The sequence below is a fragment of the Mustela putorius genome, unplaced genomic scaffold, assembly GCF_011764305.1.
Source record: "Mustela putorius furo isolate JIRA1106 unplaced genomic scaffold, ASM1176430v1.1 tig00003835_pilon_pilon_pilon, whole genome shotgun sequence".
Lineage (NCBI taxonomy): Eukaryota > Metazoa > Chordata > Mammalia > Carnivora > Mustelidae > Mustela > Mustela putorius.
Window position 1 is genome coordinate 512379 of NW_025421988.1, and position 72089 is coordinate 584467.

Sequence of the window (72089 nt, forward strand, 5' to 3'; positions counted from 1 at the left end):
TCTGTGCGGAGAGACAAAGCCTGGTTCCTAAGGAGACATGAGGGGACGACTAGGGCAGGGAGGCGTGCTCCACTCTGAGGAAGGAGTGTGGGGAGAAGGTAGGCCTGTCCTGTGCCTCTGGTCCCAAGGGGACAGCATCACCTTGACCACCTGTCCATAGGGTAGACTTGGGCTAGCTACCAGGTGCCATACCCGGAACTCGCAGAAACAGCTCTCTCGAGAAACGGGCAGTCAGATGCCATCTTCCTCCAACATGTGACAGCGTTTTTGGTGGCAGGGGGTTTGCGGTTGAAGGAGTGGGGACAATCCCCCAAAGCTCCCCATTCCAGTGAACGGGCGGTGTTCAGGGATCCTGTCGCCTCTCCTCTCTTGTGGGGAAGGCACTGGCCTTGTCCGCGAATCTGCCTGAGGTCCAGTGCCAAAGGCCAAGCGTTGCCTACACCGAGAGGTGGTAGTGTGCATAGAGTGCCATCTTAGGCCACACACGCTGCTGCAGGGTTGTGACTGTGTCAGCTTAGTTCGGCCTGGCAGGGTGAACCCAGGACGCGAACATGGAGCCCGGGAAAGCAAGGCCCAAGAGGCACGAGCTCTCCTGCAGCTCTTCTTCCCTGTCGCAACTGAAGCCTTGCTGAGGAAGCAACAGCGAAGTGTTGTTCGCTCCAAGCCAAAGCCTCTGCGAAAGCACAGCATTCGCTGAGAAATGTTCTGCGGGCTGCTGCTGCTTGCCTGAGCCCAGTCTCCCGGTGGGAGAAACCCGCATACAGCGAAAGCCTCTTTGCCTGGGCATCTCCCCTGGGAAAGCACAAGGTTCCTTGGGAAATCAGAGTTGGGTTTGGGGATGCTGCTGCTGCTTGCCTGAGTTAGTCTCCGCAGCTCGGTGGAAGATACCCGCATGGAGCGAAATACTCTTTGCCCTAGCATCCCCTCTGCCCGAGAGAGAAACCAAGTGTGGGGAAGGCACAGCACGCCGCCCCCGGAGAGGAGAAGGAGCCCTTGGCCTTGGGGTCGGGAAACGCTCGGGAAGCAGGATAGCATGCCGTGGCACGAACAGCAGGCCGGTGGCAAGACAAGTGTCACCCGCTCCCTGTGCGGAGAGATGGAAGCCTGGCTGCTAAGGAGACATGAGGGGACAACTAGGGCAGAGGCGCGTGCTCCACTCTGAGGAAGGAGTCTGGGCAGAAGGCAGGCCTGTCCTGAGCCTCTGGTCCCAATGGGAGAGCATCTCCTTGGCCACCTGTCCATAGGGCAGACTTGGGCGTGCCACCAGTTTCCATACCCGGAACTCGCAGAAACAACCCCATGGAGAAAGGGGCAGTCAGATGCCATCTTCCACCAAGATGTGGCAGCGATTCGGGTGGCAGGGGGTGTGCAGGGGAAAGAGCGGAGACAGTTCCCCACAGTTCCTCATCCCAGTGCACGGGCCGTGTGCAGTGATCCTGTCGCCTCCTCTCTCCCGTGGTAAAGGCACTGTCCTAGACCCCGAGTCTGCCTGAGTGCCAGAACAAAAGGCAAGCCTTACCTACCCCAGGAGATGGTAATAGGCATAGAGTGCCATGCTAGGAAGTAACGCTGCTGCAGGGTTGTGACTGTGTCTGCTTAGTTCGGCATAGCAAGGTGTATCCCGGGCTAAACTCGGAGCCCGGGAATGCAAGTCCCAAGAGGCACTAGCTCTCTCGCGGCTCTCCTTCCCTGCCGCGCAGAGGGAACACCCAAAGCTTTTCTGAGGAAGCGGCAGCGAAGTGCTGTTCGCTCCAAGCCAAAGCCTCTGCTAAAGCAGAGCATTCGCTGAGAAATGTTCTGGGCACCCGCATACAGCGAAAGCCGCTTTGCCTGGGCATCTCCACTGGGAAAGCACAGGGTTCCTTGGGAAATGAGATTTGGGTTTGGGGATGCTGCTGCTGCTTGCCTGAGCTAGTCTCCACAGCTCGGTGGAAGATACCTGCATGGAGCGAAATACTCTTTGCCCTAGCATCCCCTCTGCCTGAGAGAGAAGCCAAGTGTGGGGAAGGCGCAGCACGCCGCCCCCGGAGAAGAGAAGGAGCCCTTGGCCTTGGCGTCGGGAAACGCTCGGGAAACAGGATAGCGTGCCATGGCACGAACAGCAGGCCGGTGGCAAGACAAGTGTCACCCGCTCCCTGTGCGGAGAGATGGAAGCCTGGCTGCTAAGGAGACATGAGGGGACGACTAGGGCAGAGGCGCGTGCTCCACTCTGAGGAAGGAGTCTGGGCAGAAAGCATGCCTGTCCTGAGCCTCTGGTCCCAATGGGAGAGCAGCTCCTTGGCCACCTGTCCCTGGGGCAGACATGCGCTAGCCACCAGACGCCTACGCTGAACTCGCAGAAACAGCTCCCTGAAATAACGGGCAGTCAGAGCCGTCTTCTTCCCGGATGTGAAAGCTTGGAGGAGGCACGGGGTTTAAGGGGAAGAAGTGGGCACAGTCCCCCAAAGCTCCCTAATCTGTGCACCAGCATGTGCAGGGATCCTGTGGCCTCCTCTCTCCTGTGGTGAAGGCCTAGACTCCGAGTCCGCTTGAGAGCCGGAGCAAAAGGCAAAGCCTAACTTACCCCAGGAGATGGTCATAGGCATAGAGTGCCATGCTAGGCCAAGCACGCTGCTGCAGGGTTGTGACTGTCTGCTTAGTTCGGCATAGCAAGGTGTATCCCGGGTGTAAACTCGGAGCCCAGGAAAGCAAGTCCCAAGAGGCACTAGCTCTCTCGCAGCTGTTCTTCCCGGCCGCTCCACTCTGAGGAAGGAGAGTTGGCAGAAGGCAGGATTGTCCTGTGCGTCTGTTCCAAAGGGGACAGCATCTCCTTGACCAACTGTCCATAGGGCAGACTTGGGCTCGCTACCAGGCGCCATACCCGGAATTCGCAGAAACAGCTCCCTCGTGAAACGGGCAGTCAGATGCCATCTTCCTCCAACATGTGACAGCGTTTACGGTGGCAGGGAGTTTGCGGGTTAGCAATGAGGACAAACCACCATGGCTCCCATTCCAGTGAACGGACGGTGTTCAGGGAACCTGTCACCTCTCCTCTCCTGTGGGGAAGGCACTGGCCTTGTCCGCGAATCTGCCTGAGGTCCAGTGCCAAAGGCCAAGCGTTGCCTACACCGGGAGATGGTAGTGTGCATAGAGTGCCATCTTAAGCCACGCACGCTGCTGCAGGGTTTTGACTCTGTCTGCTTAGTTCGGCCTGGCAGGGTGAACCCAGGGCGCCAACATGGAGCCCAGGAAAGCAAGGCCCAAGGGACACCAGCTCTGCCGCCACTCTTCTTACCTGATGCAACAGAGCGAACACCCAAAGCCTTTCTGAGGAAGCAGCAGCGAAGTTCGGATCGTGCCAAGCTGAAAACCTCTGCGAAAGCATAGCAGTCGCTGGGAAGTCAGAGTCGGTTCTGAGGGCTGCTGCTGCTGCTTCCCTTACCCTAGTATTCACAGCATGATGGTAGAAACCCGCATAGAGTGAAAGCCTCTTGCCCTGGCATCCCCTCTGGGAAAGCACAGCATTCATTGGGAAATCAGAGTCCGGTCGGAGAGATGCTCCTGTTTGCCTGAGCTAGTCTCCTCAGCACGGTGTAATAAACCCGCATGGAGCGAAATCCTCTATGCCTGGGCATCCCCTCTGCCTGAGAGAGAAGCGTGGTTGCACCTGTGGAAAGAGCCTTAAGGAGAGGGACACGATTTTCACTGCGATCCCCAGGAGCATGTCTGTGGAAGGTGCAGCACGCTACCCAGGGAGAAGAGCAGGAGTCGTTGGCTTTCTGGTCTGGAAACGGTTGTGAAAAAGCAGAGCCGGCCCTGGCAGGCACAGCCACCGGTGGAAATACAAGTGTCACCTGCTCCCAGTGCCAAGAGACAGAAGCCTGGCTGCTAAGGAGACAGTAGGGCAGGGCGCGTGCTCCACTCTTAGGAAGGAGTCTGGGAAGAAAGCATGCCTGTCCTGAGCCTCTGGGCCCAAGGAGACAGCAGCTCCTAGGCCACCTGACCCTGAGGCAGACATGCGCTAGACACCAGGCGCCTACGCTGAACTCGAAGAAACAGCTCCCTATTCAGTGCACGGGTATAGTCTCCCTAAGCTCCCTATTCAGTGCACGGGCCGTGTGCAGAGATCCTGTCACCTCTCCTTTCCTGTGGGGAAAACACTGGCCTAGTCCGAGAATCTGCCTGAGCGCCAGAGTAAATGGCCAAGTGATGCCTACACTGGGAGATGTTAGTGTGCCTAGAGTGCCATCCTAGGCTATGCACGCTACTGCAGGGTGTTCGCTCTTCTCGCAGGGAAGAAGTGCCGCAGGAGAGCTGTTGCCTCTTGGGACTTGCTTTCCCGGGCTCCAAGTTCACGCCCGGGGTTCACCTTGCTATGCCGAACTAAGCAGACACAGTCACAACCCTGCAGCAGCGTTACTTCCTAGCATGGCACTCTATGCCTATTACCATCTCCTGGGGTAGGTAAGGCTTGCCTTTTGTTCTGGCACTCAGGCAGACTCGGGGTCTAGGACAGTGCCTTTACCACGGGAGAGAGGAGGCGACAGGATCACTGCACACGGCCCGTGCACTGGGATGAGGAACTGTGGGGAACTGTCTCCGCTCTTTCCCCTGCACACCCCCTGCCACCCGAATCGCTGCCACATCTTGGTGGAAGATGGCATCTGACTGCCCCTTTCTCCATGGGGTTGTTTCTGCGAGTTCCGGGTATGGAACTGGTGGCTAGCGCATTTCTGCCCCAGGGACAGGTGGCCAAGGAGCTGCTCTCCCATTGGGACCAGAGGATCAGGACAGGCATGCTTTCTGCCCAGACTCCTTCCTCAGAGTGGAGCACGCGCCTCTGGCCTACTCTTCCCCTATGTCTCCTTAGCAGCCAGGCTTCCATCTCTCCGCACCGGGGGCGGGTGACACTTGTCTTGCCACTGCCCTGCTGTTCGTGCCATGGCACGCTATCCTGCTTCCCGAGCGTTTCCCGACGCCAAGGCCAAGGGCTCCTTCTCTTTCCCGGGGGCGGCGTGCTGCGCCTTCCCCACACTTGGCTACTGTCTCAGGCAGAGGGGATGCTAGGGCAAAGAGTATTTCCCTCCATGCGGGTATCTTCCACCGAGCTGCGGAGACTTGCTCAGGCAAGCAGCAGTAGCATCCCCAAACCCAATCTCATTTCCCAAGGAACCCTGTGCTTTCCCAGGGGAGATGCCCATTCAAAGCTGCTTTCGCTGTATGCGGGTCCCCCAGAACATTTGTCAACGAATGCTGTGCTTTCGCAGAGGCTTTGGCTTGGAGCGAACAGCACTTCGCTGCGGCTTCCTCAAAAAGGCTTTGGGTGTTCACTCTGCGCGGCAGGGAAGAAGAGCCGCGAGAGAGCTGATGCCTCTTGGGACTTGCTTTCCCGGGCTCCAAGTTTACGCCCGGGATACACCTTGCTATGCTGAACTAAGCAGACAGTCACAACCCTGCAGCAGCGTGCTTGGCCTAGCATGGCACTCTATGCCTATGACCATCTCCTGGGGTAGTTTAGGCTTTGCCTTTTGCTCCGGCTCTCAGGCAGACTCAGGGTCATGCCAGTGCCTTCACCACAGGAGAGAGGAGACGACAGGATCCCTGCACAATGCCCATGCACAGATTAGGGCGCTTTGGAGGACTGTGTCCACTCCTTCCCCTTAAACCCGTGCCTACTCCAAGTTTCCACATCATGGAGGAAGTTGGCATCTGACTGCCCGTTATTTCAGGGAGCTGTTTCTGCGAGTTCAGCATAGGCGCCTGGTGGCTAGTGCATGTCTGCCCCAGGGACAGGTGGCCAAGGAGCTGCTGTCTCCTTGGGCCCAGAGGCTCAGGACAGGCATGTTTTCTGCCCAGACTCCTTCCTAAGAGTGGAGCATGCGCCCTGCCGTACTGTCTCCTTAGCTGTCAGGCTTCTGTCTCTCTGCACTGGGAGCAGGTGACACTTGTATTTCCACCGGCCGCTGTGCCTGCCAGTGCCGGCTCTCCTGCTTCGCAACCGTTTCCAGACCAGAAGGCCAACGACTCCTGCTCTTCTCCTTGGGCAGCGTGCTGCACCTTCCACAGACATGCTCCTGGGGACCGCAGTGAAAAACGTGTCCCTCTCCTTAAGGCTCTTTCCACAGGCGCCACCGCGCTTCTCTCTCAGGCAGAGGGGATGCCCAGGCGTAGAGGATTTCTCTCCATGCGGGTTTATTACACCGTGCTGAGGAGACCAGCTCAGGCAAATAGGAGCATCCCTCAGACCGGAATGATTTCCCAATGAATGCTGTGCTTTCCCAGAGGGGATGCCAGGGCAAAGAGGCTTTCGCTCTATGCTGGTTTCTCCCATCATGCTGCGAATACTAGGGTAAGGCAAGCAGCAGCAGCAGCCCTCAGAACCGACTCTGATTTCCGAGCGACTGCTATGCTTTCGCAGAGTTTTTCAGCTTGGCACGATCCGAACTTCGCTGCTGCTTCCTCAGAAAGGCTTTGGGTGTTCGCTCTGTCGCATCAGGTAAGAAGAGTGGCGGCAGAGCTGGTGTCCCTTGGGCCTTGCTTTCCTGGGCTCCATGTTGGCGCCCTGGGTTCACCCTGCCAGGCCGAACTAAGAAGACAGAGTCAAAACCCTGCAGCAGCGTGCGTGGCCTAAGATCGCACTCTATGCACACTACCATCTCCTGGTGTTGGCAACGCTTGGCCTTTGGCACTGGACCTCAAGCGGATTCGCGGACAGGAGAGGTGAGGCGACAGGATCCCTGAACACCGCCCGTTCACTTGAATGGGAGCCAAGGTGGATTGTCGGACTCCTACCCCGCAACCTCCCTGCCACCGTAAACGCTGTCACATGTTGGAGGAAGATGGCATCTGACTGCCCGTTTCACGAGGGAGCTGTTTCTGCGAGTTCCGGATATGGCGCCTGGTAGCTAGCCCAAGTCTGCCCTATGGACAGGTGGTCAAGGAGATGCTGTCCCCTTGGGAACAGAGGCACAGGACAAGCCTGCCTTATGCCCACACTCCTTCCTCAGAGTGGAGCACGCGTCCCTGCCCTAGTCGTCCCCTCATGTCTCCTTAGCAGCCAGGCTTCCATCTCTCCGCACAGGGAGCGGGTGACACTTGTCTTGCCACCGGCCTGCTGTTCGTGCCACGGCAGGCTATCCTGCTTCCCGAGCGTTTCCCGACCCCAAGGCCAAGGGCTCCTTCTCCTCTCCGGGTGCGGCGTGCTGCGCCTTCCCCACACTTGGCTTCTCTCTCAGGCAGAGGGGAGTCACAACCCTGCAGCAGCGTGCTTTGCAGGGCAAAGAGTATTTCGCTCCATGCGGGTATCTTCCACCGAGCTGCGGAGACTAGCTCAGGCAAGCAACAGCAGCATCCGCAAACCCAACTCTCATTTCCCAAGGAACCCTGTGCTTTCCCAGGGGAGATGCCCAGGCAAAGCGGCTTTCGCTGTATGCGGGTGCCACAGAACATTTCTCAGCGAATGCTGTGCTTTCGCAGAGGCTTTGGCTTGGAGCGAACAGCACTTCGCTGCTGCTTCCTCAGAAAGGCTGTGGGTGTTCTCTCTGCACGGCAGAGAAAAGAGCCTCGAGAGAGCTAATGCCTCTTGGGCTTTCCCGGGCTCCGATTTTACGCCCAGGATACACCTTGTTATTCCAAAATAAGCAGACAGTCACAACCCTGCAGCAGCGTGCTTGGCCTAGCATGGCACTCTATGCCTATGACCATCTCCTGGGGTAGGTTAGGCTTTGCCTTTTGCTCCGGCTCTCAAGCGGACTCGGGGTCATGCCAGTGCCTTCACCACAGGAGAGAGGAGGCGACAGAATCCCTGCACACGGCCCGTGCACAGATTAGGGAGCTTAGGGGGACTGTGCCCACTCCTTCCCCTTAAACCCCGTGCCTCCTTCAAGCTTCCACATCCTGGAGGAAGACGGCTTCTGACTCCCTGTTATTTCAGGGAGCTGTTTCTGCAAGTTCAGCGTAGGCGCCTGCTGGCTAGCGCATGTCTGCCCCAGGGACAGGTGGCCAAGGAGCTGCTGTCTCCTTGGGCCCAGAGGCTCAAGACAGGCAGGCTTTGCTTCCCGTCCTTTTCCCGACCACAAGGCCAATGGCTCCTTCTATTCTCTGGGGGCAGCATGCTGCGCCATCCACAGACTTGCTCCTGGGGAGTGCAGTGACAGACGTGTGCAACCACGCTTCTCTCTCAGATCTCAAATACACAACATAACCCTACACCTAAAGGAGTTGGAGAAAGAACAACAAAGAATGCCTAAACCCAGCAGGAGAAGAGGAATTATAAAGATCAGACAGAAATCAATGAAATAGAAACAAACAAACAAAAACCACAAAAAACCAACAACAACAACAACAAAAACAATAGAACAAATCAACGAAACTAGGAGCTGGTTCTTTGAAAGAATTAATAAGATTGATAAACCCCTTTCCAGACTTATCAAAAAGAAAAGAGAAAGAACCCAAATAAATAAAATCATGAATGAAAGAGGAGAGATCACAACCAACACCAAAGAAATACAAACAATTTAAGAACATTCTATGAGCAACTCTGCGCCTACAAATTCAACAATCTGGAAGAAATGGATACATTCCTAGAGACATATAAACTACCACAACTGAACCAGGAAGAAATAGAAAACCTGAACAGACCCATAACCAGTACGGAGATTGAAGCAGTCATCAAAAATCTCCAAACAAACAAAAGCCCTGGGCCAGATGGCTTACCAGGGGAATTCTACCAAACATTTAAAGAATTAATTCCTATTCTCATGATACTGTTCCAAAAAAATAGAAATGGAAGGAAAACTCCCAAATTCTTTTTTTTCTGCAGCCAGCATCACTTTGATCCCAATACCAGACAAGGATCCCATCAAAAAAGAGAACTACAGACCAATATCCTGATGAACACAGATGCGAAAATTCTCACCAAAATACTAGCCAATAAGATTCAACAGTACATTAAAAGGATTATTGACGACGACCAACTGGGATTTATTCCAGGGCTACAAGGTTGGTTCAACATCTGCAAATCAATCAATGTGATACCACACATCAATAAAGAAAGAACAAGAACTATATGATACTCTCCATAGATGCTGAAAAAGCATTTGATTAAAACTCTTCAAAGTGGGGCGCCTGGGTGGATCAGTGGGTTAAGCCTCTACCTTCGGCTCAGGTCATGATCCCAGGGGCCTGGGATCGAGTCCTGCATTGGGCTCTCTGCTCAGCAGGGAGCCTGCTTCTCCTCATCTCTCTCTCTGTCTGTCTCTCTGCCTATTTGTGATCTCTCTCTCTGTCAAATAAATAAATAAAATCTTAAAAAAAAAAACTCTTCAAAGTGTAGGGATAGAGGGCACATATTATCAATATTATCAAAGCCATCTATGAAAAACCCACTGCAAATATCATTCTCAATGGAGAAAAACTGAATACTTTTCCGCTAGGGTCAGGAACACCGCAGGGATGTCCGTTATCACCACTGCTATTCAACATTGTACTAGAAGTCCTAGCCTCAGCAATCAGACAACAAAAAGAAATTAAAGGCATCCAAATTTTGCCAAATTGGCAGAAGAGAAGTCAAACTATCCCTGTTTGCAGATGATATGATACTGTATGTGGAAAACTTAAAGGACTCCACTCCAAATCTGCTATAACTTGTATAGAAATTCTATAAAGTGTCGGGAAATAAATCAATGAACAGAAATTGATTGCATTTTTTTATACCAACAAGACTGAAGAAATAGAAATTAAGGAGTGAATCCCATTTACAATTGCACCCAAAACCCTAAGTTACCTAGGAATAAACCTAACAAAGAATCTATACTCAGAAAACTCTAAAGTACTCATGAAAGAAATTGAAGAAGACACAAAGAAATGGAAAAATGTTCCATGCTCCTGTATTGGAAGAACAAATATAGTGAAAATGTCTATGCTACCTAAGGCAATCTACACATTTAATGCAATCCCTATCAAAATCCCATCCATTTTTTTCAAAGAAATGGGACAAATCATCCTACAATATATATGGAACCAGAAAATACCTCGAATAGCCAGAGGAATATTGAAAAAGAAAGCCAAAGTTGTTGGCATCACAATTCCAGACTTCAAGCTCTATTACAAAGTTGTCATCATCAAGATAGTAGGGAACTGTCCCCAAAACAGACATAGATCAATGGAACAGAATAGAGAGCCCAGAAATACACCCTCAACTCTATGGTCAACTAATCTTCAACAAAGCAGGAAGGAATGTCCTATGGAAAAAAGACAGCCTCTTCAACAAATGGTGTTGGGAAAATTGAACAGCCACATGCAGAAAAATGAAATTGGACCATTTCCTTACATCAGACATGAAAATAGACTGGAAATGGATGAAGAAGCATAGTGTGAGAAAGGAATCCATCAAAATCCTTGAGGAGAGAACAGGTAGCAACCTCTTTGACCTCAGCAGCAGCAACAACTTCTTCCTAGGAACATCGCCAAAGGCAAGGGAAGCAAGGGCAAGAATGAACTACTGGGATTTCATCAGATCAAAAAGCTTTTGCACAGCAAAGGAAACAGTTAACAAAGCCAAAAGATGACTGTCAGAAGTTATCTGGGAGAAGATATTTGCAAATGACATACCAGATAAAGGGCCAGTATCTATCCAAAATCTATAAAGAGCTTATCAAACTCAACACCCTAAGAACAAATAATCGAATGAAAAAATGGGCAGAGGACATGAACAGACATTTCTGCAAAGAATACATCCAAATGGCCAACAGACACATGAAAAAAAATGCTCCACATCACTCGGCATCAGGGAAATACAAATCAAAACCAGAATGAGATACCACCTCACACCTTTCAGAATGGCTAAAATGAACAAGTCAGTCAATGACAGATGCTGGCGAGGATGTGGAGAAAGGGCAACCCTCCTACACTGTACGTGGGAATGCAAGCTGGTGCAACCACTCTGGAAAACAGCGTGGAGGTGCCTCAAAAAGCTGAAAATAGAACTACCCTATGACCCAGTGATTGTAGTACTGGATATATACCCTAAAGATACAAACGGGGCATTCTGAAGGGGCACATGCACCCAAATGTTTATAGCAGCAATGTCCACAATAGTTAAACTATGGAAAGAACCTAAATGTCCTTCAACAGATCAATCAATAAATAAGATGTGGTATATATGTACAATGGGATACTGTGCAGCCATCAAAAGAAATGAAATCCTGCTATTTGTGATGACATGGATGGAACTAGAGGGTATTATGCTTGGCGAAATAAATCAATCTGAGAAAGACAACTATCATATGATCTCCCTGATATGATGAAGTGGAGATGCAACATAGGCGGTTTCGGGCATACGAAAAGAAAAATAAAAGAAGATGGGATTGGGAGGGAGACAAACCATAAAAGACTGAATCTCACAAAACAGACTGAGGGTTACTGGGGGGAGGTTTGTTGGGAGAGGATGGTGGGGGTATGGGCATTGGGGAGGGCAGGTGCTATGGTGAGTGATGGTGAGTGCTGTGAAATGTGTAAACCTGGTGATTTACAGACCTGTACCCCTAGGGATAAAAACACATTATATGTTTATAAAAAATTTTAAAAAATAATTTAAAAAATCCATTAAAGAAAAAACACATATTGCAAGCCCAGAGCTAATCTCATATTCAATCAAAAAAGTTTGAAAGTTTTCCCCTTAAAGATCAGAAAAAAGACAAGTGTGTCCACCTTCACTACTCTCATTTGACATAGTACTGGATGTCCTAGCCAGAGAAACAAGGAACACAAAGAAATAAAAGACTCCAAAAAAAAAAAAAAGGAAGAAGTAAAATTTTCTTTTTTTGGATAACATGAACTTACATGTAAAAAAATCCTAAAAACTTCACAAAAAACTTTGAATAAACAAATTTAATAAAGCTGCCAAATACAAGATCAATATATAAAAGACAGGAATTTTGTTTTGTTTCGTTTTTTTTAAATAGTTTTTCATGTCATCCTTGCTCAGTGATCATGCTAATCTTCTCTGCATCATTCCAATTTTAGTATATGTGCTGCCAAAGTAAGCACAAGACAGGAGCATTTTAACACTCTAATGATGAACTATCTGAAAAAATAAAGAGAACAATCTAATTCACAATAGCATCAAAATAATAAAATACTTAGGAAAAGATTTAACTAAGAAGATGAAAGATCTGTACCCCATAAACTATGACATTGATAAAGAATTTGAAGGAGACATAAATGGAAAGATAGCTCATATTTATGAATGGTAAGAATTAACATTGTTAAAATGTCCATACTACCGAAAACCATCTGTAAATTCAATTCCTATCAAAAATCCAATGTTAGGGGCGCCTGGGTGGCTCAGTGGGTTAAGCCGCTGCCTTCGGCTCAGGTCATGATCCCAGGGTCCTGGGATCGAGCCCTGCATCAGGCTCTCAGCTCAGCAGGAAGCTGCTAACTCTTCTCTCTCTGCCTGCCTCTCTGCCTGCTTGTCATCTCTCTCTGTCAAATAAATAAATAAATAATCTTTTTAAAAAATCCAATATTTTTTTTACAGAAGTAAGTAAAGAATCCTAAAATTGGGATGCCTGGGTGGCTCAGTTGGTTAAGCAGCTGCCTTCAGATCCGGTCATGATCCCAGCGTCCTGGGATCGAATCCCACATCCGGCTCCTTTCCCTCCGCAGGGAGCCTGCTTCTCCCTCTGACTCTGCCTTCCACTCTGTCTGCCTATGCTAGCTCTCGCTCACTCTCTCTGACAAATAAATTAAAAAAAAAAAAAAAGAATCCTAAAATTTATATGAGACCATAATAGACAACAAATAATTAAAGCAGTTCTGAGAAAGAATGAAGAAGTGAAATTACACTTCTTGATTTGAAACTATACCTCAAAGCTTTCATGCTCAAAACAATAAATATACTGGCATAAAAATAGACCAATAAACAAGTAGAACAGAATTGAGAGTCCAGAAATAAGTCCTTTCATACAGTCACCTAATATTTGACAGGGGCCAACATATATAATGGGTAAAGATAGTCTGTTCAATAAATGATATTTAAAACTGAATAGTCACACAAACCAGCATGAAACTGGAACCTTATATCACTCATAAATCTTAACTTGAAATAGATTAAAGACTTAAATGTGATGCATGAAATTAAATTTCCTAAAGGAAAACATAGGAAAAAATTCTCCTTGCCATTGGTCTTGCCAATAGTTTTTTGGATACCAGGCCAAAAACACAACCAAAAGAAGCAAAAATAAATAAATGGTATTACATCAAACTAAAGTTTCTGCATTGCCAAAAAAAAAAAAAAGGGATGAAAACACAATCCACAGAATGGAAGAAAATTCTTACAAATCTTATATCTGAAAAGAGGTTAATAACCAACAGATACAAATAGAAAAAAATATATAATTTAAAAAATAGCAAAAGTATCTCAATAGACTTATTTTCAAAAAAGTTATATAAATGACCAACAGGAGCATTAAAAAGTGCTCAACGTAAAAACTTAGGACAAAGTCATTATGTTGTTGTTGTTGTTGTTGTTTACCTCTGAAAAACACAACAAGATATTACTACCTATTAGAATATATACTACCAAAAAATTAAAACTAACAAATTTTGGTAAATATTGGGGAAAATGGGGAACTTATGCACTGTGATAGGAATATAAATTTGTATGGAAAACGGTATGGAGATTATTCATATTATTAAAAGTAAAATTACCATATGATTCAGTAATCCCACCTCTACTTATATATCTAAAGGAAACAAAGTCACTATTCGAAGACATATCTGCACTCTTATGTTCATTATAAAATTATTAACTCTAAGAAAGAGATGGAAATAACTTCAGTATCCATTAATGGATGAATGGATAAAATAAGTATGGTAAATATATACTATGGAATACTACTGAACCATGAAAAATTAAGAAATACTGCCATTTACAACAGCATGGATGGATCTTGAAGGTATTATACTAAGTGAAATATTTCAAAGATTTTATATATATATATTTTAATTTATGTATTATGATATCCCTTACATACAGAATCTGAAGAAAAAGCAAACTAATGGAAACTTAGAGTTGAGTTGACAAGAGGTGAACCTGGGGTGGAATAAGGTGGTCAAAGGGTACAAACTTGCAACTATAATATGAAAAAGTTCTGGGGATCTAATGTACAGCATGATGATCATAGTTAATAATATATACATCCATTCTTATTGTGCTTCCCTTTATTAAACTTTGCATATATCACATTCTTACAAGTTGAAAGTTTATAGCAATCTTGTATAAAAGAGGTCTGCTGCCACCATTTTTCTAACAACATTTGTTCATTTTGTGTCTCTCTGTCACATGTTGGTAATTCTTGCAATATTTCAAGTTTTTTCAGTATTATTGTATTTGTTATGGTGATCTGTGATCAGTAATTATGACCCACTGAAAACTCAGAACTAGTTTACTTAAGGTATATACATTGTTTTTCCTTAAAGACATAATGCTTTTGAACAGTACAGTATAGTGTTTATTTTTTATATGCACTGGGAAACATAAGTTTTTATTTGCACTGGGAAACCAAAAAAAATAATAATAATTTGACTTAGTTTATTGAGATAATCACTTTATTGAGGCGGTCTGGAACAAAACCCACAAGACCTCTGAAGTTTATCTCTAGTGTACTATATACATAAAAGTTGCAAAGAGAGTAGATCTTAAAATCCCTTACCATACATGCATAAAAAACAGTGGCAACTATATGAGATAGTAGATGTATTAACATTTTTATGTAGATTATATTGCAATACAGATGTATGCCAATTTATCAAATTGTAATGTTAAAAGTTTGCAATGTTATAAGAAATCATTTCTTATATTTACAAATTATAATATGTCGATTATTTTTCAATAATGCAGGAAAAAACTTTTTGTAGAATTAATCTATTTTTCAAAAAAGGAAGTAAGGAAGTAGAAACTGCAACTAACTCTGAAATAATAGAATATAAAATCCATTTTAGTTATAGACACTGTGACAAAAACTATTACTTAGTTTACAATGAAGGAGTACTTAGGAAGCATGAAGGATGGTCTATAAATAAGGCTGAAAGAGCTCAGTTTTAAGGTTTAAATTTAAAATCTTCTTTTGAAATACTAAACTGACCACCCATTTTTCCAAACATAGATGTCTTAACTGCATGAATTTATTTCATACAACTCTATAATCTAGTTTCATAAGAAAGCAGCATGCAAATTTTGAATAAGACAGACTTGCTTAAGTTTCTTTATGTTCAACAGTAAAGGATACTTCCCTAAAAAAAGAAAAATCAGCATATTTATTATGATAATTATTATTCATAATGAGATTCATATTGAATTAGGGAATATATATCCTCAGAGGGGGTTAAGTAAAATGAAATTTATTTTTGGTAAATGTGTCTATGAATAGTCAATACAATGCCTCAATATAAATGAATATTATCATTTTGAACAATTTAATTACTACTATTAGAATTATTATAAGTATAAAAATAGCTATCATTTTAGCATGGAATATGAGACTCTCATGCTCCATGCTTCATTACATCCACACCAACAACTCTGCATAATAAGTATTATCATCACCATTTCATGGGTGAAAAAACTGAGGCTAACACATTTAGATAACTGGTTTATGATTACATGGCTAGTAAAGATGCATCACACTAATTTAGGCTTTATGATTTCAGAATTGTACTCTTTCCACTGCACATTCTATTACTCTGTAAATACTTGGCTTGTTTTCATTTAGTTCTTTAATTTTATTCATGTGGTGATGGCTTAAAGCTTCATTGAAAGGAAGCTTAAAAAATTCATTTAACCAAAAGCTCCCAAGAATTAAAAATGTCATGGATATCATTAGTTAATGGGTAACTATATATTTTCCACTCGAGTGAGATAACAATCAGAGTATTTTTCTAAGTTTTAGTCTCTGAGTGTTCCAAAGGACTTTGTTAAAATAGAAATATTTAGACAAAGGTGATCAAAAGTCTGGATCAGGTCACTTTAAGATAAATATTAGGAAACTGAGGAAACAAATGGAGATTTGAACACTGAGCTATGATATAATGAATGGTTTAAAGTATTTAGTAGAGCATAGAAAAGACCTTTAAAGCCTTGTCATAGCCTAGCATTGAGCTTCTGGGATATCTGTCTATCTATCATCTACCTATCTATCTATCTATCTATCTAGATATAAATTTGAAAACTTTTTCAACTTAAAGATTTTGAGAAATAGAACATAATTAGCACCATAGAAGATCTGTTTATGATAACAACCTAGCCCCTCCTCCCTGTTTGTTAATATTCTCTCTTATTTAATGTAACATTGTGCAAATATACAACTACTGATTTGCCATTATGAATGAAATAACTATAATCATCTGTTTGCATATCCTGGTGAAAATATTCATTAGTTTCATGTTGTATTTCTAGGAATGGACCAATTTTTTTTTAATTTTTAAGTTTTCTAAATATTGTCCAACTTAAATCATATGTTTTTATTATGTGCACTGTCATGCCTTCACATTCTTGAAAGACATTTTCACTGTTGCCCAATATGGCAAGTGTGTAATAGTATGTCATTCTAGGTTTTAATTTATTTTTAATTTAATTTAATTCCAGATTCATAATAAAGATAAACAGTTTTTATATATGAGTGGCCATTTGGATTACCCTTTCTGTACAGTACATGCTCAAATCTTTTGATATCTTAACATTGTGTCATACTGACTTCTTGAATAGTAGATTTTCTGAATGAACTTTTAGCTGTGTAGGTCTTCTCTATTTTATTTTGAACTTGTTTTCATTTCAAAATCTTTATATTTATTTTCATAATCTGCTTTTATTTTGCTTTGTCTATTATCTATCTATCTATCTATCTATTTATTTGCAAGCAAGAGAGAGCGAGCAAGTGAGAGGGCAGGGAGGGATAGAAAAAGAAGGGAAAAGAATCTTAAGCAGGCTCCAGGCTCAGCAGAGAGCCCAACTCTGGGCTCTATTTCACATCCCTGACATCATGACTGAGCCGAAAGAAAAAGAAATAAAATAAAATTAAGGTGTTAAAAAAACAATAAAGGAAAAAGAATTGGAGGTTTAATTAAGTGAGCCACCAAGGCACCACTGTGGTATCTTAAATTAGCTGTCATATCTTTAAAGTTCTAGAGTATCCATTTAATTCATTTATAAAATCTTTCTCAATATCATTTTTAGTTTCAGTTTTTTGTTCAATTTGCTTCCCCTCTCATTTCTTTGAGCAGAGTAATCAAGCCATTTTACAATCTTTATTGATCATTTTCACATCATACTTAATCCCATTTTGTCTATCAAATCTTGTTAATGGTTTTTCTTTGTGTGCTTTGTTACATTTTGCTATGTTCAAGGCATTATATTTGAAACTCTTATTGAGTAGGGATAATTAAGAGCTATAATAATGGTATGGTCCTCCTTGGCAGGATTTTCTCTTATATCTGAGACTCTACAAGACAATCATATTCCAAATTCAGTGATTGACTTTCTCAGTTTACACAGAAGGCAAGGTAGGCTATAGTCTTATTTCTGCTTCTCTTTGTGCTTTGGGGATCTCAACTTAAATTTGGGTTGTACCAAAGTTTTCAAGTTTGATTGCTGCTGGATTTTGAATTTTGTTTCTCTAGTATCAAGTGTCTATTAAAAACACAGCTCAGTGTGTTTTAGCAGTTTCAAATGCTCTCATAGCAAAAATGGCTTCAGGCATATATCTCTAGACTCTCATTGTGTTTCGTATTTTGGCCCAGTAATCCCTCACTTATTTTTATAATCATCTGATATTTTTAACTTTAAAAGCTATTTTGTCTGGATTTTTAAGTTGTCTTAAGTAGGAGGTTTTAGATCACCATTACTAGAAGCAACAACAAATATACATGAAAATATCTGCAGTAGTTTATCACATCTTTCTGGCTTTGAACTTCCATAAGCCGGGGCATCCTTCTCTAATCACTTAGGCAAACTCCAATTGACCCTTTAAAACAACACAAGAATTGCTTCATTTAAGAACATGTTCAGGGATGACTCTTCCCCACTGTTCTTACCAACATTCCCACACACTCTTTGCTACCCGCACCTTGTTTATGAACTTTCATTAGGTATATCAGCGTCACCAGAATTTTGCTCTATTGTATTTTTATCCTTTAGAGCTTTAATTAAATATTAATTCCATAGAAAGTCTGTCCCTTTTCTTTCAAACCTGGGTTAGTTATTTCTTCTCATTCTTTGTCAGAAGCACCTTTATTAGAGAAACTTACAGCTGTATTGTGACTTTGGAGCCTTTACAGTTTTTTGACTGGAAACATCACCCATCCCTGAGATTTTTACGCAGCTTCCTAGCTGATATTATTCAGAAATCTGTTCAACACAGACTTTTTCAGGGAGGCCCTTTCGGACCACTCAGTTAAAAAACCTCTTCTCAATCACTGCTCTTTCTAAAGTGTGCTTATTTAGTTCAAATATGCATCACTATTAAAGAAAAACCAGTACGATTTTTTTCTTTTTAAAGTTGGCTTACCTATTATCTATCTCTCCCATTAAAATGATTCCTCTGGGCTGGGGTTTTGTTGTGCTCATCTTAGGCCAGGCACTCAATAAATTGTCTCTGAATGATTGAATTGTTTGACTCCCTTGCTAGATTCTCAACTTCATGAGGCCAAGGATTGTTCTATTCAGTCCTTCTTTATCCTCAATGTCTGTTATATTGCAGTCACTTACGTGATTAATGGGAAGAATCACAGAAAGAAAGAGTTAAAACTACAGAAAAACCCCGTAGGTTCAATAACACAAAACTTTCTAAAATTATTTAGCCCAGAATTGAATACTGGCTGCACTTTTGAATTTTTTTAAATGGTATTGAATTTAATTTAAATGGAAATACTTGAATGGTAGAATAATGAAAATAAAATTATAAAAGCTGTTTGCTCCTTAAAGTAAGAATTATATAGGGCATCTCTTCTAGAAGCAAAATTATCAAATGTCAAACATCTGAAAGCATAGAAGGAGAAGTAAAGTGTGAATTGTACTTCAAAGCTCTTTTCTTTATATTCAGCAAACAGGTTCATTCACACCTTTCCAGTTTTTCAACTCTTTTGACAAAGCCTTCAGAGGAGTTACTGCTGATGACCACCATCACAGCCTGACAGGAGAAATTTTATAAAGAATAATAATAGCATGTTTTTCCCAAATTGTTAAGGATATGGTAAAGCTCTGTCGGATTCAAAGGAGGAATGTGCAATTCCATGCTATATATAATAATAACTTATTATAATAGTGGCTTTGCAATTTTTCAGATATATCCATTTACTGAAACCACTATCAAATAAACAAAAACAAAAAAATTAACAGGGGTTCGAGACAGGAATTATCTAACCTAAAAATAGCACATGTTCACAGAATACACAACACATATCCCAAGTACTACTATAGGTTTCAAGTAATAGTCAAAACAATAGTAAACATGATTCAGACCCTACCAGACAAATAATAAATGGGACCTTAACTGTAAATCCTTATCTTTAGATCAAAGCGGGTAATTGGGTGCTGAAGATACATTATAGAAATAATATGTTATAGCACTCCTCTGAAACGAGTCATTTATTCCATCACTTTTCCTGCACAGCTGCTGATCCATGTTTTGGTTTCTGGAATTAGCTGCTACCCTGTCACACTTCTTAAAAGCACATATATTGATAACTCTACTCATTCCTCCATTCCTCTGTGACTGTCACTGTGTTAAAATGTGGAGTCAGCTGACTCACTTGTGGTGGTAATAAAGTAGATGAGTTTGCAAAGTATTTTGTTATTTCTAAAAATGCAAAAACCAAATTACATTGAAATCATAAGGGGTGTTTCAGGGAGAGCTGTCGGATGTGGTTTCTTGTGTAATCCACAGAGATTAGCAACAACACATATTTAAACTCTCCTCTAGGAGCAACCTTAGTGGTAAAACAAGAAGATAAACAGATGTATACACACCCTGGCACAAAATTATCACTTATGTTTGGCTTCCTAGTCTCCTCGTGTTACTTATTTATCTTAACTTCTCTCTGAAATCAGGGAACACAGAATCTCAATCAGTTGACATTTTTCTACTGAATTACCCAATAGTCTGATCATACCCCTAAGACTTTTTAAAATTATTTCACTCATAATCCCAAATCTGCTTTGCTTCCTCATCTTAGTACACTGTAATTTGATTTCAAAATGAGGACAGTTGTCAGTAATGCCACATTCATTAATCTATTTTACAATTCCATGTACTTAGAACTATGAAAATATGTTAATAACATCCATTCCAATAAGCCACCCTAAATTTATTCTCATGAAACAAGACCTCAAGAAAGAGAATTCAAAATCATCCATGTATTTGCAATTTATTGCAATAAAGCCTTTATCAATAGACTTCCCTGTGCACATGGTGGTCAAATTGCTGGTGAAAACCAGCCAGATCTATTACAAGCTTTCTCATGGCTTCTAGGTAACCCAAGTGAGCCTTTATTGATACTGGGAAGGGATAAAGCAGGGAAGGGATAAACAGTGATGTAAGAAGTGGCTAGACAAAAGTAATGACTCTCATTACTAAGTGAGTATTTTAAAGCAAAAGAGTCTGTTGGGAATATTGTTTTATAAAATAGTGGGGTTTTTTTATTAACTTTTTAAAATTCAATTAGTTAACGTATAGTGTACCATTAGTTTCAAATGTAGATTTCAGTTATTCATCCATAGCATATAATAGCTAATGCTCAGTACTTACTGTTATAGCTTCTTGAAAGCAGAATTTTAACCCCCTGAGCCACCCAGGCGCCCTTGAAAGCAGAATTTTAGATCCTATTTTCTAATTACTTTCATGTAGTACAACACTTTCCTGCTAGCAACCTTCAAAACATACTGTTTGTTAGAGGAATTTCTTTAATAATAAATAAATAAGAATTTATTTAAATTTATAAATATATAAAATAAATAGGAATTTATTTAAATTTATTTAAATATTGCACACTGTTTCATTGTTCATAAATAAGGTGATGATATTATACCAATTGTTGGTAGCACTGATATATCACTTTCTTTTTAATTCTTAGTGCATTCTCTTTGCACAAAATAGATATATATTTTAAAAGAATCTGAATCTGTGGCAAACTTTAAAAACCCTATACAGTAAAGTTTATAATTTTAAGGAATCTCAATTATCTTCCTCAACTGTGATAGTATATCCTTCTATCTAGGCCAGATATTGTATGAGGGATTTGAAGAGACATACTTTTCTAAATTTCACTTTTCTCATCTGCAAAATGATGATCATGATCCTACAATAAAATACACTTACAATTTTTTGATGAAAATTTATTTATTCATTTTAAGATTTTATTTATTTATCAGAGAGAGTGGGCGAGAGAGCAAGCACAGGCAGACAGAATGGCAGGCAGAGGCAAAGGGAGAAGCAGGCTCCCTGCCGAGCAAGGAGCCCGATTAGGGACTCCATCCCAGGACGCTGGGATCATGACCTGAGCCAAAGGCAGCTGCTTAACCAACTGAGCCACCCAGGCGTCCCTTTTGATGAAAATTTAATCTGTATAAACAATATATTTGCTGTAATGCGTGGTTCATGGAAAACATCTTATTTAATTATAAGCAACAACAGTATTAGAAATTAAGTAAATGTGTCTATAATATTTAAAGTTTTAACACATAATTCCAGTGCTTTGCCTTATTTTCTCAAATCCCTTTACCACCCACACTGACAGAGTCAAATGTACTTTTTCTACTAGTAGCCAGCTCTTTGTCTTTTGTCAGAAAGATGCCCTTGTGAATTATTTATAATAGAGATATTAGCAATAATAATAATAATAAATAGCAATAAATGTGAAAAAAAGTTTTCTTAACTAATTAGGGTTCTTAGACATCAATTAGAGGAACCACCTCTGGAAAGCAAATTAATCTGCAAGACATTCCCAGAATTAACAAGTCAGTCAGATACAGGGTTGTCCACAGACTGAAAGGTGAAGCAAAAGGACTAGGTTTGGAAAATAGGTAAGGACAGTGAAAACAATGATCAAATTTTTGGGCAAAATAAATTCTTAGGTGTCCTTTCAATGGAGTCCTGGGCATTATGTAGCAGAAACCTGGAGATTTTCTCAATCCATTGGAGTCACCCCGTTTATTAGCTTGCTATTGACAAAGTTATTTACAAACTGTAGAGCAAGAGGTTATAATGTAGAAAACTGATGGTAATGCACAAGATACTTGTTAACAATAATGCAAGTTGGTGATTTTTCATTAGAAAACATAAATTCTATATCCCAAATTATGGGCCCAGAGCACTTCTGCTGCACAACTCTGCTTATATCCCAAATAACCATGTGAACTAGTTTTAATATCTGCTTCTCTTACTACTTTTTGAATAAAAATTTCTGACACAAGTATTTTATAATTGTGTGATAATCATGCATTTAATTTCTTAGAGAAGGAAACACACTTTAGCATAACTATGTTCTTTCACAGAACCAGCCTTGATAACACACTTCTATATGTTAGAAATGATGTAATAAATGTAGAATATTGGGCACTCGTTTGGTATTCTTTGCCATGTTTTGCACTATCTAAAAAGAGATCAGTTAACTTGGACTGGAGTTAGTAGACATAGAAGAAAATAAAATATTACAGAGAAGAATACTCTGTGGTCCACAAACTAAACGGGCTGGGATTCCCATCATTTGGATCCCTGTAGCTTTAGAAAAGTCAATTAAATTTTTGTATCTCTGATTAAAGTTGATTCTCCAGTACTTTTTCAAACATCTCTTGTAAAGTATTGTTTCCCAGAAAAAAAAAGGGATTTTGCACATGTATCTGCCTTTGTCTCTGGTCATGATCTCAGTCAGGATCCTGGGATCGAGCTCCATAGCGGGCTTCCTGCTCATTAGGGAGTATAGTTCTCAGTTTCTCTCTGCAGCTACCTCCACCTGCCCCACTCATGCTCTCTCTCTCATATAAATAAATACAATCTTTAATTTTTTAATTAAAAATCAGATAAATAAAATAAAAAGTGTGGTCTTACTGCCCCATTTAGCTCCTTTTTTTTTTTGAGTTGTATTTAAAGCAGCGTGAGAGAACATGAGGATCTCAAACTTAAAAAAAAAAGGAAAAAATTGAGTTTTGTTAGGATTTAAGATCTTGTCTGCTAGACAAAAACGTTGGCTTTGTTAACATGTGAAAATTAACAAAAGAGAATAAGATAGAATTTTAATAATTTTTGTAGAAATTAAAAATTTCCTCCAACCCAATTTCATACAGACCCATTAAGTAAATTCATTCCAATATCCCAAACGAACCTTTTCTAATAGTAATGCATCTGTGTAAACAGGGTCAACCCAAGGAATAAATAAATATTATTATATTTTTCCTGTCTCTTCCACAGTCACATCTGGGTATATTGGTAGCAAGCCAATTATCTATCTTATAAGACATGATATCATAAGGAAGGGTATTCTGTCCATTTGGAACAACTGAAAATCATTGTAATTTTATCTTGGTGCAGTAACTTGAGATGGCACAGTGTGGGTTATGAATATATTTTATTTTTTTTTTACTGGGAAGAAGAGATTATAGAGATATTGGTTATCCAAGAGAGATTGACAGGTGTTGATAGTTGCCAGGTCAATATCCATCTACTTTTTCCTTTAATGTCAGAAAGCACTGAGGGATTGACAACAAGGAAACTTAAAACAACATCAAATATTTTATTGTCTCTTTTCTAGTTATATTGTAACCATATGACAAAGTATCAGTCGTACAAGCTATCATGCTCTTTTACCTCTATCTTTCTGCCAGAAATGTGGGCTTAATAGTGAGAACTCCAACAGTAATTTTTGCAACGGTGAATAAAAAGCCATGAAAACCTCTAAGATAGTTCACTTGACTTTCTTAAGACTCTGAACCAACACCAGAAAACACTCTCTGTAGTCTTCTTGTTAAATGAAAAAATATGGTTAAACCACTTTTGAAAGTCTACTACATACAACAAAATGTAAATCTTAATTGAAATATGTCCTCTCAGCTGTGCTTAAGCAACTGAGTCCTGAGCTTTTCAGGTTTTCAATCTGAAAGAGTACACCTCTGGTGCTCTGAAAGGGAAGAGAAAGGACACCCTGTTCTCCATATAAATTAAAGAAGAGAAATCTGTGCATTTAAGTGGGCCATATAAAATTTATCAAGCAATTATCTCCTAACTCCTTCCTATCCAAATTACCTGATATGCTCTCACTACTCCTTTATTCCACGTTACTGCCTTTTCCAGGATTCTGCCTCACATCACAACATGTCTTCTGTTATTTCCTTCTTGCAAGCTAGTTTTGTTTTCTCCATCTAAAAAAGTCAACAATCATTGTGTATTTCAATTCCCACTTTCCTCAAATGCATTGATTCTTCTTATCTATTACTCTTTTCTCATACTCAGTGTCTTTGTCTTTATGGGGTTTGTACTTTGCTTTTCCCCATCCTTTACTGCCATTATATAATCAAATCTAATAACTTCTTAGAGAAAGGTAAAAATTCCTGCATAGCCACATGTGAACACAAAGTCACTGATTTTTAGCAAACCTATAAGATAGTCAGACATCCATTCAATTTCTTTTTTTTTAAGATTTTATTTATTTATTTGACAGAGAGAGATGACAAGCAGGCAGAGAGGCACGCAGAGAGAGAGCCCGATTTGGGGCTCGATCCCAGGACCCTGGGATCATGAACTGAGCCGAAGACAGTGGCTTAACCCACTGAGCCACGCAGGTGTCCCTCCATTCAATTTCTTAACCGAGTCTCAAATGCATCCTGAGTTCTAACCTAAACCTAAGTTCTACTTTTTACACGTTGTTATATGACCAAATTCTTTCAGTTTAGTATTTTGTAACATTAAAATATTAATCAATTGATACTTTGTCTGTGTATTTCTATGAAACTAATTTGAATACTGTAGATTTATTGTTATATTTATAGATTTATAATAAAAGTTTCATCAGTTGAAGTTTTTGGAAATTTCAGATATAATGATTAACCTAAAATGATACTGCCTCAAATCCCTCTGATATCAAGGCCCAACACCTGATTATAGCCAAACCTGTGGTGGATAGTTCCATGGGATAATTGCAGTTACTTAACACTGATAGCATCTCATGTTCTCTCTCTCATTTTAGAATGTGTCCAACACAACCCAAAAGTGTAGGAGAGTTAATGTCCTCTGAGGACAGCTCTCAGTGAAGTGAAAATAAGAACCATAGATAAAATTGTCAGTTTTCAGGTCTTCATGAGGACAACTTAAAGAAGTTTCTCAGGACCTTTCAGTAAAAGCAAGCCTTCATTTTCTATCCACAACAATTATATCAACAATGTACCTCTTTGACAAAGTTGCTTCTTCACTGTATCACTTTCCCATTCTTTTCTACCTTGGATAATCTCCCAGATAAACTAACAGTACTCAAATCCTTTGTCCTACTCTTTGCTCTCAGGATAAAAGGAGCCAAAAGACTTAGATTAATATCAAGTTCTGAATGGGATCTTAGAGCTATTCCTGTCCAGATTTCATAAACATAGGGGCCTTTGAATTATCAGGCTATAAATAAGTTCTAAATGGAGGGGACAAAAGCAAAAAGTAGAAATTTTTATGTTTGATTTTTAATAATGATTAATTGACTTTATTGATTATTAAAAATACTAACATTATAAAAGTGTGGATCTTTGTAAAACAATGTCATAATGTAAGAAATAAGTTGCATAGTCCTTTGGAGAATATTAAACCAAGTGTTCAGGTGCCATCTAATTTCTTGTTTAATCCAGAACTTTGGTGTGCATTATCTTGAGGAATAGGATTTTGAAGTCTAGACAGACTAACAGAAAACTGATCCAAATGTGTGTGTTTATATTTCTGCTTTTGTTGTAAAAATCAAAGTGTGATTGCTGGTTTAAAATGGTAAAACCAACATGTGGTTTTCATATAAATATTATGTTCTTAAATTAGAATTACAGTCGTTGAGTACAGTGTTGAAAATGGCAGATCGATTTTAGCTATCTTTGCTCACTAGGGAAAATGGAAAAATGTTTAGTTTGGTCAGATTTTCACTTAACTTCTGAAAAATCTTACGTTTGCGAGAACCCTTCTGAAATAAGAATCCTTAAAGACATAACCCCTTTGGCACAAGTTTTCAAGAAACTTGTTTGATGTTGTAGACAATTATATGGCACACGTACTGTTCTAGATGTTTCATGCCAATAATATGTAAGCCATACCAAGGCTACATATACATATAGAGATGTTCCTCAGCTTACAAGGGGCTATGTACAAACACATAAAAAATTGAAAATGCATTTAATACCCCTAAACTATCAAATATCATAGCTTACCTTAGGCTTATTTAAACATACTCAGAACACTTACATTTGCCTGCATTTGGGCAAAATCATCTTAAGAAAAGCCTATTTTATAACAATGTATCTAATATCACATGCAATTTATTAAATATTACACTAAAAAAAAGAAGAATGGTTATATATAGAATGGTTGTAAGAATATCAGGTGTTCACCCCTGTAATCTTCTAGCTGACTGGGAGCTGTGGCTCACTGCCCCTGCCCAGCATCACAAGACGACACCATACCACATGTCATTGGCCCTTTTTATAAAGACCCAAATTCAAAATTCAAAGTACAGTTTCTACTGAATCACTTTCACTTTCACATCATTGCCAAATATATCACAAGTTGAATCATTGTAAATCAGAAGCCATCTTATTTGAAAGTTAAATCACAGTCACCCATATACACACAAAAAAAGGCCTTCATGTAGGGTCATCTATGTATCTCTAAACAACATAGCATGACATATCAACGGCAAAAAATGGATGCGAAGGGGACAATTGCTTTGCGTCAGTACTCTGAGCAGTAACATACATGGCCTTACTCACCTAGCAGAACTCCAGAGCTAGCTGATGGCAAGGAATTTTACAAATGTTTGCTGAACAGCTTAAGCACTATTATTTTTAACTTAGTGTGCATATATGTTTTCTAAAGATATGTTAATTTATTTTATTGACTTATTACAAAACCAAATAATTTCCTCTTATTTAAGTGGCAGGTAAATAGAATTCTTTTTAATTTAAATCCAATGCTTTTTAGGAAAAATATACTAAAAATTCTGAAACTTGTATTGCTTATGAATCTTTTATTGGAATCCTTATCAAGTTGTATTTTTCAAGTTTTTCCTAAATAATCTTCAATGAATTGAAAATATTTTTTGGATTTTATTCAAGGCTATTAACACACAATTTCACTTTGTTAAATATAGTGCTAAACGTTCAACCAAAACGTTGTGTCTTTTTTTTTCCACTACCACATCCTCCATCTACTGACTGGATTCTCTCCCCAACTAGCACATATATACCATTGTCTATCTTTAGGATAAGTAAGGGTCATCTTTTGTCTTTATTCTATTTCTCGTATGCTTCTGAACTTGTTGAATTTTAATATAGTCACACCATAAGCATCACATATTTGATTCCCCTTTAAATAGTAAACAGTGCACAACCAGAGCATACCTTCAAAGCTATCAATATACTTACTCTGATATAATATTTTTGTATTTTTGTAAATTATAATAATTAGATTATAGAACAAGAGTTTCAGGTGGTAGGTTTTGTAAGTTTTACCCAAACTGACTTTTGTCAAACTCGTTTTTGTCATCATATATGTCAAGTAGTTTTCTCAGGTTTATTTTTAGAATATCCTTGTATAATGAATATTTACACTGATATCTAGTATAAAAATCTTGCAATTTATTTTAGAAACATTAATATATTGAAAATCAGTCTATTTCTTTAATTCATTAAAGACATTTTTGGCTTCTTTCCAGTACTTTCTTACTGGTTAAAAAATGAATTGAAGTAGTCTGAATTTCATTATTATATGGCACTTTCCCTTTGATGAATACAAAGATGATATTCTATATTAGCTATCTGAGAAGAATTCATTTTTTAAATTTTATTTATTTGTAAGAGTGAGAGTGAGAGAGAGCACAAGCAGGGGGAGCAGCAGGGTGAGGGAGAAGCAAACTCCCGGCTAAGCAGGGAATCTGTTGCAGAACTGAGTCCCAGGGCCCTAAGATCATGACCTGAGCTAAAGGCTCAGGCGTTTAACTGACTGAGCCACCCAGGTGTCCCAATCTGAGAAGAGTTCTGTATGTTATTCCTATTCATATGAAGTTCAAAGTCTAGGTAATTAACTTAATATTTTAGTGCCTATTACATAGATAGCACTATGTTCCAGGCAGAGAGTAAGAAAGAAATATTAAATCAACCATATTCTATGCATTCTAAATGAAAATAATTAATCAATCATAATAAATCCTTCTATTTATGGAATATCAACTTATAAGCTTTCCTCCATATGAACAATGCCAAATACCAGAATAAAGGGTCATCTAATACAAATAAAGGATAGAATTAAAGAATTCTGGTAAGCCATTTAATTTTGAAAAATAGTGCTATATTGTTGCTGAGTTGTGGTTTTCAGTTACATAATATCTGATAAGTGTAGAAGTAACGTGAGTGTTACGTGAGATGAGAAATGGTTTATAATTAAGATATTTTTAAAAGTACAGATAAATACAAATTTGTAAACATAGCATTATGGAGGAATAAAAATAAATGGTAGCTACACAATCTATCTTGGAAAGTTAATAGAGAAGTAAAACAAGGACAGTGCAAAAAGTATGGTACATTTTTATGAAGTTCTAACAAATTCTGTGAAACCGTAGATGGACTTAAAGATACTATTATGTATCAAATATTGTAAAAATTAAGCAAGGAAATAGCAAACATAAAATAACCAAAGCATACAAACTTGGGTAGATACATAGTTGTGATCATGTTCAAATTCATAAAGAGATGAGTTAATAGATAAATAGAAGTAACTAGACTTTTTAGAAGTTAATAAAACTTTGCCTGTTATTTCTTAGTAATATAAAATATATGGTTTTCTAACAAAAACGCTTATCTTAAAAATATTTAAAAATAAATTTCAGGCTACTCATAAGGTTATATTTACTTTTCCACTGAAGGAAAATCTGGTGGTTGTAGTTGTAGTTGTTTGTTTTAGTCTCCTCCGCGTTTTTATTATTATAATGTGGAATGAGGAATGTTAGATTGAAAAGTGAATTATTTTATAGACAAAAATCATTACTTGATTCACCTCCTGGTACAGCAGATGGAACTCCTGAAAACATGCCCTTTTGCCTTACAGAAGAGTAACAGTTATGCTTACTTCTGAAACATGCTTGGTGGTGGCCCTAAATAGTGACACCATAGTAAACATTTTGAATATTTGCAATTAATTTTTATAGTCATAGGGCTCCAAAAGGCACTGCTGGTATCTTAGCAGGTATTTCAATAAAGCTAAAAGTTGCCTGACTGTTTAAAAATATTAACAATGCACAAAACATGGCAGAAGTATTGTCCTCAGATATTATTTTTTTCCATATGCTCCTGATTCCAGACATGACAAGTTATTTTTTTAAACTTTTTTAATAAAAGATTTTATTTATTTATTTGACAGAGATCACAAGTAGGCAGGGTCAGGCAGAGAGAGAGGAGGAAGCACGCTCCCTGCTGAGCTGAGAGCCCGATGTGGGACTGGATCCAAGGAACCTGGGATCATGACCTGAGCCGAAGGCAGAGGCTTTAACCCACTGAGCCACCCAGGTGTCTCCATGACAAGTTATTTTTTTTAAAGATTTTATTTATTTATTTGACAGAGAGAGATTACAAGTAGGCAGAGAGACAGGCAAAGATAGAGAGGAGGTAGCAGGCTCCCTGATGAGCATAGAGCCCGATGTGGGGCTCCATCCCAGGACCCTGTGATCATGACCTGAGCTGAAGGGAGCGGCTTAACCCACTGAGCCACCCAGGCGCCCACAAGTATTTTTGATAGATATATATACAATGTATTTTCCAGTTATAAGAAAAATGGTTCTGCTATTTTTAAGCTTTTTTAAAAATAACATAATTTTTTTAAATTAAAATTTTATCTTTTAATGTATTACTTTTCTTTCTTTTTTTTTAAAGATTTTATTTATTTATTTGACAGACAGAGATCACAAGTAGGCAGAGAGGCAGGCAGAGAGAGAGAGAGAGAGAGAGAAGCAGGCTTCCTGCGGAGCAGAGAGCCCGATGCAGGGCTCGATCCCAGGACCCTGAGATCATGACCCGAGCCGAAGGCAGCAGCCCAAACCACTGAGCCACCCAGGCGCCCCAATGTATTACTTTTCAATATACTACTTAGAATATAAAACCTATTCCATTTTGTAAGAAGTTTACCATTTAAAAAATGGTAATTTTCTCATTGTGTCTTCCCCTCTTATTGCTTTATTTTGAATAAAACATTTCACAATAAACATAACAGATGCTTTCGTTCTGATGGTCCCTCTGTTGGTCATATTGTATATGAGCCATGACAATTAGTTTTACAAAATTTATTGATGTTTGTTGATATGTTTTATCATAACTAATTTTCCCTCCCTTATCTAGATTCCCCAGCTTTCAGACAGGTGGACACTTCAATAAACCATACCCAAGGGATGTATCAAGTACTTCTTAGACATTCTCTCAGATCCTTGAGGTCTCATTTTGCCTAGGGATTTGCAATAGGTTCTGCCAGAGGCACCACTGTGACAACTGATGTCCATGGTCTATCTCCTGCTAAGCTCAAGAGGTCACTGGTTTCCAAGTTTATCTATACAATTAATGCATTCCAGCAAGTTCTTTTTTTTTAAATATTAACAAACTCATTTTAAAGTTTATATGGAGAGGCAAAGACTCACAATAGTCAAAATAGTGTTGAAGGAGAACAAAGACTGAGGACTGCCTTCAAAGTTTACCATAACGATGGGGCGCCTGGGTGGCTCAGTGGGTTAAGCCTCTGCCTTCGGCTCAGGTCATGATCCCAGGGGCCTGGTCCCGAATAGGGCTCTCTGCTCAGAAGGGAGCCTGCTTCTTCTCATCTCTCTCTCTGTCTCTCTGCCTATTTGTGATCTCTCTCTGTCAAATAAATAAAATCTTAAAAAAAGTATACCATAACGATAATTGTAAGCAAGATATTGTAATACCACAGAAAGACTAGATTAAAGGAACGGAATATATATTATCAATTATATTTTATATTTAATATAAAATCAAAAGCAATACAAGAGAGCAAAATACAATCTTTTAAACAAATGGTTCTGGAGTAATGGTGAAGCTAAATATAAAAATATAAAATAAAAATAAAATAAAATAATAAAATAAAATAAATCCAGGCAGATATCATACACTCTTCACAAAAATTAACTCAGATTGGATTATAAACCTAGACATGAAACATGTAGAAGGTAATATAGAAGAAAATTTAAATGACCTTGGTTTTGGCAATAACTTTAGCTACAAAAGCACAGGCACTGAATTTAAAAATGTCTACTCTGTGAAACAATGCCAAGAGAATGAAAAGGCAAAGCACAGACTATGAGAAAAAATTTGCAAAATACACATCTGGCAAAGGACTGTTAATCAAAACTACACAAAGACCCCTCAAAACTCAACAATGGGGGAAAAACCTGATTAAAAATGAGCCAAAGACCTTAGCAGATACCTCACAAAAGAAAATATTACAGATGGCAAATAAGCATATAAAAAGATGCTTCACATCATATGTCATCAGGAAAATGCTAATTAAAACAAAAAAGAGACACCAGCACATACCCAGAATCCAGAACACTGACAACAGAACACGAAATGTTGGTGAGGATGTGGAGCAACAGGAATGTTCTTCCATGTCTATTGAGAATAAAGAATGGAAAACAACTTGGCAGTTTCTCACAAAACTAAACATATTCTTGCCAGATGATTCAGCAGTAGCAGTTCTTGGTATTTATCCAAAGAAGATGAAATCTATACCCACAAAGATGTCTATAGTAGTTTTATTCATAACTGACAAAAGCTTGGAATCAACCAAGATATCCTTCCATAGGTGAAAGGTCAAATAAAGTGTAGTACATGCAAACAATGGAATATTATTTAATGCTAGAGAAATGAATTACCACGCCATGAAAAGATATGGATATAAATATTTAATAAATATTTGATTTTAGGCTTCTACCAGTCTATTAATAGTATTAGTATATTTTAACAGTGAATGCTCAGCATTCATGAATTTACCTAATAAAATATTTTGGGTTCAATATTTTAAATACTTCAACCTCTATGATTATATTCCTAATAATTTTGATTTGGGGAAAATAAACCTTAATTTTTTGTAACTTGTTTCTTATTGCAAAAGAGCTCAATGAAATTTTAGAAAATAAAAATTTATAAAAAAAAAAGTTTAGTTTACTATTGCCAAATAATTTAAAACTTTACCTTATATTCAAATACATATATTTTTCTAAATTGATTTATATGCTACTAAAACCAAAAACTTTTAGTTATACTAGATTTCATATCATGCAATCAATGCCAGAAAGACATCTGGCGATGACTTGTCTTAAATAGAGTTATATGCTACTAAAACCAAAAACTTTTAGTTATACTAGATTTCATATCATGCAATCAATGCCAGAAAGACATCTGGCGATGACTTGTCTTAAATAGAGTTAAGATGGGTGTTATTACAATGCAAGATGGAAACAAAGACAGTATAACATTTGAGTGTTACATAACTTTTCTGTTTTGATCAAGTTACTAATCTACAAAAGGGTTTTATCGGTGACAGACTTGGGAATTAACAAAACTTTTAAACTACCATGTGCGACTCATTCCTAGAAAAAAACACAATCAATAACACTTTCTTTAGATTATATCATGACTATTTCTCCATTTGAATAAAAAAGATAGCAACCCCAATAAGTTTATTGAACATGAAAGGTTGAAATGCTATAATGCTCCTAAGGAATTAAATGATCCAGTCATGAATTACAAAAAAAGGATATAAATTACCAAAGTGTTTGTATAATTGGAATGTACAACTGCCCATTATCATTCAATAGTGTAGGCTTGTACAAGAACTCTATAAAAGAACTCCACTTCTAAACCGTGGAAAATATGTTCCCTTTCCCCCTATATACAACTATTAAGCCATTCATTTAGCTTTTAAAATATCCACTTAATACAGTCTTTTTACTCATTTGAACAGGCAGCAGGGCTCCATTCTTATTGCTTACATCTGAAGGATAGACTTCTTGCGTAAGAGGTAAAGCCCATAAAGGAGCCCAATAATAACAACAAAATACAGTTTAGTGAGCCCTTACAATCTGCCAGCTACCTTTCTGAGAATACTTCAATTATATTTTTATATTTTATAAAACATATAAAATACCTGACCACAAAGAGCTTACATTCTTTTGAAATATAATAGTGAAATAAACCAATAATAGAGGGGCACCTCGGTGGCTCAGTCCATTGAGTGACTGCCTTTGGCTTGGGTCATGATCTCAGGGTCCTGGGATGTAACTCCCCAGCAGGCTTTCTGGGCCCTGGGGTATTTTCTTCTTCCTCTGCGCCCCCTCCCAATTCTCTCTCTCTCTCTGTCTCCAATAAGAAAATAAACCAGTAATAGAATAATGATTGATGGTTGATGGTGATAAGTGTTACAAAGAAATACAAGAAAGGTAAAAGCCATTGGAGAATGCTGGGATGAAAGTTAATTTTATTTTGTGTTGGGTGGTTATATCTCATTTATGAGATGATATTTGCGCAGAGACCCAGGAAGTGAAGGAGGTTGTTATAAAATATTAAAGGAAAAGATTGCTCTAGGCAGAGCAAGTAAGTATATAGACTTTGTGTGAACAGCTGGTCTGTTACTTTTGAGGAAAAGCAAGGAGGCCAATGAGGAGTTCATAGTGGTGGAGAGAGGAAGAACGTATTGATGCATGACCTTCTAGTACATCGAAACGCCTTCAGTTTTTATTTAATATGAAAGGGGAAGATACCAAAAGACTTTCAACAGCAGAATAAAATCATCTGACTTGATTTTTAGGTTAAGTTGCTGTACCAAAATAAATTTTCAGGGAGAAAGGAGTGCAGTATGTGTGGAAGTGGGGTTATCAATCAAGTCAATAATTCAGGAACATATGATGGTGTTTTTAGCATGCTGGGTGGTAATAGAAGTGGTGAGGTATGGTTTTTATTTTGTATATATTTTGATGGTGAATATTCTGGTGAACAGGATGGAGTATGTGCAGGACAGACAATATCAACATTTATTTTACCTGCACAAACAGAAGGGTGGAGTCTTCATTCCCTGATATGGAGAGAACTCTGAGTTCAAATGTTCTTTCTGATTAAATGGCATAGTGATGATGAGGATTTAGTCAGACAGTGAAAGAGAGCAGTAAGCATAGTGTTAAGCGGTAAGACATTATAATACATTTGAACTTCAAAAAACGTTGTGTTGGATCATCTGTTTATGTGAGTAAATAAATACATAAAGCTTCCTGGGGTTCTGATAGAGGTAAAGAAGACTACTATATGATCCAAAGGGGCACGTGCACCAAATGTTTATAGGAGCAATATCCACAATAGCCAAACTATGGAAAGAACCTAGATGTCCATCAACAAATGAATGGTATATATATATATACGATGGAATACTATGCAGCCATCAAAAGAAATGAAATCTTGCCATTAGCGATGACATGGATGGAACTAGAGGCTATTATGCTTAGTAAAATAAGTCAACCAGAGAAAGACACTATCATATGATCTCCCTGATATGAGGAAATGGAAGTGCAATGTAGGGGGTTTGGGGGACAGGAAAAGAGTAATGAAACAAGATGGGATCGGGAGGGAGACAAACCATAAGAGACTCTTAATCTCACAAAACAAACTGAGAGATGCCGGGGGGGTGGGGAGGGTAGGGAGAGGGTGGTGGGGTTATGAACATTGGGGAGGGTATGTGCTGTGGTGAGTGCTGTGAAGTGTGTAAACCTGGCGATTCACAGACCTGTACCCCTGGGGCTAATAATACATTATATGTTAATTTAAAAAAAAAGAAGAAGAAGAAGACTACTATAAATCAAATGCTATGGTTTTCAGCAAAGAGTGTGTAATCAGGCGTATTTTATTAAAGTAACCAAGTAAAATGATGGTCGAAAATTGGAATAACAGAAAACATAAAAATCAGAGATTTTAAAAAGAGATATGGGACAGTGTAGAAAATATAGTCAATGATATTATAATAGTGTTATATGGTGAGAGATGGTGGCTATATTTGTAGTGATCATAGAATAATGTATGGAGATATTGAAAACCTGAAACCAATGTAACACTGAATATCAACTATACTCAAATAACAAAATAGAAAAAATAAAACATTTTAATTTAAAAAGATAAAAAAAGGGACAAAAATTTGAAAAGTGAATTTCAAAAAGAGTAAAGATGAGGCTAAGACATACTCTGAACCTTGAGGAAAACACCATTTTGAAAATTCTTCCCATTTTGAGAAAACTCAAATGAATCAGTGCCATAAAAGAACCCATTTTAACTGAGAGATGTAATGAATGCTCAAGAAATAATTTTATGACGGGATAATTCTTCCCTATGAAACAGCACAGGGAAACCAGGGGAAACACCTGGAAGCAAAATAAACTATGCTGAATATAAGAATTAGGAAAAAGATAAATGATGAAAGATAAGAAAATTAGACCTGCGACAGAGACCTAGTGAAGAGAATTTTTAGCTTGTGGTTTAATGTTTTTGAGGATAATCTAGAGTTCATAACTGCCTTGAGGCAGGCTGGTTGTAGGCAGTTTAGGCAGACACCTAAGACAGGCCTACTTTGGGCAGGTGGTGTTGGAGGAGGCCATTGGGCTGGACAAAGACAAATCCAACCATTTGACTAAAGTGTCTTTGAAGATGTTGAAGTCAGATGCAACAGAGAAAGACCTGTCAAACCTAATCTCAGAAACGGAGATGATGAAGATGATTGGACAGCACAAGGACACCATCAACCTGCTGGGTCCTGCACACAGGATGGTCCTTCGTACACTCTCACGGAATATGCCTCCAAAGACAACATACAAGAGTACCTGCAGGCCCAGAGTCCTCCTGACCTGGAGTACTGTTACAATATCAGCCACAATGCAGCAGAGCAACTCTCCTCCAAGGACCTGGTATCCTGTGCCTATCAGGTAGCCTGAGGCATGGAGTACCTTGCCTCCAAGAAGTGCATACACCAAGACCTGGCCACCAGGGAAGTGCTGGTGACAAAGGACAACATGATGAAGATCTCAGACTTCAGCCTTGCCAGAGATATCACCACATCAGTTACTATAAAAAGACAACCAACAGTGGACTGCCTGTGAAGTGGATGGTCCCTAAGGCCATGTTTGACCAGATATATCCCCCAGAGTGACTTCTGGTCTTTTGGGGTGATCCTATGCAAAATCTTCACTCTGGAAGCCTCCCATATCCTGGAGTGCCTGTGGAGGTGGTTTTCAAGCTGCTGAAGGAGTCATTTGATGGATAAGCCAATAAGTGCACCAGAGAGTTATACACAATAATGAGGGGTGGCTGGTATGTGGTACCTTCAAGCTGCTGGTAGAAGACCTGGATCATACTGTGGCCTTGACCTCCAACCAGGAGTACCCGGACCTGTCCTTGGCCCTGGAACAATACTGTCTATGTTTTCCCAACACCCAAAGCTCCACCTGCTCCTCAGAGAAGAATTCCACCTTCTCTCATGTGCCGTTGCCCAGGGAGGCCTATCTGCCCTGACACCCAGCCCAGCTTTCCAATGGTGGACTCAAATGACTAATATCCCTATTACTCCTGCCCAGATTCCGTCATAAGCTGTAATCCTTACCCCCCACACTCCCTGCAAGACTCACTGCCTTCTCCTTTGTCCCTTTCCTACTGGCAGGAGCCAGATGCCTACCTGAGGCCTTCACCCCTTGAAGTTCACCACTCTTCCCCTTCCTTTTCAACCTCCTTACAACCTGCTCATGAAAGAAAGGCACAGAGAGGCAGGTACTTGCCCGTGGCTACTTCCTTCACTCCCATATGTTAGACCAAGACCTCTCCCTGGCATCTGGTACTGCCTGGACGTCGAGGGAGTGGGAGATGAGGCATGCCAGTGAAAACTGTCGGAGCTTTTCTGTTTTGGTTTTGTCTGCTTAGCATAACATGTAAGACTGAGTTCTGGTGGCAGGGTCCTAGTCCTTGGAGCTATAGCACTAGCGAGGGGAGGTCCACAGCTCTGGGCCTTGGTTAAGAGCAACCCCTGCTCCAGAGATATGGTGCCAAGGGATTATTAATTTTGATACTAATTTACTTTGCTGACCAAATACCTGGTATCAAAAGATGGGAAGGCAAAGACTCGAAGCAGTGTTGTGACCATGGGGTCCAGCCCCAAACTATGAAGAAAACACAAAGTGTATAAATCTGAGCAAGTATATATTTACACACCTCTTTAAATAGGTTGTTATCAAAGATTTAATCAATGGGTAATATGCTCCTTGTGGCTGGGAAGCATCAGTTGCCATATATTAAAAACAAAGAAAAGAGGTGTCTGGGTGGCTTCCTCCATAACTGTCCCTTCTTTTCAGGTCATGATCCTAGGGTCCTGGAATGGAGCCCCACATCAGGCTCTCTGCTCAGTGGGAAACCTGCTTCTCCTTTTCCCTCTGCCATGCTTATGGTTCCTCTTCCTGTCTCTCTGTCTGTCAAATAAATAAAATATTAAAATAAGCGAGAAACAAAATGTTTTAAAAAGGTATTTTTTGTTTTTTTTAATTTTCTTGGGGTGCCTGGATGACTCAGTTGTTTAAGCAGATGTTTGCCTTTGGCTGAGGTCATGATTCCAGTGTACAGGGATCCAGCCCTGCATGGGACTATTTGCCCCCCAAGGAGCTTGCTTCTTCCTCTCCCTTTGCATGTGATTACCCCCGCTTGTGCACTTCCTCTCTCTCTCTCTCTCGCTGTCAATAAACAAAATAAAATCTTTTACTAAATAAATAAATACATAAATAAAATTCTAAACCTAATATCAGTTTAGGTCCTTTAAGAAAAATTGCTACTGATTCATTAAAAAAAAAGAGAAAAGATAATTTAGAACGATGTTTCCAGAGCTAAAAAGCTGTTTTATTTTCAGGATTAAATATAGAAGTGCTTTATAAAGTAAAAGAAAAACTATGCTATATTAACACTAATCACACTATAACTTTGGTGGTTATATCAAGATAATGAAAAGTGATTTTAAAACAAATTTCATTATCAGACATAAAGATCAAGTCAAAATTACAGAAGAGTAAAAGGATGAATTCATCAGGGAGTATAATAATTCTTGACTTTTAATACTTAATCACAGATTTGGGGATATATAGGGAAAAACTAAGAAAAAAAATCATAACTTCTACCTTAGAAGACAAATGGAAAAAAGTTTCAACACCTTTATTTTAAGATTATATAGACAAATGGTCATCAAATTTGTAAGATATGTAAGACTTGAACAAAATTATCAACTAACTAGATATGCTTGATATTACAGAACACTCCCAACAGCCGCAGACTACATATATCTTAAGCCATGATTTTCTTTGCAAAGGTCAACATTGATAATGTTCTAGTCATACCTCCGTGTACCAGAAAAGAAGTAGCATATTTCTTGAAAGACACAGCTATCAAAGCTCCATTGAGAAACTGTAACGATGGAGAAGGGATTTGCAAATTATATATCTGATAATGGACATCTACTCTGATTATTAAAAAATGCATAAAAATAAAAAACCTTACTAATAACCAAACAGAGTATCTAATTTTACATGTGAAGAAAATTATTGAAGAGACATGTCACCAAAAGGATATGGATGCCTTATAAGCACATGACAAATTTATCAACATTTAGACATTAAGGAAATACAAATTAAAATCATGAGACATGCTTACATATCTATTAGAATGGCTAAAATTATGAAGGCTAATTGTACTTCGTCTGAGCTAGATTGAGAAAGAACAAAAAATCTTAACTGTTGTTGGCATTTATCATGATAGCACCACTTTGGAAAATAGTTTGAAAATTTTTTTAAATGCAAAATATGTTGCAGTTACACGAATAGCCATTTTACTTCTAGGCATTTAACCAAGAGAAACAAACCCTATGTTCATACAAGGACTTGTATATGAATTTCATAGCAGCTTTATTTTTAAGAATTGAAAACAGTGGAAATGTTCATCTATGTCCATCAATAGAGCAAAGACAAATTATGATCTATTCATTAAAGAGATTACTATTCAACATCAAAATGAACTATTTACAATTGGAGATTCTCAAAGTAATGATGCTGAGAAAAGAAAAGCCAGGCAATGAATAGTATATACTGTGTGATTCCATGACTATAAAAAAAATCTAGAAAAGACAAATTTATATATAGTCACAGTCATCAAATATATTGGTGTGATTTTAGTGCCTTCTTCTGTGCTCCCATAGCTTCCTACACTTGGATCTCCGAGCATTTGTTTACACCATGTGAAAATATGAACTCTTTTTCTTTATTCTGTCTTTCAAGAAAAAGAATCCTTGAAATTTTATGGACATTTGAACTCTCAGTTATTAGCAGAAATTCTATCACACAGTAAGTTTCCAAATATATAAGCCAGAGTTTTACAATGACTTCTAAGCTTTTACATGATCTAGCCACTCATTTAACCTCTGTGACCTCTTTCCCTGCTACTCTTCAGACCCTCACAGTGGCCTCCTTGCTATTCCTCAGATATGCCAGGCACGATCCAACCTTATGGCCTTCAAGATAGCCAATTCCTTTGTCTGGAGTGACCTTATTGCTGATAGTTCTGGGCAAATTCATCACCTTTCCATACCTTTGTTCAGTTGTCAGGTTCATTGTAACTACCCTGATCTTCCTATTAAAATTCTTAACTCCCCATCCCCTGCCTAGCAACCTTGACTTTTCTCACCCTGATCTAATATTTCTTTTTCCCCATTGTACTCATCATTTTTGAATACACTATGCAATTTTTATTAAGGTTTATAGCTTTTAATTGTCTCACCCATTAAAATAAAAGTTCTACAAAGCCAAGTATTTCATTTACCAGTGTAGTCTGAAGTAATATCTGCCATATAATAGGTTCAGTAGACAATTGGTAAATTTCAGAAAAAATTAATGTTGAGAGTATACTGAATTTCATAAGTCATTTAAATATTTTTTCCAAACAATAAACTATGTAAAACATACCTTAAATTTACTTTCAAAATATTTTATAGCATATAATGGACAATATACATAAGCCTTAAAGAAACAATCATATAAATAACCATTTCATACCTACTTAAAAATTGCATAATACCACACTCCTAGATCCTCTCTGAATCCTCAAAAATAACCCTCAAAGGAAATACATTTTTAAAAATAACAGATTTTTTGGCAAATAATTTAATAAAATAAAAGTTTCATTCATCTATGTAGATCATAATAAATGTTTTTAATAAGCATGAAATTATAACTCTGAAGTGTGCTAAAATGAAACCACCTGCTAAGGGTGAGAGAACAAAAATAAACATCATTTTTCCAAATAAGAGGAATTTATTACCTTTGAATCAAAGTACATGGATTTGTTCAAACTGGCAATAAAGGAATATGGAAATACAATCCATAGAATGTCATATTTTAGATGTCTAAAAGACTTCAAAGTGAAGAGTATACATTTTTTAAATGCTACATAATGCTACATAATGACAAGATGACAGGGTGTGACAAATAGCATTTTAAAAGCTCTACTCATAATGGAACGGAAGGTGTCATTTCCCTATAATTTTATATATGTCATTAATTTACTGTATCTGGATACAACATATTACCAAACAGATGTTCATCAAAGACTAAATCATTTTTAATGGAACATAATATTTTGAACCTACATCTATTAATCATTTTTTCAATCTAACATTTAAAGTCTTGCTAAACATTTTATCATTTGTTGACAAAATTAAAAAAAAATAGGATAAAAAGCCGTGTTTGGAAAAGTAGATTTTCTTTGAAATTTGCATTTAAATGAAAATATTTGCTGATATTTTTAAAACTTTAAATGTTATTTTATATATATCTGACTTATCAGATGATATAAAATTTTTGGAGAAAATATGACAGATTTTTTGAACTTGGTTGAATGTATTAATAAAGAGCAACTGTTTGTATTATTTGTATTGTGATATCTTAGTTAATAAACATGAATAATTGGAATAAAATATGTTTTTTAAAAAATTTTATTTATTTCCTTGACAGAGATCACAGGAAGGCAGAGAGGCACTCAGAGAGAGAGGAATGGAAGCAGGCTCCCTGCTGAGAAGAGAGCCCACTGTGGGACTCAATACCAGGAACCTGGAATCATAACCTGAGCCAACGGCAGAGATTTTAACCCACTGAGCCACCCAGGCGCTCTAAAATATGTTCTTTTTTTATATAGAATTATAGTTCTTGCCAAAATATGGAACTAGCTGGAACTGAATGCCTCCTTCAAAGTCAGCTCTGGAGAAATTATGCAAGTGTAATATAGAACTATTTCAGATATGAACCAAAAACAAAGAAATGATGATAAATTCCTTAAAAGACTCAAAGTAGCTCTTGACTGGTATGTTTCAAGCTCTATTCCTGGTTTGAGGACAGTTTTTAACAGGCCTGTCACTGTAGAAATCAGCTGGATGTTTAGAGGCTATCAGAACTGTGCAAAAACCTTGAAGGTGTAAAGACTTGAAAATTCTTTAGAGAGATTAGCTCCCTAAGGCATTATTCATCCACACATTTTCCTCCAAACAATTAAGGCTGATGGATGAGGGGCACCTGAGTGGCTCTCTCATCACGTGGGTGGTGGGTTAAGCCTCTGCCTTCATCTCAAGTCATGGTCTCTGGGTCCTGGGATCCAGCCCCACATCGTGCTCTGATCAAAAGGAAGCCTGCTTCCCTCCCTGCTTGCCTGCCTCTCTGCTTACTTGTAATCTCTCTCTCTCTCTGTGTCCAATAAATAAATAAAATCTTAAAAAAAAGGCTGATGGATGATAAATTATGAATACTGCTCCCTCCAAATGATGCTTCTTCATAAGGATTTAAGAATTTAAAATTGTAAGAATTTAAATTTGAAACTTGATCGTAGGATTTATGTTACAGAATAACATTAAGTGAAGGCAGTTCTGAAGTATTTGTGATTCTGAATTCTTGGCCTCATTAGTAAATTTATTTTTAATAAAGTATTATTTAATATATAATAATATATATAATATACTATATATAACATATATAATATATATAATAAAGTCATTCATTCATTATTATTTATTTATTTATTATTATTATGTATTTATTTATTAAATCAAACACAAGAAAATGAATGACCTGATTGAAAAATTGGCAAATACTGGAACAGACACCTCACTGAAGAAGATATTGAGATGGCAATAATGATATGAAAAGATGCTGTGAAGATCCACAGCATGTCTAATTAAGGAATTGTAAATTAAAAGAGCAATGAGGGGCGCCTGGATGGCTCAGTGGGTTAAGCCGCTGCCTTTGGATCAGGTCATGATCTCAGGGTCCTGGGATCGAGTTCCATGTTGGGCTCTCTGCTCAGCAGAAGCCTGCTTCCCTTTCTCTCTCTCTCTCTGACTGCCTCTCTGACTTCTTGTGATCTCTCTCTGTCAAATAAATAAATAAAATCTTTTTAAAAAATAAATAAATAAAACAATGATATATCACTACACATCTATTAGAATGGCTATAATCCAAAATACTGACAAAATAAAATGCTTTTGACGATGAGGAACAAGAGAAACTCTCATTCATTCTGGTGAGAACACCAAAATGGTGCTACCCCTTTGGAAGACAGTTGGGCAGTTTCTTACAAAACTAAACATATTCTTACCATATGATCTAGCAATCGTGCTCCTTGGTACTCACCCAAAAGAGCGAAAACTTTGTGTACACAGAATCCTGCATATAAACCTGTGTTTGTAACAGCTTTACCCATAAGTGCCAAGAGTTGGAAGTAACTAAGATGTCCTTCAGGAGGAGAATGGATAGATAAACTGTGGTCCATTGAAACAATGGGATATGATTCAGCGATAAAGAGAAATGGCTATCAAGCAATGAAAAGACATGGAACAAACTTAAAATCCGTCATATTAAGTGAAAGAAGTCAATTTGAAAAAGCTTCATGTTGCAAGGTTCCAACTATATGATCTTCTAGAAAAGGCAGAACTATGCAAATGGTATAAAGATCAGCGGTTTGTAGCAGTTAGGAGAGGAGGAGGATGAAAAGGCAGAGCACAGAGGATTTTTAGGCCTGTGAAAATGTTCTGTATGATATGTATGATATTTTAGATATATATCGCTACACAGTTGTCAAAATGCATAAGATACTATACCAAGAGTTAACGCTATGAGAAAAGGTTTTTTAAAGATTTTATTTATTTATTTGACAGGCATCAAAGCAGGCAGAGAGGCAGGCGGGGAAAGCGGGGGTTGGGGGAAAGCAGGCTCCCTGCCAAGCAGAAAGTCTGGTCTGGGGCTCGATCCCAGGACCGTGAGATTATGACCTGAGCCGAAGGCAGAGCCTTAACCCACTGAGCCACCCTGGTGCCCCACCAAGAGTGAACTCTAATGTAAACTGTGGACTTTGAGGTGATAATGATGTGTCAGTGTAGGGTCAGTGAGCGTGAAAAATTATTACCGTGGTACAGGATGTTGATAATGGGGAAGACTGTGTGTTTGTGGGGAAAGGGAATTTTACTTTGATCCCCAAACTACTCTAAAAAATGCAGTCTGTTAAAAAAAATCTTTATAATGCAATATAATAGAAAACGAGAATGCATATCAAGAGAGAAATAATGTTTAAAGGGAACGAAGAACTTCAGTAATGTGTACCTAGGGATTTTGATTGCACATTTGTAGGAAGTTCACATTGTCATTAGCAATTGTTTATCTGTGAAGTAGAAGTAACATAAAGAGTGATGAATACTCAAAAACGCAACACTAAAAAAATGCCATCTATGAGCTCTTAAGAAAAGGAACAAAATTTGCTTGGCTTTTTAAGCGTTGTGGGGAATGAAGGGACAAAATTTAAATTCAGCTTTATAAAAGATTGGATAATATGTTTCTACAAAGAAGGCTCCTCTGAGTAACATAGAAATGAACATGGTAGCAGAAAGTGGAAAAAAGGTTACATCTCTTGTGAGCTCACGTTCTCTGAAACCCTGTCACTTAGTGGAGACAGTAACTGTTCGATGAATAGCAAATGGTAGTGTTTCAGATTCCAGGGATTTTCACTAAGAATCGTGAATGGATTTTTAAAAAAATATGTAAAGAATGTCTACAGTGCAAGTACGTGCAAATAACTGACATTTTGGAGAGAATATTTTAATCAGCAGAGAAGGTAAAAATGAAAAAAGTTCTACGATCAGAGTAAACATATGGGATTAAAAAATAAAAGATAAAAAAATTTTTTAAATGACTTTTTAAAGGACTTTTAAAAAACGTCCTTTTTAAGAGACAGTAGGCTGTTTATTAAAAAATAAAAAATTAAAAAAAATATTTTTTTGAAAGAACTTTTTTTTTAAAGAAATTTAAAGAAAATTCCTTTTTAAGAGACAGTTGGCTGTTTAAACCAAAAGTACAACTCACTGAGAGAATCGCCGCATTATTTATTGGGGTAGAAAGGACCTGGAATGTAGAAAGACCCATTCTGCAGAGGAAAAAATAAAATCACTAACAGGCCTCATGCTTTGCACAGCCAGTGGCTAGAATCCCTGCCTCATGAGACCCTGTGCTAGAAGGCCGCTAGAACCATCTCAACTATGTTAGTCTTTCTTGGAAGCCAACAAGTGTTTGCCCAGTTCAGACACGGTAACAAAAAGTCACGTTATGTTATAATGATTGTCGATATCTTTAAAAGCCTTGTCAAGTTCTTTTTTGAGTAACCCTCACCCCACCCTTAGAGAAATTTATCTGTGGTTCACCTCTTTGAAATACCTCATTGTTGTTCCACAATACCATAGCCAAAAAAAAAAAAAAAAAAAAGCTTTTTATTAACAAAGTGTTCAGAAGGGGGCGCCACTGTAAACAATGAGAGTTTTCGCTGCCAGGACACTTTTGTTGCAGAAACAGCTGAAAGCAATCAGGTCAGACAGAGCCAAGGGCTGGAGGGATTTTTAAAATTACAAAAACTGAACCAAATCAAACCAAAACAAAAATCAAAACCAATGGCCAAGATTTCAAGTTTGCTACTAAAGGTATGACATTCTCCTAAGACATGCACGTGACTTGATCAATATATTTATATATTTATATTTGAAGAAGAAGGAACTATTTGATGCAGCCAATCCTAGTTGATTAAAAATTACCAGATATGGGGGCTCCTGGGTGGCTCAGGGGTTTAGGCCTCTGCCTTCGGCTCAGGTCATGATTTCAGGGTCCTGGGATGGAGCCCCACATAGGTCTATCTGCTCAGCGGGGAGTCTGCTCCCCCCCCTCTGTCTGCCTCTCTACCTACTTGTGATCTGTCAAATGGGTAAATAAGATCTTTCAAAAAAGAATTACTAGGTGTGAAATATTCGCGGGTATGGGAAGGAAAATGATTTCACCTGATCTGACTAGGAAGTGGTTGAAGCCTGAATTAAAGTGCTTTAAAAAGAGTAAAGACCTGGGAAATATATGGGGAAAAAATCCCTAGAAAAACAGCAATAATAACTGGCTGCTCTTTATTGATCCAGATCCTGCGGTAGGCAAAGACGAGCTGGTTTTAGCCAGAGGATGATCTCCGTTTGTCTCATGATCTGGCATTTCCTGCAAGCCAGGCATGGGGCTCTGCACTAGAGCTGCAAATGGTGGGGGGCCCTCACTGTCCCTTTTCTCTTCTCAGGGGGACAACGGGCATGTCCATGATTCAGTGTGACAGGCTTTACCACAGGGAGATAAAAGACTGCCAACGGTAGGTTGGAGCTGGGAAAAGCCACGTAGGAACAGATTTTCAGGGGAGGTGATAGACAAGGGCAAAGCGAAGAATGAGGATGAGTGTGTCAAGTTTCAAAGTGCCAAGAGGCAGCACAGTGCATTCGGGAAACTACAGCAAGTTCATGACAACTGACAGCTGATCTGGTAGCATCACCTGGGGATGGAGGCTGAGGCCCGGGGTTAATACTGGGGGTGAGATGGTTTGTATACTATGCCGAGGAGGTGAGGTACTACACTGTGGGGGCACAGGGAGCTACCGGAGGATTTCAAATATCAGAATCGTAACCATAATAGAGTATTTAATTGCATCCTAGCTTTCATCAAGGGTAAGATGCACTATAGTTTATGTTCAACTAAGAAAGAGAAATGCTTTCAGTTAAACTAGGATATGTCATCAAGAGCAAGGTGCGTGCCACTGTAAAAGATATTAAAATGGGTGGGAGGACAAATCTTAGACAAGTAAATTGTGGTACTAGAATATTTAAGAAAGGTCGAACACTTGGATCAACTAAAAAAGTGATTATTGATTTCCATGTGCCCCAAACTATATTAAGTCTTAGAACAAGAGACGTTCTCATCTTGATGCACCGCAGCTGTTAGACCCGAGGTACAGAGGGCAGTAGCCAACGACCAGCAGGCCCCAAGTGCCATGTGCAGACTCTAAGAGCAACTGCCTTTGAGACAGGAAACAGTTGAGAGTGGGCTTTCTGAGGTAGAGAATTATTAGCTGGGAACGTAGGAAAATGGACACAGAATCAGAATTGATGCCCCTACATGACAGAGTTGGTGAAACTTCCCTTCTCAGAGATCTTGAGGCTCCTCAGAAATGTATTATTCATTTTGGACGGAACATTCAGGATAAATATGATCTGTTCGAGTTCCTGGTTCTCTCATCAGGACTGTTTCTTAGGCTTCACTGGCACAAGAAAAGGGATTTGATAGTCCTGACAAAAGCAAAGCACGGTATCTATGAAAAACTAACGACTCAGAAGAGAACAACAGATAAAAGGCCAGGCCGACCTAACCCTGCAGGATAGGTATGGTTGGTCCGGCAACAGGGGTAGAGGGCAAGTGCCCATCTCCTGCTAGAAGAGCTAGAGAAGACCCCTTCCGGAGACCCACCAGGAGAGGAGAACAGTAGGTGCTGATGAAGAAGAATATTTTAATCAGCAGAGAAGGTCAAAATGACAAAGTTCCAGGATCAGATTAAACATATGGAATTAAAAAATAAAAAATTAAAAAAAATATTTTTTTGAAAGAACTTTTTTTTTAAGAAATTTAAAGAAAATTCCTTTTTAAGAGACAGTTGGCTGTTTAAACCAAAAGTACATATCACTGAGAGAATCGTGGCATTATTTATTGGGGTAGAAAGGACCTGGAATGTAGAAAGACCCATTCTGCAGAAGAAAAAATAAAATCACTAACAGGCCTCCTGCCTTGCACAGCCAGTGGCTAGAATCCGTGCCTCATGAGACCCTGTGCTAGAAGGCCGCTAGAACCATCTCAACTATGTTAGTCTTTCTTGTAAGCCAACAAGTGTTTGCCCAGTTCAGGGCATGGTAACAATCAGTGACGTTATGTTATAATGATTGTTGATATCTTTAAAAGCCTTGTCAAGTTCCTTTTTGACTAACCCTCACCCCACCCTTAGAGAAATTCATCTGTGGTTCATCTCTTTGAAATACCTCATCGTTGTTCCACATTTAAGACACAATAAAGAAAAAAAAATTGACAATGAGTTCCAGATTTTAAAAGTCACTTGCCATTCAATCCAAATTGTGAGTTTGATCGGTTACCGAACACTTTACAATGCACCCCCAGTAATTTTACAGAGATTATTTTTTTCTTACCAATTTTGATTATTCTGTCTTGCAATGCAGAAAAGCTAACTCATTTAAAATAAACTTCTGTTAATTTTGATTGTTATAAACTTAAAATTGATTAATTTCCATATACAGAGTTTAAAATGTTCACAATTTACATTAAATATATATTCTGTGTATACCTCGGAAAAATTATACTGAAAATTGAAATTAAAATGATGTTGTATATAGCTGCAAGAAGCCACCTGTCCCATTTCATCTTACTACATAAGTTGTGTCAGGTAATTTATAAAATCCCTACTGCATAACGAATCTATTTTTTGTTGGAATGGGTAGTAATGTTTGTTGTTATTTCTAAATAAGAGTTGGTCTATGAGTGCATCTGCAACTGTATTTTTCCTATGTGGCTTCATGGTCTTGAACTGAGAAAGCTCAGAACATTAAACATCAAAATAATATAATTTGACATAATTAGACATCAAGGAAATGCAATTAAAATGACACTGAGATATCACTACATACTTATCATAATGGCTAACATAAAATATAATGACAAGACCAAAAGAAAAAAATATACCATTTGATGATACACAATGGCAAGTTGTACCATAACTTAACCATCTCAGACTAGAGTAGTGTTAAATTTGTTTTTCTAAGCAATGTTTTGGGTCACTTACCACTTTGCAAGGATTTAAAGTGCTATCATTTTACTGAAAACTGTGAAATTTGGTCAGATTTAAATTTCAATTTATGTTAAAACATTCTGTAAACTGTGTTAAACTTTGACATTTGTTCCCTCTGTTCAGTGAATAACACTATATCATATTTTGAAAAATACACTAATTTTCATTTTGAAAAATATCCCTTTTTCCTCTTATGGTAATTATTAATATGAATTAATAGTAGAATTTGATATGGTTCCATATGACCATAAATACTTTATTGTATATTATCAAATTTAATAATGAATACAATGTACTTCTTTGGACAATTTTAAAAGACCAGTCTACTCTTAAAAAAAAAAATGGAGACGCACTTCTTCAGTTCACACAAATTTCATTTTATTATATATAACCTCAGATAAATTTCAACAAATCATAATTTATTAAAATTATGTCTTCTTAAAAATCTCATAGAAGAGTAAAACTATCAAAAATAAAAATAAACACACACAACACACACAGATCACCCATGTATTGGCAAATCACAATTGCTGTAACAATACATTAGACATTCCACAGTTAAGGGCTATCAAAATTTCCATCAGTGACAAAAAGATTTGTATCCAAGTGGACTGATTTTCCAGAATCCAAGAAAAAGTCTCCTAGGGTTTATTTAAAGATAAATATTGGAACAAATACTTCTTAAATTTAGGAAATTCAGAACATACGATTAAAGAATATTTGCAGTGCAGACTATATTCAATCCTTCCTTCAAAATGTGCCTTTGAGTACATAATTCTGTTTTCTCTATCTAAATTGAGCTGTCCTCCAAGGAAGTTTTCTAAAATGTGTGTCTCTGTGTGATAAATGTTCTAAAACCTAACACGCTTCATTGTATTTTTACTGTGCTCTCAAATTTAATCAATAATTTGGCTTGATGTATAATATCTAGTTTCAAATATCTTTTCCATCTATACAAACACCCAGCTGTCTCCTTTATATGCTATTACTGTTGAGAATTCTGCTGTCAGTATTATTCTTGTACATTTTAGGTGATCTGTTCTTCTCTTGGACATCATTTATGCTCTTCTCTGTTTTTGATATTCTTAAAACTCACCATAATGTATATGAGTGTTTTTTTTAACGATTTTATTTATTTATTTGACAGAAAGAAATCACAAGTAGTTGGAGAGGCAGGCAGAGAGAGAGAGAGGAGGAAGCAGGCACCCCGCTGAGCAGAGAGCCCCATGTGGGACTGGATCCCAGGACCCTGAGATCATGACGTGAGCCGAAGGCAGCGGCTTAACCCACTGAGCCACCCAGGCGCCCTATATGAGTGGTTTTTTTTTGTGTGTGGTTTTTGTTTTGTTTTGTTTGTGATTTCTCATGTTTGGCATCATTTCAAGTCTGGTATCTTTTATCTTTCTTTAATTCTCCAAAATTTATCTCAGTACTTATTTAAATATTTTCTTTATTTTTTTTCTCTTCTGCTGCATTTGGGCAGAAGTCATTAATTTGTTTATTTGTTTGTTTTTCCCAACTCACTTATTTATTTTACAGCTATATTCATCTTACTCTCCGTTTATTGTATTCTTTATTTCAACAATTTTCACTTAATTTATATTCACAGTATAGTATCTTTCTTTAATTCGTATATGTGTATCATTATTTTATCATATACATTTAAGCTATTTTTTTTAAATATTTTATTTATATATTTGACAGAGAGAAATCACAAGTAGGCAGAGAGGCGGGCAGAGAGAGAGGAAGTGAAGCAGGCTACCTGCTGAGCAGAAAGCCTGATGTGGGGCTTGATCCCAGGACTCTGAGATCATGAGCGGCTTAACCCACTGAGCCACCCAGGTGCCCTTTTTAAGCTATTTTTTAAAAGTACAGTCATTCTTTTTTTTTTTAAGATTATATTTATTTATTTATTTATTTATTTGACAGAGAGAGATCACAAGTAGACGGAGGACAGGCAGAGAGAGAGAGAGAGGGAGAGAAAAGCAGACTCCCTGCTGAGCAAAGAGCCTGATGCAGGATTTGATCCCAGGACCCCGAGATCAAGACCTGAGCTGAAGGCAGTGGCTTAATTCACTGAGCCACCTAGGTGATCCTAAGCTATTTTTTAAGTTCCTGTTCCAATAACACTTGGATTGCCATATAAAGTTAACCACATCATCTTTTTTAGGTCAGTAATTGTACTTTTTATGTGCATAGTTATTTTGGTCCATGAGTTCAGCTCCTCTTAGGATCATCAAATCTCTGTAAAGTCTGGGGATGCTAAGATTTTCTAAGCAACAATAAAATACATTGAATCCTGGTAGCTTAATTACAATAATGTTTTCTTTCTCAATCATTCACAATAGCATTACATTCTGAGTAGCTTCCTTCTATTTTGCAGCTATAGTGTTTGGAAAAACTTGAATTGTGATATCACTGTGATAATGTGAATTAGTCAGGGTTTTTCAGAGAATCGGGAGGAGAAAAAAAAAAGGAAGATATTCTCCAGGGCCAACTCTAGAAGTGACTATTAAAACATTTGTCCAAATTCAATTGAACTAAACTCAGAAATGCCATCTCCAGTGAAATACAAAGATTATATATAGTTCTGGGCACACACATCTCATTTGACCCAATGATGTACATCAATGAAAGGCCAATAACCACTCCATGGGAGAATTTAAAAATAAATTTACTAATGAGGCCAAGAATTCAGAATCACAAATACTTCAGATCTAATAACTGCCTTCACTTGATGTTATTCTGTAACATAAATCCTATGATCAAGTTTCAAATTTAAATTCTTACAATTTTAAATTCTTAAATCCTTATGAAGAAGCATCATTTGGAGGGAGCAGTTTTCATAATTTATCATCCATCAGCCTTTTTTTTAAGACTTTATTTATTTATTGGACACAGAGAGAGAGAGAGATTACAAGTAAGCAGAGAGGCAGGCAAGCAGGGAGGGAAGCAGGCTTCCTTTTGATCAGAGCACGATTCTTCTCATGTGCCCCAAACTATATTAAGTATTAGAACAAGAGACGTTCTCATCTTGATGCCCCGCAGCTGTTAGACCCAGGGTACAGAGGGCAGTAGCCAACGACCAGCAGGCCCCAAGTGCCATGTGCAGACTCTAAGAGCAACTGCCTTTGAGACAGGAAACGGTTGAGAGTGGGCTTTCTGAGGTAGAGAATTATTAGCTGGGAAAGTAGGAAAAATGACGCAGCATCCGAATTGATGCCCCTACATGACAGAGTTGGTGAAACTTCCCTTCTCAGAGATCTTGAGGCTCCTCAGAAATATAGTTTTCATTTTGGACGGAACATTCAGGATAAATATGATCTGTTCGAGTTCCTGGTTCTCTCATCAAGACTGTTTCTTTTGCTTCACAGGCACAAGAAAAGGGTTTTGATAGTTCAGGGTAAATCCTGACAAAAGCAAAGCAAGGTATCTATGAAATCTAACCACTCAGAAGAGAACAACAGATAAAACGCCAGGCCGAGCTGACCCTGCAGGATAGGTAAGGTTGGTCCGGCAACAGGGGTAGAGGGGAAGTGCCCATCTCCTGCTAGAAGAGCTAGAGAAGACCCTTTCCGGAGACCCACCAGGAGAGGAGAGCAGTAGGTGCTGATGATGAAGAATATTTTAATCAGCAGAGAAGTTCAAAATGACAAAGTTCCAGGATCAGAGTAAATATATGGGATTAAAAAATTTAAAAAAAAGATTATTTTGCTTCTAGAAGAGATGCCCTATATAATTCTTACTTTAAGGAGCAAGTTGCTTTTATAATTTTATTATTCTACCATTCAAGTATTTCCATTTAAATTAAATTCAATACCATTTAAAAAGAATCAAAAGTGCAGCCAGTATTCAATTCTTGGGCTAAATAATTGTAGAAAGCTTTCTGTATTGAACCCACGGGGTTTTTCTGTAGTTTTAACTCTTACTGTGATTTTTCCCATTAGTCACGTAAGTGACTGCAATATAACAGACATTGAGGATAAAGAAGGACTGAATAGAACAATCCTTGGCCTCATGAAATTGAGAATCTAGCAAGGGAGTCAAACAATTCAATGATTCAGAGACAATTTATTGAGTGCCTGGCCTAAGATGAGCACAACAAAACCCCAGCCCAGAGGAATCATTATAATGGGAGAGATAGATATAGGTAAGCCATGGAGCCCGGGAAAGCAAGGCCCAAGAGGCACCAGCTCTCCCGCAGCTCTTCTTCCCTAACGCGACTGAAGCCTTGCTGAGGAAGCAGCTGTGAAGTGCTGTTCGCTCCAAGCCATAGCCTCTGCGAAAGCACAGCATTCGCTGAGAAATGTTCTGCGGGCTGCTGCTGCTTGCCTCAGCCCAGTCTCTAGGTGGGAGAAACCCGCATACAGCGAAAGCCTCATTGCCTGGGCATCTCCCCTGGGAAAGCACAGCGTTCCTTGGGAAATCAGAGTTGGGTTTGGGGATGCTGCTGCTGCTTGCCTGAGCTAGTCTCCGCAGCTCAGTGGAAGATACCCGCATGGAGCAAAATACTCTTTGCCCGAGCATCCCCCCTCTGCCTGAGAGAGAAGCCAATGGTTGGGAAGGCGCAGCACACCGCCCCCGGAGAAGAGAAGGAGCCGTTGGCCTTGGGGTCGGGAAACGCTCGGGAAGCAGGATAGCCTGCCGTGGTCCGAACAGCAGGCCCGTGGCAAGACAAGAGTCACCCTCTCCCTTTAAGGACAGGTGGAATCCTGGCTCCTAAGGAGACATGAGGGGACGACTAGGGCAGAGGCGCGTGCTCCACTCTTAGGAAGGAGTCTGGGCAGAAAGCATGCCTGTCCTGAGCCTCTGGGCCCAAAGAGACTGCAGCTCCTTGGCCACCTGTCCCTGGGGCAGACATGCGCTAGCGACCAAGCACCTATGCTGAACTCGCACAAAGAGCTACCAAAATAACGGGCAGTCAGATGCCATCTTCCTGCAGGATGTGGAAACTTAGAGGAGGCACGGGGTTTAAGGGGAAGGTGTGGGCACAGTCCCCCAAAGGTCCCTAATCTGTGCACGGGCCGTGTGCAAGGATCCTGTCGCCTCCTCTCTCCTGTGGTGAAAGCACTAGCCTAGACCTCGAGTCTGACTGAGAGCCGGAGCAAAAAGCAAAGCCTAACCTAGCCCAGGAGATGGTAGTTGGCATAGAGTGACATGTTGGGCCAAGCACGCTGCTGCAGGGTTGTGACTGTGTCTGCTTAGTTCTGAATAGCAAGTTGAAGCCCGGGCGTAAACTCGGAGCCCATGAAAGCAAGTCCCAAGAGGCACCAGGTCTCCCGCGACTCTTCTTCCCTGCCACGCAGAGTGAACAACAAAAGCCTTTCTGAGGAAGCAGCAGCGAAGTGCGGTTCGTGCCAAGCTGAAAACCTCTGCGAAAGCATAGCAGTTGCTGGGAAATCAGAGTCGGTTCTGAGGGCTGCTGTTGCTGCTTGCCTTAGCCTAGTATTCGCAGCACGATGGGAGAAACCCGCATAGAGCGAAAGCCTCTTTGCCCTGGCATCCCCTCTGGGAAAGCACAGCATTCTTTGGGAAATCAGAGTCCGGTCTGAGGGATGCTCCTGTTTGGTGAGCTGGTCTCCTCAACACGGTGTAATAAACCCGCATGGAGGGAAATCTTCTATGCCTGGGCATCCCCTTTGCCTGAGGGAGAAACGCGGTGGCACCTGCGGAAAGAGCCTAAAGGAAAAGAACACTTTTATATACTGCGGTCCCCAGGAGCATATCTGTGGAAGGTGCAGCACGCTGCCCGGGGAGAAGAGCAGGAGCCGTTGGCCTTCTGGTCTGGAAACGGTTGCGAAGCAGGAGAGCCGACAATACAAGTATCACCCACTCCCACTACAGAGAGACAGAAGCCTGGCTGCTAAGAAGACAGGAGGGGTGAGTATGGCAGGGCGCGTGCTCCACTCTTAGGAAGGAGTCTGTGCAGAAAGCATGCCTGTCCTGAGCCTCTGGGCCCAAGGACACAGCAGCTCCTTGGCCACCTGTCCCTGGGGCAGACATGTGCTAGCCACCAGGCTCCTATGCTGACCTCGCGAAAACAGGTCCCTTAAATAAAGGGGAGTTAGATACCGTCATCCTCCAAAATGTGGAAGCTTGGCGGAGGCACGGGGTTTAAGGGGAATGAGTTGGGACAGTTCCCCAAAGCTCCCTATTCAGTGCACGGGCGGTGTGCAGGGATCCGGTCACTTCGCCTTTCCTGTGGGGAAAACACTGGCCTAGTCTGAGAATCCGCCTGAGCGCCAGAGTTAAAGGCCAAGCGATGCCTACACTGGGAGATGGTAGTGTGCATAGAGTGCGATCCTAGGCTACGCACGCTACTGCAGGGTTGTGGCTCTGTCTGATTAGTTCGGCCTAGCAGGGTGGACCCAGGACGCGAACATGGAGACTGGGAAAGCAAGGCCCAAGAGGCACCAGCTCTCCCGCAGCTTTTCTACCCAGCCGCGACTGAAGCCTTGCTGAGGAAGCAGCAGCGAAATGCTGTTCGCTCCAAGCCAAAGCCTCTGCGAAAGCACAGCATTCGCGGAGAAATGTTCTGCGGGCTGCTGCTGCTTGCCTGAGCCCAGTCCCGCGGTGGGAGAAACCCGCATACAGCGAAAACCTCTTTGCCTGGGCATCTCCCCTGGGAAAGCACAGCGTTCCTTGGGAAATCAGAGTTGGGTTTGGGGATGCTGCTGCTGCTTGCCTGAGCTAGTCTAGGAAGCTCGGTGGAAGATACCCGCATGGAGCGAAATACTCTTTGCCCTAGCTTCCCCTCTGCCTGAGAGAGAAGCCAAGTGTGGGGAAGTCGCAGCACGCCGCCCCCGGGGAAGAGAAGGAGCCTTGGGGTCGGGAAAAGCTCAGGAAGCAGGATAGCCTGCCGTGGCACGAACAGCAGGCCTGTGGCAAGACAAGAGTCACCCTTTCCCTTTACGGACAGATGGAATCCTGGCTGCTAAGAAGACATGAGGGGACGACTAGGGCAGAAGCGCGTGCTCCACTCTTAGGAAGGAGTCTGGGCAGAAAGCATGCCTGTCCTGAGCCTCTGGGACCAAGGAAACAGCAGCTCCTTGGCCACCTGTCCCTGGGGAAGACTTGCACTAGCCACCAGGTGCCTACCCTGAACTCGCAGAAACAGCTCCCAAAATAACGGGCAGTCAGATGCCATCTTCCTCCAGGATGTGAAAGCTTTGAGGAGGCACGGGGTTTAAGGGGAAGGAGTGGGTACAGTCCCCCAAAGCTCCCTAATCTGTGCACGGGCCGTGTGCAGGGATCCTGTCGCCTCCTCTCGCCTGTGGTGAAGGCACTGGCCTAGACCCCGAGCCTGCCTGAAAGCCAGAGCAAAAAGCAAAGCCTAACCTAGCCCAGGAGATGGTAATTGGCATAGAGTGCCATGCTAGGCCAAGCACGCTGCTGCAGCGTTGTGACTGTGTCTGCTTAGTTCTGAATAGCAAGGTGAAGCCCGGGCGTAAACTCGGAGCCCAGGAAAGCAAGTCCCAAGAGGCACCAGCTCTGCCGTGGCTCATCTTCCCTGCCGCGCAGAGTGAACACCCAAAGCCTTTCTGAGGAAGCAGCAGCGAAGTGCGGTTCGTGCCAAGCTGAAAACCTCTGTGAAAGCATAGCAGTCGCTGGGAAATCAGAGTCGGTTCTGAGGGCTGCTGTTGCTGCTTGCCTTAGCCTAGTATTCGCAGCACGATGGGAGAAACCCGCATAGAGCGAAAGCCTCTTTGCCCTGGCATCCCCTCTGGGAAAGCACAGCATTCGTTGGGAAATCAGAGTCCGGTCTGAGGGATGCTCCTGTTTGCCTGAGCTGGTCTCCTCAGCATGCTGTAATAAACCCGCATGGACCGAAATCCTCTATGCCTGGGCATCCCCTCTGCCTGAGAGAGAAGCGCGGTGGCGCCTGTGGAAAGAGCCTAAAGGAAAAGGACACGTGTTTCACTGCGGTCCCCAGGAGCATGTCTGTGGAAGGTGCAGCACGCTCCCCGGGGAGAAGAGCAGGAGCCGTTGGCCTTCTGGTCTGGACACGGTTGCGAAGCAGGAGAGCCGGCAATACAAATATCACCCACTCCCTGTGCAGATAGACAGAAGCCTGGCTGCTAAGGAGACACTAGGGGATGAGTATGGCAGGGCGCATGCTCCACTCTTAGGAAAGAGTCTGGGCCGAAAGCATGCCTGACCTGAGCCTCTGGGCCCAAGGAAACAGCAGCTCCTTGGCCACCTGTCCCTGGGGATGACTTGCCCTAGCCACCAGGTGCCAACGCTGAACTCGCAGAAACAGCTCCCAAAATAACGGGCATTCAAATGCCATCTTCCTCCAGGATGTGAAAGCTTTGAGGAGGCACGGGGTTTAAGGGGAAGGAGTGAGTACAGTCCCCCAAAGCTCCCTAATCTGTGCACGGGCCGTGTGCAGGGATCCTGTCGCCTCCTCTCGCCTGTGGTGAAGGCACTGGCCTAGACCCCGAGTCTGCCTGAAAGCCAGAGCAAAAAGCAAAGACTAACCTAGCTCAGGCGATGGTAATTGGCATAGAGTGCCATGCTAGGCCAAGCACGCTGCTGCAGTGTTGTGACTGTGTCTGCTTAGTTCTGAATAGCAAGGTGAAGCCCGGGCGTAAACTCGGAGCCCAGGAAAGCAAGTCCCAAGAGGCACCAGCTCTGCCGTGGCTCATCTTCCCTGCCGCGCAGAGTGAACACCCAAAGCCTTTCTGAGGAAGCAGCAGCGAAGTGCGTTTCGTGACAAGCTGAAAACCTCTGCGAAAGCATAGCAGTCGCTGGGAAATCAGAGTCGGTTGTGATTCCTGATGTTGCTGCTTGCCTTAGGCTAGTATTCGCAGCATGATGGGAGACCCGCATAGAGCGAAAGCCTCTTTGCCCTGGCATCCCCTCTGGGAAAGCACAGCATTCTTTGGGAAATCAGAGTCCGGTCTGAGGGATGCTCCTGTTTGCCTGAGCTGGTCTCCTCAGCACGGTGTAATAATCCCGCATGGAGCGAAATCCTCTATGCCTGGGCATCGCCTCGGCCTGAGAGAGAAGCGCGGTGGCGCCTGTGGAACGAGCCTAAAGGAAAAGGACACGTGTTTCACTGGGGTCCCCAGGAGCACGTCTGTGGAAGGTGCAGCACGCTGCCCGGGGAGAAGAGCAGGATCCGTTGGCCTTCTGGTCTGGACACGGTTGCGAAGCAGGAGAGCCGGCAATACAAATATCACCCGCTCCCTGTGCAGAGAGACAGATGCCTGGCTGCTAAGGAGACAGGAGGGGATGAGTATGACAGGGCGCGTGCTCCACTCTTAGGAAGGAGTCTGGGCAGAAAGCATGCCTGTCCTGAGCCTCTGGGCCCAAGGAGAAGGCACCTCCTTGGCCACCTGTCCCTGGGGCAGACTTGCACTAGCCACCAGGCAACTACGCTGAACTCGCAGAAACAGCTCCCAAAATAACGGGCACTCAGATGCCATCTTCCTCCAGGATGTGAAAGCTTTGAGGAGGCACGGGGATTAAGGGGAAGGAGTGGGGACAGTCCCCCAAAGCTCCCTATACAGTGCACGGGCGGTGTGCAGGGATCTGGTCACCTCTCCTTTCCTGTGGGGAAAGCACTGGCCTAGTCCGCGAATCCGCCTGAGCGCCAGAGTAAAAGGCCAAGCGATGCCTACACTGGGAGATGGTAGTGTGCATAGAGTGCCATCCTAGGCTACGCACGCTACTGCAGGGTTGTGGCTGTGTCTGCTTAGTTCGGCCTGGCAGGGTGAACCCAGGACGCGAACATGGAGCCCGGGAAAGCAAGGCCCAAGAGACACCAGCTCTCCCGCAGCTCTTCTTCCCTGACGCGACTGAAGCCTTGCTGAGGAAGCAGCAGAGAAGTGCTGTTCGCTCCAAGCCATAGCCTCTGCGAAAGCACAGCCTTCGCCGAGAAATGTTCTGCGGGCTGCTGCTGCTTGCCTGAGCCCAGTCCCGCGGTGGGAGAAACCCACATACAGCGAAAGCCTCTTTGCCTGGGCCTCACCCCTGGGAAAGCACAGTGTTCCTTGGGAAATCAGAGTTGGGTTTGGGGATTCTGCTGCTGCTTGCCTGAGCTAGTCTCCGCAGCTCGGTGGAAGATACCGGCATGGAGTGAAATACTCTTTGCCCTAGCATCCCCTCTGCCTGAGAGAGAAGCCAAGTGTGGGGAAGGCGCAGCACACCGCCCCCGGAGAGGAGAACGAGCCCTTGGCCTTGCGGTCCGGAAACGCTCGGGAAGCAGGATAGCCTGCCGCGGCACGAACAGCCGGCCGGTGGCAAGACAAGAGTCACACGCTCCCTGTGCGGTGAGATGGAAGCCTGGCTGCTAAGGAGAATTGAGGGGACGACTAGGGCAGAGGCGCGTGCTCCACTCTGAGGAAGGAGTCTGGGCAGAAAGCATGACTGTCCTGAGCCTCTGTGCCCAAGGAGACAGCAGCTCCTTGGCCACCTGTCCCTGGGGCAGACTTGCACTAGCCACCAGGCGACTACGCTGAACTCGCAGAAACAGCTCCCAAAATAACGGGCAGTCAGATGCCATCTTCCTCCAGGATGTGAAAGCTTTGAGGAGGCACGGGGTTTAAGGGGAAGGAGTGGGTACAGTCCCCCAAAGCTCCCTAATCTGTGCACGGGCCGTGTGCAGGGATCCTGTCGCCTCCTCTCGCCTGTGGTAAGGCACTGGCCTAGACCCCGAGTCTGCCTGAAAGCCGGAGCAAAAAGCAAAGCCTAACCTAGCCCAGGAGATGGTAATTGGCATACAGTGCCATGGTAGGCCAAGCACGCTGCTGCAGCGTTGTGACTGTGTCTGCTTAGTTCTGAATAGCAAGGTGAAGCCCGGGCGTAAACTCGGAGCCCAGGAAAGCAAGTCCCAAGAGGCACCAGCTCTCCCGTGGCTCATCTTCCCTGCCGCGCAGAGTGAATACCCAAAGCCTTTTTGAGGAAGCAGCAGCGAAGTGCGGTTCGTGCCAAGCTGAAAACCTCTGCGAAAGCATAGCAGTCGCTGGGAAATCAGCGTCGGTTCTGAGGGCTGCTGTTGCTGCTTGCCTTAGCCTAGTATTCACAGCACGATGGGAGAAATCTGCATAGAGCGAAAGCCTCTTTTCCCTGGCATCCCCTCTGAGAAAGCACAGTATTCGTTGGGAAATCAGAGTCCGGTCTGATGGATGCTCCTGTTTGCCTGAGCTGGTCTCCTCAGCACGGTGTAATAAACCCGCATGGATCGAAATCCTCTATGCCTGGGCATCCCCTGTGCCTGAGAGAGAAGCGCGGTGGCGCCTGTGGAAAGAGCCTAAAGTAAAAGGACACTTGTTTCACTGCACTCCCCAGGAGCATGTCTGTGGAAGGTGCAGCACGCTGCCCGGGGAGAAGAGCAGGAGCCGTTGGCCTTCTGGTCTGGACACGGTTGCGAAGCAGGAGAGCCGGCAATACAAATATCACCCGCTCCCTGTGCAGAGAGACAGAAGCCTGGCTGCTAACGAGACAGGAGGGGATGAATATGGCAGGGCGCGTGCTCTACTCTTAGGAAGGAGTCTGGGCAGAAAGCATGCCTGTCCTGAGCCTCTGGGCTCAAGGAGAAGGTAGCTCCTTGGCCACCTGTCCCTGGGGCAGACATGCGCTAGCCACCAGGCGCCTACGCTGAACTCGCGGAAACAGCTCCCTGAAATAACGGGGAGTCAGATGCCGTCCTCCTCCATGATGTGGAGGCTTGGCGGAGGCACAGGGATTAAGGGGAAGGAGTGGGGACAGTCCCCCAAAGCTCCCTATTCAGTGCACGGGCGGTGTGCAGGGATCCGGTCACCTCTCCTTTCCTGTGGGGAAAGCACTGGCCTAGTCCGAGAATCCGCCTGAGCGCCAGAGTAAAAGGCCAAGCGATGCCTACACTGGGAGATGGTAGTGTGCATAGAGTGCCATCCTAGGCTACGCACGCTACTGCAGAGTTGTGGCTGTGTCTGCTTAGTTCGGCCTGGCAGAGTGAACCCAGGATCCGAACATGGAGCCCGGGAAAGCAAGGCCCAAGAGACACAAGCTCTCCCGCAGCTCTTCTTCCCTGACGCGACTGAAGCCTTGCTGAGGAAGCAGCAGCGAAGTGCTGTTCGCTCCAAGCCAATGCCTCTGCGAAAGCACAGCATTCGCTGAGAAATGTTCTGCGGGCTGCTGCTGTTTGCCTGAGCCCAGTATCGCGGGGGGAGTAACCCGCATACAGCGAAAGCCGCTTTTCCTGGGCCTCTCCCATGGGAAAGCACAGCATTCCTTGGGAAATCAGAGTTGGGTTTAGGTATGCTGCTACTGCTTGCCTGAGCTAGTCTCCGCAGCTCGGTGCATGATACCTGCATGGAGTAAACAAATTTAATAAAGCTGCCAAATACAAGATCGATATATAATAGACAGGATTTTTGTTTTGTTTCGTTTTTTTTAAAATAGTTTTTCATGTCATCCTTGCTCAGTGATCATGCTAATCTTCTCTGCATCATTCCAATTTCAGTATATGTGCTGCCAAAGTAAGCACAAGACATGAGCATTTTAACACTCTAATGATGAACTATCTGAAAAAATAAAGAGAACAATCTAATTCACAATAGCATCAAAAATAATAAAATACTTAGGAAAAGATTTAACTAAGAAGATGAAAGATCTCTACCCCATAAACTATGACATTGATAAAAAATTTTAAGGAGACATAAATGGAAAGATAGCTCATATTTATGAATGGTAAGAATTAATATTGTTAAAATGTGCATACTACTGAAAACCATCTGTAAATTCAATTCCTATCAAAAATCCAATGTTAGGGGCGCCTGGGTGGCTCAGTGGGTTAAGCCGCTGCCTTCGGCTCAGGTCATGATCCCAGGGTTCTGGGATCGAGCCCTGCATCAGGCTTTCAGCTCAGCAGGAAGCTTCTAACTCTTCTCTCTCTGCCTGCCTCTCTGCCTGCTTGTCATCTCTCTCTGTCAAATAAATAAATAAATAATCTTTTTAAAAAATCCAATATTTTTTTTACAGAAGTAAGTAAAGAATCCTAAAATTTATGACACCATAAAAGACAAAAAATAATTAAAGCAGTTCTGCGAAAGAATGAAGAAGCGAAATTACACTTCTTGATTTGAAACTATACTACAAAGCCCTCATGCTCAAAACAATAAAGTATACTGGCATAAAAACAGACCAATAAACAAGTTGAACAGAATTGAGAGTCCAGAAATAAATCCTTTGATACAGTCACCTAATATTTGACAGGGGCCAACATATATAATGGGTAAAGATAGTCTGTTCAATAAATGATATTTAAAACTGAATAGTCACACAAACCAGCATGAAACTGGAACCTCATATCACTCATAAATCTTAACTTGAAATAGATTAAAGACTTAAATGTGATGCATGAAACTAAATTTCCTAAAGGAAAACATAGGAAAAATTCTCCTTGACATTGGTCTTGCCAATAGTTGTTTGGATACCAGGCCAAAAACAGAAGGAAAAGAAGCAAAAATAAATAAATGGTATTACATCAAACTAAAGTTTCTGCATTGCCAAAAAAAAAAGGGGGGGGGGAATGAAAACACAATCCACAGAATGGAAGAAAATACTTACAAATCTTATATCTGAAAAGAGGTTAATAACCAACAGATACAAATAGAAAAATATATATAATTAAAAAAATAGCAAAAGGATCTGAATAGACTTTTTTTTTCAAAAATGTTATATAAATGACCAACAGGAGCATTAAAAAGTGCTCAACGTAAAAGCTCAGGGCAAAGTCATTTTGTTGTTGTTGTTGTTGTTTACCTCTGAAAAACACAACAAGATATTACTACCTATTAGAATATATACTAACAAAAAATTAAAACTAACCAATTTTGGTAAATATTGGGGAAAATGGGGAACTTATGCACTGTGATAGGGATATAAATTTGTATGGAAAACAGTATGGAGATTATTCATATTATTAAAAGTAAAATTATCATATGATTCAGTAATCCCACCTCTACGTATATATCTAAAGGAAACGAAGTCACTATTCGAAGACATATCTGCACTCTTATGTTCATTATAAAATTATTAACTCTAAGCAAGAGATGGAAATAACTTCAGTATCCATTAATGGATGAATGGATAAAATAAGTATGGTAAATATATACTATGGAATACTACTGAACCATGAAAAATTAAGAAATACTGCCATTTACAACAGCATGTATGGATCTTGAAGGTATTATACTGAGTGAAATATTTCAAAGATTTTATGTATATTTTAATTTATGTATTAAGATATCCCTTACATACAGAATCTGAAGAAAAAGCAAACTAATGGAAACTTAGAGTTGAGTTGACAAGAGGTGAACCTGGGGTGGAGTAAGGTGGTCAAAGGGTACAAACTTGCAACTATAATATGAAAAAGCTCTGGGGATCTAATGTACAGCATGATGATCAGAGTTAATAATATATACATCCATTTTTATTGTGCTTCCCTTTATTAAACTTTGCATATATCACATTCTTACAAGTTGAAAGTTTATAGCAATCTTGTATAAAATAGGTCTGCTGCCACCATTTTTCTAACAACATTTGTTCATTTTGTGTCTCTCTGTCACATGATGGTAATTCTTGCAATATTTCAAGTTTTTTCATTATTATTGTATTTGTTATGGTGATCTGTGATCAGTAATTATGACCCACTGAAAACTCAGAACTAGTTTACTTAAGGAATATATATTGTTTTTCCTTAAAGGCATAGTGCTTTTGAACAGTACAGTATAGTGTTTATTTTTTATATGCACTGGGAAACATAAGTTTTTATTTGCACTGGGAAACCAAAAAAAATAATAATAATTTGACTTAGTTTATTGAGATAATCACTTTATTGATGCGGTCTGGAACAAAACCCTCAAGAACTCTGAAGTTTATCTCTACTGTACTATATACTTAAAAGTTGCTAAGAGAGTAGATCTTAAAATCCCTTACCATACATGCATAAAAAACAGTGGCAACTATATGAGATAGTAGATGTATTAACATTTTTATGTAGATTATATTGCAATACAGATGTATGCCAATTTATCAAATTGTACAAAATTTACACAATGTTAAATGTTTGCAATGTTATAAGAAATCATTTCTTATATTTACAAATTATAATATGTCGATTATTTTTTAATAAAGCTGGAAAAAACTTTCTGTAGAATTAATCTATTTTTCAAAAAAGGAAGTAAGGAAGTAGAAACTGCAACTAACTCTGAAATAATAGAATATAAAATCCATTTTAGTTATAGACACTGTGACAAAAACTATTACTTAGTTTACAATGAAGGAGTACTTACGAAGCATGAAGGATGGTCTATAAATAAGGCTGAAAGAGCTCAGTTTTAAGGTTTAAATTTAAAATCTTCTTTTGAAATACTAAACTGACCACCCATTTTTCCAAACATAAATGTCTTAACTGCATGAATTTATTTCATACAACTCTATAATCTAGTTTCATAAGAAAGCAGCATGCAAATTTTGAATAAGACAGACTTGCTTAAGTTTCTTTGTGTTCAACAGTAAACGATACTTCCCTAAAAAGAAGAAAAATCAGCATATTTATTATGATAATTATTATTCATAATGAGATTCATATTGAATTAGGGAATATATATCCTCAGAGAAGGTAAAGTAAAATGAAATTTATTTTGGTAAATGTGTCTATGAATAGTCAATACAATGCCTCAATATAAATGAATATTATCATTTTGAACAATTTAATTACTATTAGTAGAATTATTATAAGTATAAAAATAGCTATCATTTTCGCATGGAATATGAGACTCTCATGCTCCATGCTTCATTACATCCACACCAACAACTCTGCATAATAAGTATTATCATCACCATTTCATGGGTGAAAAAACTGAGGCTAACACATTTAGATAACTGGTTTATGATTACATGGCTAGTAAAGATGCATCACACTAATTTAGGCTTTATGATTTCAGAATTGTACTCTTTCCACTGCACATTCTATTACTCTGTAAATACTTGGCTTGTTTTCATTTAGTTCTTTAATTTTATTCATGTGGTGATGGCTTAAAGCTTCATTTAAAGGAAGCTTAAAAAATTCATTTAACCAAAAGCTCCCAAGAATTAAAAATGTCATGGATATCATTAGTTAATGGGTAACTATATATTTTCCACTCTAGTGAGATAACAATCAGAGTGTTTTTCTAAGTTTTAGTCTCTGAGTGTTCCAAAGGACTTTGTTAAAATAGAAATATTTAGACAAAGGTGATCAAAAGTCTGGATCAGGTCACCTTAAGATAAATATTAGGAAACTGAGGAAACAAATGGAGATTTGAACACTGAGCTATGATATAATGAATGGTTTAAAGTATTTAGTAGAGCATAGAAAAGCCCTTGAAAGCCTGGTCTTAGCCTAGCATTGAGCTTCTGGGATATCTGTCTATCTATCATCTACCTATCTATCTATCTATCTATCTAGATATAAATTTGAAAACTTTTTCAACTTAAAGATTTTGAGAAATAGAACATAATTAGCACCATAGAAGATCTGTTTATGATAACAACCTAGCCCCTCCTCCCAGTTTGTTAATATTCCCTCTTATTTAATGTAACATTGTTCAAATATACCACTACTGATTTGCTGTTATGAATGAAATAACTATAATCATCTGTTTGCATATCCTAGTGAAAATATTCATTTAGTTCCATGTTGTATTTCTAGAAATGGACCAAATTTTATTTTTAATTTTTAAGTTTTCTAAATATTGTCCAACTTACCTCATATGTTTTTATTATGTGCACTGTCATTCCTTCACATTCTTGCAAGACATTTTCACTGTTGCCCAATATGCTAAGTGTGTAATAGTATGTCATTCTAGGTTTTAATTTATTTTTAATTTAATTTAATTTAATTCCAGATTCATAATAAAGATAAACAGTTTTTATATATGAGTGGCCATTTGGATTACCCTTTCTGTAAAGTACATGCTCAAATCTTTTGATATCTTAACATTGTGTCATACTGACTTCTTGAATAGTAGATTTTCTGAATGAACTTTTAGCTGTGTAGGTCTTCTCTATTTTATATTGAACTTGTTTTCATTTCAAAATCTTTATATTTGTTTTGATAATCTGCTTCTATTTTGCTTTGTCTACTATCTATATATCTATCTATTTATTTGCAAGCAAGAGAGAGCGAGCAACTGAGAGCGCAGGGAGGGATCGAAAAAGAAGGGAAAGGAATCTTAAGCAGGCTCCAGGCTCAACACAGAGCCCAACTCTGGGCTCTATTTCACATCCCTGACATCATGACCTGACCCAAAATGAAAGAAATAAAATAAAATTAAGGTGTTAAAAAAAAAAAAGGAAAAAGAATTGGAGGTTTAATTAAGTGAGCCACCCAGGCACCCCTGTGGTATCTTAAATTAGCTGTCATATCTTAAAAATTCTAGAGTATCCATTTAATTCATTTATAAAATCTTTCTCAATATCATTTTTAGTTTCAGTTTTTTGTTCAATTTGCTTCCCCTCTCATTTCTTTGAGCAGAGTAATCAAGCCATTTTACAATCTTTATTGATCATTTTCACATCATACTTAATCCCATTTTGTCTATCAAATCTTGTTAATGCTTTTTCTTTGTGTGCTTTGTTACATTTTGCTATGTTCAAGACATTATATTTGAAACTCTTATTGAGTAGGGTTAATTAAGAGCTATAATAATGGTATGGTCCTTCTTGGCACGATTTTCTCTTATATCTGAGACTCTACAAGACAATCATATTCCAAATTCAGTGATTGACTTTCTCAGTTTACACAGAAGGCAAGGTAGGCTATAGTCTTATTTCTGCTTCTCCTTGTGCTTTGGGGATCTCAACTTAAATTTGGATGTACCAAAGTTTTCAAATTTGATTGCTGCTGAATTTTGAATTTTGTTTCTCTAGTATCATGTGTCTATTAAAAACACAGTTCAGTGTGTTTTAGCAGTTTCAAATGCTCTCATAGCTAAAATGGCTTCAGGCATATATCTCTAGACTCTCATTGTGTTTCGTATTTTGGCCCAGTAATCCCTCACTTATTTTTATAATCATTCTGATATTTTTAACTTTAAAAGCTATTTTGTCTGGATTTTTTAAGTTGTCTTAAGTAGGAGTTTTTAGATCACCATTACTAGAAGCAACAACAAATATACATGAAAATATCTGCAGTAGTTTATCACATCTTTATGGCTTTGAACTTCCATAAGCCGAGGCATCCTTCTCTAATCACTTAGGCAAACTCCAATTGACCCTTTAAAACAACACAAGAATTGCTTCATTTAAGAACATGTTCAGGGATGACTCTTCCCCACTGTTCTTATCCAACATTCCCACACACTCTTTGCTACCCGCACCATGTTTATGAACTTTCATTAGGTATATCAGCATCACCAGAATTTTGCTCTATTGTATTTTTGTCCTTTAGAGCTTTAATTAAATATTAATTCCATAGAAGGTCTGTCCCTTTTCTTTCAAACCTGGGTTAGTTATTTCTTCTCATTCTTTGTCAGAAGCTACTTTATTAGAGAAACTTACAGCTGTATTGTGACTTTGGAGCCTTTACAGTTTTTCGACTGGAAAAATCACCCATCCCTGAGATTTTTACACAGCTTCCTAGCTGATATTATTCAGAAATCTGTTCAACACAGACTTTTTCAGGGAGGCACTTTCGGACCACTCAGTTACAAAACCTCTTCTCAATCACTGCTCTTTCTAAAATGTGCTTATTTAGTTCAAATATGCATCACTATTAAAGAAAAACCAGTACGATTTTTTCCTTTTTAAAGTTGGCTTACCTATTATCTATCTCTCCCATTAAAATGATTCCTCTGGGCTGGGGTTTTGTTGTGCCCATCTTAGGCCAGGCACTCAATAAATTGTCTCTGAATGATCGAATTGTTTGACTCCCTTGCTAGATTCTCAAATTCATAAGGCCAAGGATTGTTCTATTCAGTCCTTCTTTATCCTCAATGTCTGTTATATTGCAGTCACTTACGTGACTAATGGGAAAAATCACAGAAAGAAAGAGTTAAAACTACAGAAAAACCCCGTAGGTTCAATAACACAAAGCTTTCTAAAATTATTTAGTCCAAGAATTGAATACTGGCTGCACTTTTGATTTTTTTTAAATGGTATTGAATTTAATTTAAATGGAAATACTTGAATGGTAGAATAGTAAAAGAAAATTATAAAAGCAACTTGCTCCTTAAAGAAAGAATTATATAGGGCATCTCTTCTAGAAGCAAAATTTTCAAATGTCAAACATCTGAAAGCATAGAAGGAGAAGTAAGAGTGTGAATTGTACTTCAATGCTCTTTTCTTTATATTCAGCAAACAGCTTCATTCACACCTTTCCAGTTTTTTCAACTCTTTTGACAAAGCCTTCAGAGGAGTTACTGCTGATGACAACCATCACAGCCTGAAAGGAGAAATTTTATAAAGAAAAATAATAGCATGTTTTTCCCAAATTGTTAAGGATATGGTGAAGCTCTGTCAGATTCAAAGGAGGAATGTGCAATTCCATGCTATATATAATAATAACATTATAATAGTGGCTTTGCAATTTTTCAGATATATCCATTTACTGAAACCACTATCAAATAAACAAAAACAAATTAACAGGGGTTCGAGACAGGAATTATCTAATCTAAAAATAGCACATGTTCACAGAATACACAACACATATCCCAAGTACTACTATAGGTTTCAAGTAATAGTCAAAACAATAGTAAACATGATTCAGACCCTACCAGTCAAATCATAAATGGGACCTTAACTGTAAATCCTTATCTTTAGATCAAAGCGGGTAATTGGGTGCTGAAGATACATTATAGAACTAATATGTTATAGAACTCCTCTGAAACGAATCATTTATTCCATCATTTTTCCTGCACAGCTGCTGACCCATGTTTTGGTTCCTGGAAAAAGCTGCTACCCTGTCACACTTCTTAAAAGCACATATATTGATAACTCTACTCATTCCTCCATTCCTCTGTGACTGTCACTGTGTTAAAATGTGGAGTCAGCTGACTCACTTGTGGTGGTAATAAAGTAGATGAGTTTGCAAAGTATTTTGTTATTTCTAAAAATGCAAAAACCAAATTACATTGAAATCATAAGGGGTGTTTCAGGGAGAGCTTTAGGATGTGGTTTCTTGTGTAATCCACAGAGATTAGCTCCAACACATATTTAAACTCTCCTCTAGGAGCAACCTTAGTGGTAAAACAAGAAGATAAACTGATGTATACGCACCCTGGCACAAAATTATCACTTATGTTTGGCTTCCTAGTCTCCTCGTGTTACTTATTTATCTTAACTTCTCTCTGAAATCAGGGAACACAGAATCTCAATCAGTTGACATTTTTCTACTGAATTACCCAATAGTCTGATCATACCCCTAAGACTTTTTTAAATTATTTCACTCATAATCCCAAATCTGCTTTGCTTCCTCATCTTAGTACACTGTAATTTGATTTCAAAGTGAGGACAGTTGTCAGTAATGCCACATTCATTAATCTATTTTACAATTCCATGTACTTAAAACTATGAAAATATGTTAATAACAACCATTCGAATAAGCCACCCTAAATTTATTCTCATGAAACAAGACCTCAAGAAAGAGAATTCAAAATCACCCATATATTTGCAATTTATTGCAATAAAGCCTTTATCAATAGACTGCCCTGTGCACATGGTGGTCAAATTGCAGGTGAAAACCAGCCAGATTTATGACAAGCTTTCTCATGGCTTCTAGGTAACCCAAGTGAGCCTTTATTGATACTGGGAAGGGATAAAGCAGGGAAGGGATAAACAGTGATGTAAGAATTGGCTAGACAAAAGTAATCACTCACGTTACAAAGTGAGTATTTTAAAGCAAAAGAGCCTGTTGGGAATATTGTTTTACAAAATTGTGGGTTTTTTTAATTAACTTTTTAAAATTCAATTAGTTAACGTATAGTGTACCATTAGTTTCAAATGTAGATTTCAGTTATTCATACATAGCATATAATAGCTAATGCTCAGTACTTACTGTTATAGCTTCTTGAAAGCAGAATTTTAACCCCCTGAGCCACCCAGGCGGCCTTGAAAGCAGAATTTTAGATCATATTTTCTGATTACTTCCATGTAGTACAACACTTTCCTGCTAGTAACCTTCAAAACATAGTGTTTGTTAGAGGAATTTCTTTAATAATAAAAAAATAGGAATTTATTTAAATTTTAAATATATAAAATAAATAGGAATTTATTTAAATTTATTTAAATATTGCACACTATTTCATTGTTCATAAATAAGGTGATGATATTATAGCCATAAGTTGGTAGCACTGATATATCACTTTCTTTTTACTTCTCAGTGCATTATATTTGCACAAAATAGATATATATTTTAAAAGAAACTGAATCTGTGGCAAACTTTTAAAAAACCCTATACAGTAAAGTTTATCATTTTAAGTAATCTCAATTATCTTCCTCAACTGTGATAGTATATCCTTCTATCTAGGCCAGATATTGTATGAGGGATTAGAAGAGACATACTTTTCTAAATTTCACTTTTCTCATCTGCAATATGCTGATCATGATCTTATAATAAATACACTTACAATTTTTTGATGAAAATTAATTTATTTATTTTAAGATTTTATTTATTTATCAGAGAGAGTGGGCGAGAGAGCAAGCAGAGGCAGACAGAATGGCATGAAGAGGCAGAGGGAGAAGCAGGCTCCCGGCCAAGCAAGGAGCCCGATGCGGGACTCAATCCCAGGACGCTGGGATCATGACCTGAGCCAAAGGCAGCTGCTTAACCAACTGAGCCACCCAGGCGTCCCTTTTGATGAAAATTTAATCTGTATAAACAATATATTTGCTGTAATGCATGGTTCATGGAAAACATCTTATTTAATTATAAGCAACAACAGTATTAGAAATTAAGTAAATGTGTATATAATATTTAAAGTTTTAACACATCATTCCAGTGCTTTGCCTTATTTTCTCAAATACCTTTACCACTTTCACTGACAGAGTCAAATGTACTTTTTCTACTAGTAGCCAGCTCTTTGTCTTTTGTCAGAAAGATGCCCTTGTGAATTATTTATAATAGAGATATTAGCAATAATAAGAATAATAATAAATAGCAATGAAAATGTTAAAAAAAGTTTTCTTAACTAATTAGGGTTCTTAGACATCAACTAGAGGAACCACCTCTGGAAAGCAAATTAATCTGCAAGACATTCCCAGAATTAACAAGTCAGTCAGATACAGGGTTGTCCGTAGACTGAAAGGTGACGCAAAAGGACTAGGTTTGGAAAATAGGTAAGGACAGTGAAAAAAATGATCAAATTTTTGGGCAAAATAAATTCTTAGGTGTCCTTTCAATGGAGTCCTTGGCATTATGTAGCAGAAACTCTCGAGATTATCTCAATCCATTGGAGTCACCCCGTTTATTAGCTTGCTATAGACAAAGTTATTTACAAACTGTAGAGCAAGAGGTTATAATGTAGAAAACTGATGGTAATGCACAAGATTCTTGTTAACAATAATGCAAGTTAGTGATTTTTCATTAGAAAACATAAATTCTATATCCCAAATTATGGGCCCAGAGCACTTCTGCTGCACAACTCTGCTTATATCCCACATAACCATGTGAACTAGTTTTAATATCTGCTTCTCTTATTAAATTTGAATAAAAATTCTTGACACAAGTATTTTATAATTGTGTGATAATCATGCATTTAATTTCTTGGAGAACAAAACACCTTAGAAAGAGAATGGAAAAAAAAAAAATTTCAACACCTTTATTTTAAGATTATATAGACAAATGGTCATCAAATTGGTAAGATATGTAAGACTTGAACAAAATTATCAACTAACTAGATATGCTTGATATTACAGAACACTCCCAACAACCACAGACTACATATATCTTAAGCCATGATTTTCTTTGCAAAGGTCAACATTGATAATGTTCTAGTCATACCTCCGTGTACCAGTCAAGAAGTAGCATATTTCTTGAAAGACACAGCTATCAAAGCTCCATTGAGAAACCATAAAGATGGAGAAGAGATTTGCAAATTATATATCTGATAATGGACATCAACTCTGATTATTAAAAAATGAAAAAAATAAAATACCTTACTAATAACCAAACAGAGTATCCAATTTTACATGTGAAGAAAATTATTGAGGAGACATGGATGGCTTATAAGCACATGACAAATTTCTCAACATTTAGACATTAAAGAAATACAAATTAAAATCATAATGAGACATGCTTACATATCTATTAGAATGGATAAAATTATAAAGGCTAATTGTACTTCGTCTGAGCTAGATTGAGAATCAAGAAAAAATCTAAACGGTTGTTGGCATATATCCTGATACCACAACTTTGGAAAATAGTGAAAATATTTTAAATGCAAAATATGTTGCAGTTACACGAATAGCCATTTTACTACTAGGCATTTAATCAAGAGAAACAAACCCTATGTTCGTACAAGGACTTGTATATGAATTTCATAGCAGCTTTATTTTTAAGAATTGAAAACAG

General features: G+C 39.7%; 1 non-coding gene and 1 pseudogene across 1 annotated transcript; both read right to left on the reverse strand.

Annotated features, from left to right (window-relative positions):
- Positions 1-11919: 11919 nt before the first annotated feature.
- On the reverse strand, positions 11920-12027 carry LOC123394693. The gene has a single exon (XR_006609421.1). It is a non-coding gene; the product is annotated as a U6 spliceosomal RNA (small nuclear RNA).
- Positions 12028-60930: 48903 nt separating this feature from the next.
- Positions 60931-61022, reverse strand: LOC123394689 (annotated as a pseudogene).
- Between the last annotated feature and the right edge of the window lie 11067 nt (positions 61023-72089).